The following is a 66,207-nucleotide window of genomic DNA, read 5'->3' as shown; positions in this document are numbered from 1 at the left end:
ACTGACAGACAGGTTCCTTATTTAACACTTATTTGTAAGAGTAGTGGCAAACTTAAATGCTATGAAACTATTAAAATATTTCAAGGGTCACATAATTGATGTACTGTAAATCCACTGCTACTACTCTCAGAACATAAGTGGAAGTGTATTGCCAAAAGATTACACTGATTCGTAGCTGTTGTTCACGTACTAAAGGTAATGTTTGCGAACCTCATGAACAGCATGACAGCAGCATCCTGAAGCATGAACATGCTCGAACTCATTGCTGCTTACATCCATAACATATATTTGGACACAAAATGGATCAGGTAGATTTTTTTAAAAATGCTCTTAACAACTAATATGAAATATTTTTGTTACTTTTTTCTCATATAGTTATCCTTGAAGTGCCATTCTTATTTTTGATGGAAACGTCACCTACTGCTGCCAGCTAACCTAATCTGCTTGCCTTGTATGAAAGCATACTTTGTGGACAGATCCTAAGCTGGCTGAAAATTATGTTGCTGCCTTGATTTCACAAAAATCGTGTTGTGAAGCTGAACCTAAGATGCCTACTTTGAAGGCTTCCCCCCTTGCCCTCTTTATCATTCTGAGATTGAGGAAGTAGAAATAGAAAGCACATTTCTCAGGCTGAAGCTGGTTTTGTCTGTGCCTTTACAGGAGCTATAACCCTTCACAGACTTAAAGTATCTTGTCTAACAGATTAGCCTCCCTGATGTGACTGTCTCACCAAACCATCTTATGCCTCTGGCTTTGTTTCCTCTGTTCTTGCCGTGCATGGGCTTGGGGGTGCATACCCCTTTACAGTTAGTTTTCAAAATGAGGGAGGACTGAAACACACAAAAAAAGGGTTAGTAATGAGCAGTGCTGTCATCTGGTGGCGAAATTACCACTTTGAACAAACTGACTATGCTTTTCAACGAATGGGTTTCAGTTTTGGGGGATGTTGATATAGTCTCCTTGGCATACAGACATGAATCTTGTATATTAGAAATAGGCAAAAACAGTGATTTTGCCCAAATTCACTAAGCCTTTTGAACTTCATTTTTGAAGAAGAATAGCACACCAGAGGTAGGTTCACTGTGTTCAGGCTTTGAATTTTTCTTCAACTTCTGCAGCCAAAACATGACAATGTTATTGCAATATGCATTAGAAATGTTACTTGTGTGCAAATAGTAATGGAATGGAACACTAATGGTCAAATGGAATGAAATAAGTGCAAAAAGAAATTTCTCCGAGAAATATATTAAATGTCAAAGTACTATTTACTACTCTTACAGTTTTACCATTAGTACTTTTTTACCACATTATACTTGATGTCCATACCTTTACATACCAGGAAAATACACTTTTTAGATCTAGCTTCAAAGGTTGTTTGTCTGTCTGTAACTGAACTGTAACAGTAACTGTATTACTGCCATGATTTAATCTCAAATGATACAGTGTCTGCTCACCTAGGGAGCCAGAAAAAGTGTACAGCAGTGACAAAATTGTTGCCTAATGATACCTCTTCATACTTTTAAGGCTGACTTCTTTTTGAGTTCTTTTAACCTTTAAAGTTAGACACAAGTGAAGAATTATAGCTGCCACATGTAAACAACCAGAAATCAAAGAACAGACCAAAATATTTTGCAACTATTCTTATCTACACATAAAGGTAGTATACCTGCCAACTGGTTTTCTCTGATATTAGACTTTTATTACAAACTTTATGGATGGATAACAAAATAGACTATGTGGATTTCATAATATAGTCATCTTTTGTCTTTTCTGAGTGCTTTCGTCTGAAGCTAAATGGTTAAAAATGCTGAAATTAAAATATAAGCTTTCACGTCTGCAAGAATTTTCCTTATTGCTTATCCATGTATCAGTCTGTGTTATGTACATTCTATATTTTGGAGTAGATTTCTTTTAGATGTATGGCACTTGTCAGAAAATCTTAACTTGTTGAATAAAATGCATCATTCTAGTTACGGATTTCCCATGCTGCTATAACTGTAATTTCTATGGGTCTGTGCTAATTATTGCAGTTGATAAATACAGAACAAAGCTAACCATACAAAAAGTTACTTTACATTCTTGAAATGCAAGAGTCATATTCACTGTCCTGTAATAACACCAGCAATAAAGAGGAAGTGAAACAGTAAAGATTTATTGTATTAAACAGATCTCAAGAATCAGTGAGAGCATGGACAGGGTAACTGTTCAGAGTCAAAGTAAAGATATTCGCTGGGGTTTCATAATTTGATTGCAACCCATTGTTACACTTGTGTGGTCTATTAACTGTAGTGGTTGGTTTTCTTCACAGTTTAGATTTGCAGCTTAAATTCCAACTTTAATCAAAGGGATAGTTTTGTAAAAATACTTCCTGTAGTTTGCTTTGCTTAACTTTATAACCTGTTTTTATAGTGCAGTGTTAAAAAACTTGATTCTTTTCTACCACTGAAGACCACAAAGTCACTGAGACTCATTGTTATTTTAAAATATGACAAGTTGGCCTTAAGACCTTAGGGATCCTTTCTTCAGAAGTCAAGCTGGTGATGGATAAGGAGCCATCAGAGCTATGTGTATCTTAACTGCAGGAGTTCAATTAAGAAGCCAAGAGTGTCTCAGGTATGCTGGCACAAATGGAAGTACTTGCTCTGATAATGTCTCTGTAGTTGCTCATTGCAGGTAGTTGGCTTCCCCCAACTCATTTCTGATTGCACAAGGAGGTTAGCCCAGAGGAATAACTGAAAGGACTGAGCTCCATCAATGCTCAGTGAGTGCTAGAGAATACCACAATGGGGAAATGCTATCAAAATCCCTGTGCCTGCATGAGGATTTGTCAGGAAATGGTGAGCTGTAAGATCTAGCATCTATTAGCCACAGCCCTGAGAGCTCTGCTGCCTTTCTCCTCCTTAGAGAAACACTGTTCTGCTGCCTATGCTGTGCAAAGAAAGTTTCCTTAGCCAGCGTTGATTTCTGCAAAGTCTGTTTTGCAGTTATTTTGCTACAGCATTCCTCTTGGTTTTCATAATGCTTGGCAGTATGATGGAGAATTTCCAATTGCTCCCACTTTACCCCTCATCTATACTTATCAGCTCGTTTTAGATATTGAGATACCAAAACACACAAGTAATAGCCATTCTTGAAGACATGGCCTTTGTCAATGAACTTTTGAATGTTTCTTCTTCAGTCCCTTCACCCTTGAAAGAATATTCACAAGTTCCTGATGGATATGACGTCAAAGGTTAAATAAGATGAAAAATAGCGCATTAGAGTCACATGAGAATTTTTTCTTAACTTGAAAGCTACTCTAAGGCATCAACTAAACACAGCTGTAAGTTTCCAGACTGGATGTCTTTTACTTTGTATTTTCTCTTCATGCATATTAATAGGAAGGTCTTATCTAGTCCGATCAAAGTTCCTATAGGAAAAATACTCACATTTAAAAATTAATTACTGTGTTTAGCTTAAGTAATTAATTGGCATAATCACACATACTTTTATAAACTAAACATTAATGTGAATACTGTATTTGGTGATAGTTCTTAAGATAGAACAGAAATGTATAATTCCTAAGTTAAATTGAATTTTCATTTTATTATGAAATAGTTTTACAAATAGTGTTTCCTCAAAAAGTTTAATAAAAAAAGCAGGACAAACAAACAACTGACATTCATTTGTAATAAATTAAAAAGGGTTATTTCATAACTAAAAATGCTTTTTTCCTAACCCTTAAAACATATTTGAAAGCCCTCGGAAATAGACCAAAAATTGTGTTGTGACTGTGTTTCATATCCTAAAATGGAATTAGACTTTTCGGGTGCTTGGAGAACATTTTAATAATTAAAAGTTCATAATTAGATGCTTATTTTCTGGTACAGTGGCTGAAAAGAACATGAAACCCCATAACTCATTTGCAGAGAAGTGTTGCATTCAGGACTGATGATAAATGACACGATCCCCTCAGGATGAGAAATTTTGCTTCAGACGCTATTAAAAACACTGGAACAAATTAACATTCAGCATAAATGGCAAACTATAGTGAAGTCTGCTGAGTTCTGTCCAGTATATTATGATCATCTTTAAGTGTATTATTTTGTAGCAGAGATTTAAACATTTATTACATTCAGAGTAAATTTTCATCAAAGAAAATTTTGCTATTAAAGTAACTATTTCTCAGATCTCAAAATCCATAAAATCTTAACACACAAAGGGTTATTAGACCACTCATTCTAATTCTTCTAAAATCACAGGCTTTTGTATTCCATTCAACTATTATCCTAGTGCTCAACTTTGAGTCCGAGAATGTGTATGATAAAAATATATTTTGGATTTGGCTACTATATCTCTTCCAGAAAGTCATCAATCCTCAGTTTGAAGAAAACAGCAGTTAGAACATTTCCTTTTGAGTGTTTCAGTGTTTATGCACACAATTTCTGATATGTGCTTGCCTAGCATCAGCTTGTGGCCAGTGGCTCTTACCACAGCTCTTCTGTGCTTGCTGAAAGTCCCTTTTACATTCAGGATCTCTCATGATTTTCACAATTTATTTTCACAAATTGACAAGAATATAACTGAGTTTCTTTAGTTTTCATTCAAACATACTTTTCTCAGCCTACAATTACTTCCATAGTTCTTTTCTACATACTTTCTATTTTTCAATATCTACGTTTCAAATATGTTTAGAGTAGAAATATTTTTAGGCTTCTATTATTGACCTCTCCTGAGCCATAAATAAAAGCAGAGTTAAACCAGGATCCTATTCACTACTTCCTTTATGTTATTTTCCCTTTCTTCCTATAGTGTCAGTGGGACACTCCTGCTGAGTTGCTGGTTTGTTATGATGCCAAATTCTTTACAGACAGACTTATTGCTTGAAGTGTTTTCGTCATTGATGGCTCCTGTATTTCTTCCTCCAGCATATGCAGATTTGTATTTTTCTGACTGGGAACACTGCTCTAAAAATATTTATTCTTTTTAGTCTGTTATATTTTTCATTGGTCCCAAATCTATGATGGTTAAATTGAGTAGTACAAGACTGAACAGCCTCTCTTTCTGATGCCAAGCTAGTCACTTTCTTATGCATGTTTGCTAGCCAGTGCTTAAACTCGTTAAAACACTCTTTATTGATATTGTGTAGTGCTATATTTTTAATTAGAATATTGAATGATGCTAAGTCAAAAGGCACACAAAAGTTGAAGTGTATTATACCTACATCGTTACCTTTGGCAATCTAACTTAAAATCTCATCAAAGAGCAGAAGTAGATTTGTTTGACAAGGCTTATTTTGCACAGAACTATGTTGACTAGCATTAATTATATTCCTATCTTTTAATAATTTATTAATTAAATCTCTTTCCAGTTTTCCTATTATTTCTCTTGGGACTGATGGTGGGCGAAGCAGCCTAGGAGTACAGATATCATCTGTTTGTTCTTAGTGGAACACCAAAAAAGATGTAGCACTGCTGCTTACTGGAAAATCAGTGACACTCTTCATGCCTCCTTTAGGTCCCCTAAATATGTCCTCTTTCTTACTTTTGACATGCTACATATTCTTGTACTAGCAGAAGAAAAATCCCATCAGAAAATGTTGAAGACCTAGTTATGCCATTGTGCAACGTATTAGAAACAAAAGTAAACTTAGTGTGACTGTGGGAAAAGACATTGCACAACTCTACCACAGTTTTACAACATGATGATGTGTACTCAAGTTAGAAAGAGCAGTTGAAGAAGCTTGAATATGCATCTGTAACTCTTAAAGGCTGCTATGTTCTTGTTCCCAGAACAGACTTGTCAGTGAGGTATAAAACAGAAAGGGGTACAGTCAGTTACATGTGCATTGGGATCTTTTTCTGGATTACAAAATCCATCTCAAGAGTGTTCATTTCTGTTTCTGCTTTGTGGAACTGGTGGAGTTATATTTACATTTGTGTTGGATGCTTTCGGCTTCCTTTGTGCTTGATGTTTCTGGTTCTGAATAGACTTTAAATTCATTGTGATTAGGAAAGCCAGGTAATAGACAACAGGAGTGCCTAGGAGGGGATGGATAATCTCCTAACCATTAGATTTTATGATGTCCTTCACTCCTCAAATAATCTGAAATAATGTCTGCTGCTGTTGATATCATTTGAAGTTGGATTATATTTTGTTATATTTATTGGTTGGATTATATTTTTCTTCATGCATTTATTTACTCTTTCATGTACGAAAGAGTAAATACATTTTGATATTAATTTTAGAGTACATATATGCTTGTAGATTTGATTGTAGTAATCTCAAGAAAGATAATTTTTAAATTAGAAGAGAAAAATGTGTAGCATATTTCTGGTCTTTTCTCAGGATCATGGTTATCTTTTCTAATTATATTTTTCTTTATAATTATTCAGAGGGTTTGTTCAGCTGTGTAAGGGGAAAATGGTACACAAATAAGAAATGTGTGTGTAAAACTGAAAAAAAGATTAAGGTTGTTAATTCTATCCAAGTGTTATTAAAACTGAATCTATTGTTTTGAAGTATTATTAAGTAAGCATATTGGCAAATACTGATACTAGCAACTTGAAAATTCAGCAATTATTTCTATTCCTCCCCAGGTACAAACACACTTGGAAAATCAGTCTAGATACCACATACAGCAGAGCCAGAGGCACCAAGTGAAGCAGTACTTGACCCTTGATACCAAGCTGTCCAGCCAGACACTTTCCCTCTCCCACTCTCACACAATCCAGCCTGTGGGAGTGACCTCTATTCTCAGAAACGGACACATGCCTCCAGTCAGTGATATTGGCACACCGGAAAGCCCCGTTACCAAGCTGCTGGCCCTTGGAGGCGAACACGAAAATGCGGTAGGGCAGGGCCGGTGAAAGGAAAGGGGAACTGGGCTTTGTCTACTTCTACAGAAACATCACATGACCCATCTTGTACTAGTAGTGGGCAAGAGATGACTTTCTTTACTTTCATGGGGCCTTTGGTTACAGCACTTGCTTCCTGCATTCTTTTGGATTATGTGGGTTATTCTCTTGAATGCCTGTGAATAGCTTATTGCATGGTCAAATTTTTAAGCTACTGCCATCTAAAATGTACTGTTGCATCTTTTAATATATGTGTCATATGTTACTGAATATGGACTTTGCAAAGGAAAACTTTTATTCCAGATGAGAGTTATTTCTGTCTAAAACTATTATTCTAGCTGCATTAAAAAGTTAAATACTAATTACCTTCAAGATGTAACTGAAAGAATCACTCATTCATTTTTCAGTTAGCTGATATATTTATACATGGGTTATCTTGAGTAAATTGACATATATATGCTAACTTTAATGCCACCAGTGACTTTAATAGAGGGACAGCTATTATACAATATTACATTCTCAGCCAGTGTGAGGTGTAGATCGTTATGTCCTTTAGTACTTCAGTAGATTTCAAAAGAGACTGCTTATTAGGTAAAGGGGGAATTCCTACAGAAATGAGACATGGAGATGTGTATTATATCTTGGACTCTAACAGAATAGAAGAATCTTACAAATACATTGTGACTCATCTGAGCATTTGGATGTTATGCAGCTAAGCATGAAGGAGCTGAAAAAATCCACAAAGCTTCCTAGAGAGTTCTTCTGGGGCCTCTCCATTCCTTCTGCATTGACAACTGATATTTTAAGCCAGGTTTATGGAGCTACTAGTCTGCAAAGATTATTTTAGATGGCCTCTGTGGAGGCCTTTATGGTCACCTCTGTGCTGGCAAGTGCAGTTGCTGGAAGTACTGTCAGGTGTTTTGGGTATCTGACCAGGAATAACTGGAGCCTACCCTTGTACCACTCTCTGTCCTGGTAAGCAAGATGGCTGCTTGCAAATCCCTCTCCAGACCTGTGCCTGGTGAAGACTGAGAGAGTGGCCGAAATTCTCATGGGCATCTTCTTGATGATTTGAATAATCCCATCCCAGAGTCTCAGGGAGATGACTGGTACAGTGTAATTTCCTAATGTGGATATGCCTTGTGGTTGAGAGTAGGCTAGTGTTACATTAGTAAATAATATAGAGCCAACACCCAGGTGATGCAGTAAACAGTAGTCATTCCTATTGTCTAATTGCTGGCATTTCTTGGCATCCTTTTGGCCCTGACAATGCTTTTCTAGGTAAGTCTGGGCACACCTCCTGGCAGAACACTTCTCTGGTTTTAGAGAGGGAGGTAGAACCTCCATTTATATCATGGTTTGAGAGCCCTAAAATCCAATTCTAGAGTCCAAGCCCCTCTCCCACAACTAAGAGCAGTGTGAGATGGGTTTTCCAGACAGCAACTCGAGACTCAATATGAGGGGAAAGGGAATTATATTACAAACACTGTACAAATAAATATTATAATACATCATATACAATCTTAACTATCTCTCCTATAATAAATCAGTGGATCCATTACAATGGATCAATCTCTTCTCCCTTCAATAAAAGTCCAGAAGGGAAAGGGAAAGATCCTCTCCACTCTCAGAGCAGCAGTCTCTCTAGGGCAGTAGTCTCCCTTCCTCCATGGAGCAGCTGTAGCTAGATTTCTTTTCATTACACATGAGGGGGGTCTCCAAGCCCCTCACAACCCTTCGATTCCAAGCGAGGGTCTTTCTCTTCTGTGGGCTGCGTTCACTGGGACAAAGGTCACTTCACCACATCATATCATGAAGTGCAGGAGTCTTTGTGACAGTCCCTATCCTCAGGGGATTCAAGCTCTCTTGCAGAGCTCCCGTGCTCTGTCATCAGGCTGCTAGCTTAGCAGTGGCAGCGGGGGGGTGAACCCCCCCTCTGCATTCCTTTTGACCGTCCCAGTCCAGCTTTCCAGGACTCCTGAGCTTCTTCGCTCTTCTCCGTCTCTCTGGTGCTGCATTTTAGGACTCCTCTCAAGTGCGAGTCCACCACCCCTCCTCTCTAGGAGAGGTCTCCAAGGACTTCGGGGAGTTTGTTTCAGTTATTACCCAAACTCTCTCTCTCTGTAGAGCTTAGTCCTGCTCTGTTTCCATCAGACATTTCTCTGTGTCTCTCCTCCTTGGCTGCAATGCCGGCTTTGCTGCTTCTTCAGTTTTTATCTCTTGGCTTTCAGCCATAGCCTCCGTTCACTGCTGTTTCTGTCGCTGCTTCTGCTGCTGCTTACAGTGGAGAAACATCCCCCAGCTCTTAGCTACAGATACTTAGCCCAGTCTAACACTGTTCCAAGTCCCTGTAGCCACCCAGCCAGGGGCTGGGGAGGCTCAGCCCCCAGTGGGGTTCCGGGCCCCTTCTCCTCGTGGCCTCAGAACATGGCCACCTCTCCAGCAACAACTATAACATCACCTTCTTTTCTGGTCTGCTTGTGATATGTTTATATTTTGCAGGAGCACTGATTGGGTCAACCTCAAGAGAGACACCACTCCCCTCGGGGTTTACCACTTTTTATAGCTTCAGGAGGGAAAACGTTTTTCCCCTACCACAGCTGTGCTGGGCCATGTGGCCTAAAAGTCTGTGTCAAAATGTCTCATGGCTGTGTGATACTTTCTTTTGTTGCAGAGGACCCTCTACACTTCCTTCAGCTCCCAAGAGCTGCAGACAGTAGAGTTAAAAGCGACATGTTCAGCATGGGATCTTTCCCAAAGTTATTTTTGTGAATGGAACCAGACCACAATTATTGAAAACTCATGCTTTACTTTGTCCAAATCTGTATAAGTTTCATCCCAAGTAATTAATGAGCTATTCCATCTGCTTTGGTAGTTTTAAACTCAGATAAGAGCAAAAATGGGAGCAGAAAATGTCTGGAAAAGTATCCAGTGTAAACACAACACAAACCTCTGCCTGCTGAATCTTGAGACCAGCATGTAACACCAAACCTTGAGAGACTCACACTCTTGCAGAATCACAGGTTCCTTTCAGCCTTCCTGCACTGTTACAGAAATGCACTGTGGATACGATGCATTTGATTGAGATGACAGGTCACAGTGGCAACATAGCAGTGCACTCCTGTCATCTGGTATTGCAATAAGGGGTTAAAATAGGAGAATAGACTGATGCTTAAGAGGAAAGATATGACTTGTTAAATCACAGCTGTTTTCATAAGAAGTAAAAAATGTGAATGTTGTGTAGAAGTGTTTGAATTATTTGAATTTTAAGATATAAACTTCTAAAATTCAGTTTCATTGATGTAATAAATACTCAAGATTAATTCCTCTATATTTTCAAAATAACTTTTTTCCATTATTATTTGTAATGATTTGTCTTAAAATATTATTTTATCAGATGGAAGAGGTGATTGAAGACATAATCAATATGGAATCAAATTTTAATGATGAAGGCATAGGTTGTTCTGAAACTCCTTTACTAATGCAAAGAACTGTAAGTATTTTGTTGAATTTGTCTTGCTGTTTATACTAGAAAAAATTTTTGAGTGATTTAAGCACATCAGAGTTCAGAAACTAAGGCATAGTATCAGTGGACTATTCTCATTTCTATTCAGTTGTTTGTCCTTTTGTCAATGTTAGAAAAGTTAGAAATGTAGAATGCTAGAAAAAGGACTTCAGTGTGGTGTGACACAGCTGTTTTAATTGGTTTGAATAGCATTTAGGGTTCTAGCCCAGGAAAGATCTGGTGCATAAACCATTGGAGTTACTAATTCCTATGCAGGACCATGGATAAAAGGAGTCTCTGAACACTATAAGACCTTTTAGAGTCTTGCTGAAAGATCCTTCTACCTTGACTAAAACAAAAGTCAGATCTTCCCCATGTAACAGTTTCTATGGTACAGTGTCTTATGCTGAAGCAAGGATGGGCTCTATTTCTTGATTTTCATACAGACAAGCTGCATTTAGTTGAATAAATTCAAGGAAAAATAAGAGAAATGTAACTTTTCAAATGAAGTGCTTTATGGGAATTAATGTAACAAACTTTAATTTTGTAATGTCTTTTTGTAAAGAAATGGCAGAGGACTAACAAAGGCTACTTATGTTTCCATAAATGTTACATCTTTGAAGAGGAAGGATGGACCTTTTCTGGACACAACAAAACCAGAGTATTATTATTTATGAAAGTAATAACTATCAATAACTGTGATGCACTTTATAGAAGGATGTACTCTGTACTCTCAACTCTAATTTAAAATGTACACTGATGTACACAGGGTTTTAAAATGTACACTGATAAAGGGAGACTTGAAACTTCACTCTGGTGAAGGCTGAAGGCTTTGACAATCTACCAAGTTAATTTCAGAATACGGTGTCAGGTGCTTGCTCTTAATCACCCTCTGGAGGAACATCTTTTTCTGACTACAGAACATCACTGGCTACAAATATACCTTAGGAGATAAGATCTCTACTGCTCTATGTTACCCACTATACAGTCCAGTATTGATGCCAATTAATAGTTCCATGAACACCTTATATTTGCATGCCAGCTAGAGAACTAATACAGCTTGACTGATTTATACATATCTCAGTACAGAACATAGCAAAGAAATACCCCCTGGGAGTGAATTAATATTTTGTCTCAAATTAATGTGAGGCAGGGGAGGATTCTTTCGGGTGTGGTACTGTGGGATGGTGATGAGAGGCATGAATTCTGGGTTTTGGATTGAAGTCATACTCCCTTAATACCTTTTAAAATTGGATGATGTTAATCTATGCTAATTCCAGGCTCATTAGCCTTTATCTTTGGCCATGAAGGACATATCTCTCTAAAATATATTGAATATCCTATTCTTGATGAGCAAGGAAATATGCAATGACTTTTAGGCCTTGCTGATATTGTATTTGCAAAGATTTGGGACTCCTGCAGTGCCTTTGGTCCAAGCAGTGGTATTTGGATTTTTGTTTGTGCTGAGGAAATCATCAGGCTGGCAGGTAAGTTGGGGAATAGCATTTCCTAATCTCTCTGTTCAATAATATGGCAAAATAAAGCCTGCCTTCAACAAGGCAAGTGAACTGCACCAGTGTGGAACAAATTGATCAGTGCCTCTGCCTCTTCTATCTTGTTTTTCGGTATTGTGTACTCCAAAAATATACAAAAGAAATATGCATACAGAGGTGATCTCAGGCGTTTAGTTCATGGCACGTGGTTTTATGGCACCTTTCAGGCAACATTCTAAATTTACCTGAACAATTTTGGTCATAAACTGTGCAATAGAGAATGATAGAGAGGCAGGTGAAAAGTAAGTTTTTTAGATACAGTTTTTCATTATCACATTAAGCATAGTGAAATTTTCTTTATCTGAGCTAAAAATGTACCAATTACAAGAGTGTTGGACTAGGAGACATGATCAGGAATAAGAGAACATCTAATTTCCCTGAGAAGGCATGCTGGGTTTGAGCTGTACTTAAGCAAAGACTTAAATTAGCTCTTATGTACTTCTGCACAAGCGCCTTGCTGTGGTGGCTGCCATGAATGTAGAGTGAGTGAGACCATAGGTGAGATTGAGTTGCCTGTGCAACTGTCTGATTTGGTGTTTGCTTTCTCTTTACACTTCTCCAGTGTAATGCTTAAGTATTTTTAGAGTTTTATCTTATATTTTCCTTACTTTGGATTGTCTTGATTTTTCAAACTCTGCAGAGTAGTCACTCTGAAGTTCTGAAATAATCTGACTGTCTTTCAGAATGTGTTATAAGACTCGGGTGTTCCAAATTCACAAAGCCATTTTCTTTTCTCATTGTTCTCAATAGACAGTGGCTGACTAATCTTTCCATTTTTTACAGTGCTACTTGTTGTGTGTTGCAGTGAATTAATGTTGCTTTAGTTAGATGCACCCATGTACCATTTTAATGGCACATTAAATGAGGACATTGAATTCTGTGAGACCACTCATGTGAATAATTGCTCAAAGGCTCATTGTCTGACCCTGAATTAATGAATTACAGTTATGTATTAGTAGAATCAGAGAAGTGAAAACAAGAACATTCCTCCATCTCTCATTAAAATAATTACAGCTTCTAAAGCTGTAATTCTGGATTATGTGGCTTTTATTGTCTTTGGACCCAAATTTATAATTTCATAAAACTGTCTGGTCTTGGGTGGTGTGGCAGTTTGAGCCACATTAGAAATCCAAAATCCAGTTTCCAGGCTTCCCCCACCCCTTCCCACAATTTATCTCAACACTGAAGAGAAAACTTTCAGGCAAGAGGCTTCTACAGGGGAAGGGGGAAGCATATATACATTTTATTTACACAAATAAATACTATACAAGCTAAAAGCAACTATATATATATTATTATACATTTCTATCAGTCCCTTCAAAGCTTCTCCCTCAATTAGTCCACGAAAAGCCTTTTCAGGCTGATAGGTAACCAGTCTCTCTCTCGTGGGAGTGTTTGGGGCCCCTGAACACTCCCCCACCAACCTTCAGCTGTTTGCTGCAGTTCTTCTTCATGAAGTCCAAGAAGATAGCTTTGAGTCTGTCCTCTCATACCTCGGTTCGTAGGCTGCTGTAGTGTAGTCAGTTTATCAAGCGTCCTCCAAGTCAGTTTTCGGCTGCCCCCGGTCAAACCTCTGCAGGGCAACTCCCGAGCCTCTCTTTCTGGCCCGTCTCCAATTTCACCTGGGATTCTTCTCTCTGGCACCGAGCTCCATTCAGCCCTTCCACTTTGGTTCCGCTTCAATGTTGAGCCTTGCATCCACTCCCTCTTGACAGTGAGAGAGAAAAGCCCCCTAGCCTTGGCCACAGGCAGCTCGGTCCAGTTATACACTGTCCCAAGTGTCCCAGAGCTGCAGGGGGGGGTGGAGAGGGCCTGGCCTCCTCCCTCTTCCCTCAGATGTTGTGAGTCGCGCCCCTCACAAACACTCACTCCAGATGCTGCCTCTAATTCTGGCTTAGGCAGAGTTGGGGGGGCCACAGGGCTCCCCTCCCCCAAAGAGGGGAAGAAGGAGGCCCAGCCACCCCCTGGCCTTCTACACCTACACGCAGCAGCAGACACAGACAGAAAATTGCCAACAGTTTCCAGTGGCTCTGTATATATGATTTTTTTCAGCAGAAGCGAACAAGATGAGCGATGATTGGCTCTCCAGGGAACACTGCCCTGGCACCCAATCACCTCTGAGCCCCCCAGCTCTCAGGGGGGCCAATCTCAACCCATGACAGGTGACAACTTAAGAATTGTTTAAAATAGGGAATTCTCTGTCTGTGTTTCTGTTTCTTTTCACAGTACACTAATGGCAGAAACCTACTTTTTATAACAAGTTTTTAGAAGTTCAGTTAAAATATAAGACCAGGTCCTCCCTATATGCAAGAGTTCTTGATTCCTCTGAAAGTATAACCCCCATGAAGATGACACCAATTTAAAGCCATTTTTCCTTGTTGTAATAATTACTTTCATGATACTTTTATTAACAGACAGAAGCATATTTATCTATATTATAAGAAATTAATTTTTTTTCTAAATATCAAATTAGGAGGAACATATTTATTCCCAACCTTATATCAATCATTAGAAAAATGAAAGAAAGAATATATGAGTGAATTTTAGAAGTGAACAAATGCCATGTCTGTCAGCTATGGTGACAGACATTTGAAAAACAAACACTTTTCATTTTTATCAGAATTTCATTTTTATTCAAAATCCTTACAGTCTATTCAATATTTGGTAGTGAATTTAAAGTTTATTAACTTTCAAATGTTCAGAACATAGTTAATGTAAAGTGTATATTACACCATCATCAAAAGTTCAGGGCAGGTATTAAAAAGCTGTGCTCTACATTGCTTTTAGTATCTGAAAAAGAGAAATTTAAGAACCATGCTGTATTAAGGTAGAATTGGAAAGCACTAGTCACAGTGAAGAGAAACAGAAAAGGGCAAAGTTGAAAAATAGGATCTCTGTTTTTCAGGGTGTGATTTAACAGTGTGTGACTTTGTGAACCACTTCTTGGCACTAAATGTTGTTTTGTTTTGACAGTATATGTATACAGGCCTAGGACTCACCAGAAAACCCAGTAATCTAGCAAGCACAGTGGAGATCTGTATGAAAACAGTTGGCCTTTTACCAGTACTTTCATTCAGAAATAACTGTTGCAGCCCAGATAATCACTGGACAACTGTGATAATGTCCTCTGCTTGACATGCAGTCCACTAAAACTTACATCAACAGTATTGGGAGATTGACTGGCTAGGAATAAGAATGAAAAGAGAGGATATTAATGTTTTGCAAGGGAACAGGCCTCTCTTGCACAGTACTGGGTGGGACCAGCTAGGAAAAAATTTAATTTTGTGAACATTTTCAAGGATTCTAAGTTGTCATTTTTCTGGCAGACAAAAAAACATAAGCTTTCAGTAGTATTCTTGAAGAAGCCTGAGGGGAGAGGCTCTGTAGCAGGTAGATGGCTGGTGATGAGAGCTAAGAAGTAGTTGCAGAGCAGTGCTTTGGGCAGAGCACTACCATGAAACTGGACTTCAAGAAATTGAAAAGGAGCAGGTTCTTTCAGATTGCTTGGTAGAAAATGGAAAGCTTCTCTATGGAAAACCTTTTCGTTGATTTTTTTTAACATGTCCAGTACTAAATAGAGCCAAGAAAAAGTGTTTCCATGTTGATATAGGAAGAAATTCTTTACTTTGAGGGTACTGAGACACTGGAACAGGCTGCCCAGAGAAGCTGTGGATGCCCCAACCCTGGCAGCGTTCAATGCCAGGTTGAATAAGGACTTAAGCAGCCAGGTCTAGTAGGCGATGTCCCTGCCGATGGCAGGGAGGGTTGAGACTACGTGATCTTTAAGGTCCATACCAACCCCTTAGCATTCTACGATTCTATGATTTATTTGTAATATATGTTATTTAATTAACTCCTTGAATGAGCTTTCTAGCAGGAATGTTTCCTGAAAGCAACGGCTTCTATCCACTAGAAATGGGATATTGTTATTATATATAGATAAATGCACCATAAGTGTGATCTGAAGAATTATTCTCAGTCCGGAAGCAGAATAGCCTTGGTAGCCCGAGACAAAGGTAGAGCATATATCATTTAAAAAAAGTTATTTTAAAAAAACCTCTCCAAAATATTTTCCAAAAAATGATTCTTTTCTTTAAAGGAAATAAATACTTAGAGATTTGAAACAGCATTAATTCCTCCAACAGTTCCAGCTATAACAGTGTACTGAAGTCATTATGGTGATATAGGTGCTTTGAAGTTTGCATCACCTCAGATATTTAGAGCTATCACAAACAACAAATCTTTTGTTGAGAACTTTGTCTATTTGTAAAGCTAACCAAATTTCTTCAGTCCTCATTTGCATCTGACTTGATGTATGTGGTATTTATAAGCTGGGAAAAAAAGAATTAAATCACTAACAGAGAAAGGAAGTAAAAGCACCTGAGCATGCTGAAAGGCAGGAGTTGTGCCAGCTGTGAGCTGGGGGGGCCCACTGGGCAGGGGGAAGGGGGGCAGAGAGGGGAGCACAATGCTGTGCGAAGGTGATGCCTTGCAACGAGTCAACTCTTGAGGGGTCCTGTGAGGCTTCACTGCTTCACTTTCATGACTTCATTTCATAAATTCATTTCACTAAGATTGCAAGCTACTGTCTGCTTGCAGTCCACTTGGGAGTCAAGTCAGTGGGATTGCTTCACTTTTGTCACTCCTGCAGGAAAAGTTGCAGAGAAAATCTTCAGTTGCCCTGCAGCTTGCTTGTCTTTGTTTTGCTCCTATGGCATTTGAAAAAAATCTCGTGTTGTACAGGCATGGAGTAGAAGTTAGATCAGGACAAGACAGGATAGATATTTTCCTTCTTCAATTTTTATGATTCTATTAACTACAGTTGGTATAAAGTCCTGGTAAATCTGTTAACTGTACCTTTGATTTTATGAAGACACTATTTATCGGTAAAACACGGTTCACTCAGTCTGCAAATCTCACTGCCATTACAAGGTCTTTGAGGTCACAGTTTCTCATTATGACATTAATAATTTGTATTTGTATTAATTATTTGTCAAATACTGATGGCTACCATCTGGATGGATTACAAAAATTGCTGTCTCTCCTATTCTCAGAAATCATACAGAAAGAAGAAATCCAAGTAGGAATGCTCTAAAGTATTTTATTCAATAATTACTGTGATTATTCAATCATGAAGTAAACCTGGCTTTGCTTTAGAGGTGCGTATAGTATTGCTGATCTAGGCAGTCCCCTGCTGCATAATCATAAGTATATTTTATTTAGTGAATACTGATGTCATTTGGCAAACTTTATAAGTTGATAACATCTGCTAAAGTTCAAAACCATTATAGAGAAAGGGCCAGAGTAAACATTAACAACCTCGTTTGCTTAGGTTGGGTAACTTGAAAAGGCTGCATAACATCCATGAAAACGCTTTGTCAGTCACATTCTACACTAGATTAGTCTTAAAGTCCAAGGAAGCATCAAAGTTCACCTACATATATAAACTTCTTTCTAGCACTCTCTGGCATCATTTCCAAGTTTAATGAAAAAGAAAAATGAAGGAGAAGGAACAGTCAGTAGCTATTGAGGAAATAATAGACTCCTCAAAAATAAAACTGGTGAGCAAATATTTTGTTTGTCTTTCTTCAATACTGTAAAGATACTAGTTAGGAAATTGTGTCTTTCAGTTGCTTCGGTTGCAAAAAACTAACAATGAAAGGCACAAATGGAGAATTCAGGCTAGTTTCCTGCAGCTGGAGGTGTCTTTTGTTAACACTGCCTCTGCAGTTTTGAATGTCATATGAATGTCAGATAAAGGTTTTCTTTTGATATTTCACACAATTTAGTAGTCTGAGGTTGAAATGGGCAGTGTACAGCTCTCATGCCTGCTCTAAATACTCCAAATAGATTAGGTATGAGTGTTTGAAATTCTACACCTTATGGTGTAGAAAAGGTATTCATAGCACACAGCATACATTATTTTGGGTCAGGAGAAGAACTGTGGTCCACTTTTACATAGCTGCAGCATTCAACAGCTATGCAAAATGCCCAAATAGTTAATCTCTCTCTCTAACACTCTAACATGGCCAATGTCTACTAACCCTTCTCTATTTTGGGGGTAGAAGTCTCTGGCTAAAGGGAGACAAGACTCCATAACTCTGAACTGAAGGGAAAATTCCTCTTTGGTTTTCTCTTTTTAAAAGGTAAATAGACAGAAATGAAAGTATTATTCTAAAATATACAGTTGTTTGTATACAAGTATCTCTTATAAACATGGTCTTTATCTCAGACCTTAATGTTTATTGGACAGAGGTAAGTGAAAAGGATAGTTAAAACAAATTTCTAATTCTCCTAATATTCATACCTTACTAATTCTAAGCAAATTCCTGCTGTTTGGGGCCACCAAGCAGATTCTGTCATATCCCAAAGCCTCTGCTGCATGTCTCATGCTGTTGTCTGCATACAGCAATGCAAGACTTGAAGTCCCTAGGAGACAACAGGGAATAAAGAAGGCTACATTAAGCTCATTGGGGTCCTCAGTTTATAGGTTACAATCACTTCTGGAAATAAACTTTATGAATTTCTGTCAATGGCATTTATACAGGTTGAATAAAAGACTGAATACTCAGAGGTAACAACAATGGCCATTTTGTTCTCCAAGTGCAGTCAAGCTTTTTACTGCAAGATAAAGCTAACTTGCGGAAAAATCCAGATTTTTTGAAGTCCATTTTGAGAAGCAAACTTCTGAAAAATACAATAGGTTTTCTTAGCACTTCCTTCTCTATCAGCCTAGGCCTTCTACGACCTTTAGTATATGTGTGCAGTAGTTTATGAAGTATTTGACTATTATATTTATACTAGAAATAAGCATTTGTGAATATATCTGAAATCAACCACTACACCAAGGAGTTTCAATCAAAATTGAACTCTGCATGGTACATCCGTGTGAACACACTAGGTCATTGAAATCAGTAAATACCTTACTGTAATATATTCAGATATTTAGATGATAAGTGAAATCTAATAATATAATATAAAGCATATATATATATATAATATAAATACTGGCAATAGAGATATTAACACACACACACATATATATATATGAGCAAATGCCTCATATTCTAATTCTGAAAAAAAATCTCTTTTTCACTTCTTCCTCAGCCTCAATTTTTCACTTTTTTTGTATTTTCCTGCTTATCTTAGGTCACTGTTTTTAGAGGAAGAATTTGAATGATTTGGTATATGCATTTATGTGTGGTATCCAGCAAAATTGAAGTCAGATGGAACCAGGAATTAGTACATTAGCTGGTTTTACTAGTGAAACAATCTTAATAAAACAGGTAACAGATCTGTCATTTAATTGTCATCTTTAGGTTTCAGAACCTGGGGGTTAGTGGGCAGTACTCCCATTTCCAGCTGGAAGTTGGATGATGACATAATCAGAGCATCACTTTACTTCTGGACTGGGTGTTATGCTAATTTTATAATCAGAAATGCCAAGAATATCTAAAAACATACAATTAAGAGATAATAATTGAAAGAGCAGATATCTCCTGCAAAGGGTTGATTCTCCAGAAAATTCCTTTGCGTGGTCATATTTGATCAGACATTTATCTAGACAATGGACTTCTATGTATATGATCAGGGCAGGAAGGTACTGTGACTGGGAATATGAACAGAGTTCATTTTTCTCTGATGAATAATGAACCAGCTTGATGATCATTATTTGAAGATAAAAAATGAACCAGTTTTCATGCATAATATATAATATGTAATATAATATATCTGAACATTAAGTCCCTGGTTGAGGAGTCTGTAATTATGAACCATGTTAAAAATAAATATAGAAGAAGATACAATTTATTCAAATGAAAACAAGCCTGAGAAGGCTAGAATTTTCTGCTGTTCTCCTTAGATAATAAAAAGAGAAACTAGAACATTTGAGTATTTGTTACTGAAAACCATATATTCTCAAATATAAGTATTTTGTATTGCAATTACAAAAGGACCTAAAATATTTAGCTGTGAATGATATCTTCTTGTTCTAGACTTCAAAACCAGTGTACTACAACTTCTTTGGCAACTGAGAGTGTAAACAAATCTTTGCAAATAGAAAGGATAACAGAGCTTATGTTCAGCTTTCTTCAAGTAGCACAGCAACTGAAAAAGAAAGCCAGAGGCTGAACCCTAGTCTTCTCAGCACAGGACTTGCATTGACTCACAAGTTTACACATCCTGTCTGCAATATCTTTGAAAAGATGAAAATCACAATTTACTAGAACACATTAAAGGTACAAAAATTACCCCAGTTTCCCTACTGTTTAAACTTGGAAACACCCTCTATACCATATCTTGCTATTTAGAAAATGGATTTTTGATGGATGGATTAATATACACTTATTGATCAACCACTATTTGGTCAAATTCAGTGCACATTTTGATGTTAATCTGTGAACTTGAAAAACAGAGAAAATGTTTTGTTTACCTGTCATGAATAAATAGTAAAGCCATGACAAGCAATTAACTGTGTTCTTATGTTTTGTACCCCAGTAACACAAATACTGAACAAAGTTTTACTCGATGCGTAAAATGAACTGTGGACACTATTCCAAGTTTAGATTTTTATATTTGGGATGCATATATGGGATAAGAATACAAAAATTTTACAAAATCCTTTTTTTTTTTAATGAATGAGAAAAAAGACATTGAAATAGATGGGTGCTAACATATTTTTGGGGCTAAGAAGAGGAAGCAGCCTCATTTTACAAAACCGTTCTTGGAAGTGATGCTATCAACTAAGCTCATGAAAACATGATTGAAGTTGGGATGTATTTAGGGGTGGGAAATGATGAAATATTGCACTAGTCTTTTGTTTTAGATGCAGTCTGAGCAAGTACCAATTTTTATCTAGCACAGAAAGAAATTTTCTCTTGCAGATGCAGTACTCAGCCTTTCAGAGTAGGCAACTGCATAGTCTCAACTTGTGACAAGTAAAGCAGCATGTGTTGTGGTTCACTGTTACTTGAGTTTGCTGAGTCTGCTGGTGCAGTACAGGCAATCTAATCACGTGTAATAGGGTCAGTGATCCTCAGAATGGTCTGTACTGCACTGCAGCTGCTGTGGATGCATGTCATACTTCTCTTACTGCAGGAAACATAGGCATGCAGGCACACATCGTAGGCTGTGTGTCTGCAGTTATTAGGACTGGAAAAGAGAGTAGCAAAGGAAGTTTCTGCAGGACTATTTCTGCAATATTCTTCCCACTTGCTTTTTTTCATGGACACTTCTGACCTGGGCAGAATGAAGACCTCTGATAGAGACAGTCTGGTCCTTACCTCTGTAGCTGGCACATCTTGACCCTTCTGATCTTACACGTGGGCTTTTGAGTGGAACTGTGAAGAAGTAAGGCTCTGGGAGAAACGGAAGAGGAAATAAGCCTCCACTAATAGGACAGTCCATTCTGCTGTATGTTCACAGGTTCCTCAAGGGAAAGCAGGCTAGCTGATGAACTGTTTTGACCTGTTAGGACAGTCCAGATACCTTTGGTGAAAAGCTCTTGCTATCCTAGAGTTTAGCCATTTTTGACAACTAGGAAATATGTGGTGTCTGCTCTTTAAAAATGTACACCCTCCATCATCCTTGATTACTGGCATCCTTTGGATGTATGGAGAGCTGTTTCCTACTGGAATTAGTCTTTCTTGTTAGTCCTGCATATCCAAGGTTTGTTGATTTTAACCTTCTTGTATGAATGCATATTAGTAAAATTCAATACAGATTATCTAAAAAGTAACCGAACAGAATTGTTTTTAGGTTAAGGAGCAAGATAAAGAGATTATAAAGATTTTTTTCTGCAAATCAAAGATATTAATGAAGTGCACCAACAATCAATCCTCGGCCTCAGTTTATTTAATATTTTTACTAGTGATATAAAAATATATTTATGCTGATGAAATTCACTGAGGTAGCAAAAGTAGGAAGTATTGCCAATACAAAGGAGGATAAGGATATCATAGAGGAAGAATTATATAAGAATATAAGACTGTGATGACAGAATGGTCTAAATGGAAGGAGTGTAATAGTATTGAGTGCAAGGTCATTTATTCAAATACTAATAACAGGAATGTCTGCAGTAAGCTGAGAGCTCATTAACTGGAGATGACAGAAAAAGATCTGGTTATATTAGTTGCCCAGAGGATAACTGTAAGCCATCAAAATGATGGGAGTGCAAAACACAGATAAATATGATCTTAGTATCCATCATGAGACATAGTTCCGAGAGACATAAGGAAATATTCACTGTGGGATTCACAGAGCACAAAACTTCTGGAATGCTCTAGACAGATAAAGGTGTCCACCCTTCAGAAAAACTAATTCAAAGCAGGAAAGGTAGAGAGAGGCTTGTTAGTACATATAATATCATGGGAATTCTGTCTAAAGGAGCTGTTTTATTTAGCAAAGCAAACTCTTAAGGGAGCTATGTTCACTCACAGTAGTCACAGGGGGATGTTGAACAATGAACTATATGTCTTAAAGGAACACAAAACCAAAACAAAATTTGTCTGGAAATGGAAATAAAGGGAAAGCTTTCTGACAATAATTTCCAATCATTCAACTTTTGTAACATACTCAAATTAAAAATATTTGAGATGTAAAACCTAATTGATCTTAGAACATTATTGTCTTATGAAATAAATTATGTGATAACACATTAAATGAACCCAATATCCATGGAATGTTTTCTAGTCCAGACTGGGTATTACCACATTCAACAGAATTTTTAAATTAAGAAAAGTCTAACTGACTTTGGAAAAGGGTTGGACTGATATTCTCTATCTGTGCCACACTGATTCTGATAGAGCTATGATCCTTACAGACTTGAATGTTAGCGTGAGGCAAACACATCATGTAAAGCCAAAACGGAAAAATACTTAAATAATATGTGATCATGCAAGTGAGCACTGTTGAAACATAGAGCTCTAGGGGCTACAGATGAACAGGCACAGACAACTTGTATCCATAGTTCTTATCATCACATTAGGAATCCTTCTTTTGGAAGGTATGGAAATGGCTTAAATCTTCCTTGAAATAACATGATGTTTACCAACAGCTATCATGCTATGGGATTTGGAACACTACATTATTTCCCTTGATAAGGTAGTATCTTTCATATCTTAGTAATGGTTTCCTTCAAAGAAAAAAACCCAAAACTTGGTATTAGAGACTGCATACTGCGATCACAGCTGTCCATTGGTAATTATCCATACTAACAAACCCTTAGTATTTGCTACACTTTCCTGCCTGCATAGCAGTTCAGACCCAAGTATTGAATGTAACAACCTTCTTTCAACTAGACCTTCATAGTACTTGCCTTGAACACTGCCAGCAAGCACAAGGTCACAGGCTCTTGTGAGGTGTACTCATTCAGGTACTGCAGCTGAAGTTTGCTTTTATAATTGGTCTAAGCTTCAAAATTGAGCATCTTTCAGGACTGAGCCCCATAAATGGAAATTCTCATGTTCCACTCTTTGCACACAGGAATTGAAGATCCCATGACACTTTATAAAAAAGGAAGAATGTTAACCCCAGTGTCCTTGCCAAATGCTAACTTTGTTAATTACAGTCTTTAATTCTCCTTGCAGTTTTAATTAGATATGGTATTATTCTCTTCCTATACCACATTGTAACTGGTTATTCCCACTTAACCATTTGCTGTGCTAAAGGTAGTTGATCTTTTCTCCAAAGCTGGCTGTATTTTAGAAGTAGGAAAGATGCCTTATTATATTCTGTTATTTTTAATATATGTCTACTCATCCCTTACAAGCTGCTAGCATCTAAATTCTCAGATCCATATACATAAATATGTGTATCATGAATTCAAAGTTTGGAAATTATGTGACTTACCAGGACTTCTCAAAACAACACAGGTGTGAATCAATACAGGTTATGACACCTGCGGGATAATTTCCTGGGACTTATGAATTTTCATACCCAAATGTCTGTTTTCACATCTCTAAACTGAAAGCAAGAACATGCTTTTGATGCAGTAGAATCAGTTGGAATTTTAAAGTGCTTTGGGATTCATCAGTTTTGACAGTGCTATAGAATTTATTGTAAGATCATCACTGTACACATATCATATAATTGTGCCATTACAAATGATTTGTACTTGTGGTAAGATTGTGTTGGATTTTTGTGAGATTATGTATACATATATACAGATAGATAGATATAGATATATCCCGTAATGTGAGACTGGAAGCTATTTGAAGCCTCAATACTACAAAAACTTTCCCCACTTAATGACACTGTAAGAAATAAATTGCATTATGGTGTATGAGTTTCAGTGCACATCCAAACAACTAGATGTATTTTGACCCACAATTTCTATAATACATTATGCTATATATTTTGATTTCATAATTTAAAAATTAGTTATTACAGATGTCTGCATTTCTAACAGAGCTTCCTGCTTTGTCAGACAAAAATAGTGTCTTTTCTCATACTGTATCAAAATTGGCTGATTTCTACTATAAGATTGTTCTCAGTGTTCAGTAACACTAGCAAAGAAATTCCTTGGAATTGTCCACGTTTGATATAAATGCAGAGCAAATTCAGGTAGAGAGTTTCAGCAAAATACTTTGATACATTTTTTACTTTATTTTTAAAAATCCCTGATAATCAGAAATGTGAATATCTTTAAAGGAAGTTCCTCTTCCATGATTTTTAGACCAACAGTTTATGTGGAAATTTTCACACTAGGAGCACGGGGAGGTTTCATGAGAAGGTACACATGGAAAGCCTCCAGTAGTCACCCCAGACTGTCTTTTGAGTCAAGAAAAAGAAACAGTCTTCATTCTAAGTGTCCAAGACAGGTCAGATTAATCATCCTCTGTTTTTTCTCCTGGTCCTGAATCCTGACACTGAGAGTTATTCATTGCATGCTAATTCATAGCACGTTTTTCATGCTGACTAACTGTGAATGAAGACTGTATCAAAGGGAGATCACCAGTGGTCCTATCCACAAATCCACTTATCCTTCATAGTGCCCACTACAATATACTTGATTTCTACTAAATTCGCAAAAGAAAGAGGCAGTTGATAGTGCAACTGGCACTAACTTTCTATAGCATTTCCTGTCACTTAGGTCAGGATGATAGGCCTGTAGTTCCTCCATCCTCCTTCTGGCCCTTCTGGTAGATGCGTGTCACATTTGCTAGCCTACAGTCAACTGGCACCTCCTCAGTTAGTCAGGACTGCTGATAAATGATTGAAAGCAGCTCAGTGAGCTCTTCTGCCAGCTCTTTCAGTGCCTTTGGGTGCATCCCATCCGGCCTCATAAATCTGTGTATGTCTAAGTGGTATAACCATTTTCCTTGGATTATGAGGTCTTCGTTTTGCTCTCTGTCTTCCAGCTGAGGCAAAAAAGGCATTAAGCACCTCAGTCTTTTCCTCATCCTTTGTCACTGTGTTTCCTCCCACATCCAATAAACCATGGAAATTCTCCTTAACCCTCCTTTTGTTGCTGATATATTTATAGAAACACTTTTAATTATCTTTTACAATTAATTTCTAGTTGAGTTATGGGCCTTCTAATTTTCTCCCTGCATAACCTCACAACATCCTTGCTGTCCTCCTGAGTTGCCTGCCCCTTCTTCCAAAGGATACACTGAGTTTCAGCCAAAGCTCTCTGTTCAGCCTGGCCAGTCTTCCTCACTGGCTCATCTTTTTGCACATGAAGATGCTCTACTCCTTCACCTTTAACATTTCCTTCTTGGTCCAATCTTCCTGGACTCCTTTCCCCTCAGGACCACCTCAAAGGAACTCTCTCAACCAGCTTCCTAAACAGGCTGAAGTGTGCCCTCTGGAAGTCCGAGTCCAATTCTGCTCACCCCTCTCCTCACTTCACCAAGAATCAAAAACTCTACCATCTCATGATCACTGTGCCCAAGACAACCTCCAGCTGTCACATCATCCACCAGTCCTTCTCTGTTCACAAACAGGTCCATTGGGTACCTTCCCTAGTTGCCTCACTCACCAGCTGTGTCAGGAAGTTACCTTTCACACGCTCCAGGAATGTCCTGGACTGTTTCCTCTTGGCTGTTTTATTTCCAGTTGACATTTGGTAAGCTGTAGTTCCCCATGAGAACAAGGGCCAGCAATCATAAGACTTCACTCAGCTATTTATAGAATATTTCAGTTGCCTCTTCAGCCTAGTTGGGTGGTCTATAACAGTCCCACTAGGATAGCTGGCTTGTTGGCCTTCCTCCTGATTCTTACCCATAGACACTCAAGCCTATCATCACCATTATTCAGTTCTAGACAATCAAAATACAGGACTGCCCCATGTCTCTCCTTTCTTGCCCATTCCTTTTGGAGTAATGCCTATGTGAATCATTCTAATTAGTGAGATGATAGAACTCTAGTCATCAGTAGCTGAATGACTTGGGTTTGGGCTTCATTTTCATCATCTTCACATGGAATGATGATTCTGTTTTCCTGATGGCTGACAAAAATTCTGAAATTATGAGGGGAAAAGTGCTGAAACACTGCAGAAAACAAAGGTGATATGGGACATTTGGCAGAGAGGCTCTGCAAAGAGACCTAGACGTATTAGAAGGCTGGACAATCACCGACTGCATGAAATTTGACAAAGACAAGTGCTGGATTCCACACCAGAGACAGAGCAACCCTGGGATGCACGTACAGAGTGGGGAATGAGAGGCTGGAGAACAGCACTGCAGAAATGATCCTGGGGATCCTGGCTGATGGCAAATTGCACATGAGTCAGCAGTGTCCTGACAGCCAGGAGAGCCAGTCATGTCCTGGGATGCATCAGAAACAGCATCACCAGCTGGTCAAAGGAGGTAATTGCCCTCCTCGCTCTGCACTGGTGTGGCCTCACCTTGAATACTGTGTGCGGTTTTGGGAAGATGTGTCCAAAAGAGGGCCCAAGAGATGGTGAAGGACCTTGGGGGGAAGCCATATGGGGAGCAGCTGAGGTCACTTGGTTTGTTCAGCCTGAAGAAGAGACTGAGGGGAGACCTCATTGCAGTCTACAACTTCCTCATGAGCGGAAGTGAAGGGGCAGGCACTCATCCCTTGTCTCTGGTGACCAGTAACAGGACCAGGGAGGGAATGGCATGAAACTGTGTCAGGGAAGGTTTAGGTTAGATATCAGGAAATGGTTCCTCATCCAGAGGGTGGTGGGTGGTTGAGCACTGGAACAGATTCCCTAGGGAAGTTGTCACAGCACCAAGCCCGACAGAGTTCAAGAAGCATTTGGACAATACTTTCAGGCACGTGGTGTGATTCTTGGGGTTGTCTTGTGCAGGGCCAGGAGCTGGACTTTGATGATCCATGTGTGTCCGTTCCAAATCAGGATATTCTATGATTCTATGATATTTCATGCCTTTTGCTGCTTAATGAAAGCACTAGTGTAGTCAGATATAGACCATGGACAGATACCTGATTGCAGCCCCTGCCCCAGTGGTTTTGCTGATGGAAGAGGGTATATGAACTGTTATCACTTCAGACAACGGCAGCAGTTACATGCAATTTCATCAACTGTGTAATCAAGTTCATCTGAAATGTCTACCTGTGGTTTTGAGTTGAATTTACTCATGTTCTTTTGAATGCTCACATAATTGTGAACTTTCAGGTGTGTTGGGTTTTTTTTTTTCACTAACAGTTAAGTAGGCCTTTCATGACCTTTCATCTTGGATTTGGACATTGTCATTTAAATTCACACCTTTGTGAACAGACTGTTGAGATTTAACTATCTTTCAAGGATAAATGTGAATTATAGTTTGAAAATTAGAAATGAAATCTGCAAAATACGATAGATATGCATTTCTTATTTGTTAGATTATTTATTAGGTTATATTATTTTCAGGGGTTACTATTTCCTAGCATTTCACAAAAACAGTAGCCTAAATCATATAACAACCCTATTGGAAGTCCACTGGAATGAGTGTAGTAGTCTCATTGACTCTCAATTTTTTATGTCATTCTGTTTTCATATAATTTCAATAAGCCCAATTCATTTACATGACTGTAGGAAGTAACTAAATATGTGTCTAGAGCTAATATGAGTTCACTCTTGTAATATAGATATCCTATCACTGGAACAAAGGAAATGCAAAGGTAAAGCTGCAGTGAATTCTGTAATACTTGTCAGTTTACCCCTCTGGAATGAAACAAAGGTGCTTAATGTGTGAATACTCTTAGCATTCAAATCCTACCTATTACACATTGCTTGTTCTTGAGTAATACTCATCTGAATTCCAAACATTCTTTTAAAAAATATTTTTGTTGAGAGGTCAAATATGTAAGCAGATTTTTAAAACTGACTTAGTGTTGTGATTTTTAATGGTATTCGAGAATTATCAGTTTTCTTAAGTAATAAACATCTACTTAAAAATAGCATGCTATTTATGTACATTCAATAAGAATTCTGATTGCTTCATTTAATTGCATGAAATAGAACTGGAGGAATTTAAACTAGGATCTCAGATGGTCTAGTAAAGTTATTAGTTAATTTAATAAAATCATTATTTAAAATTAAAACATTTAAAATTTCAGATTTAATATAAAAATACAGGAAGAACTGCTGTAGAACAATTTCACACTAAGTAACTGGGAAATTGTCTCCATTCAAAATAACTTGTGGTGAAGCTCACAGTCTCTACAAAAAAATAAATTATCAGTATAAAATAAGCTATTTACCAATATAATTATGGTTGGTGTCCTGCCTGGAAAATTCCGGTGTGTTTCAGGATCCATGGCTGTAGGGCATATCTTTAACAACATGTTTGCTTGTCTATGAAAAACTATTTCCTTTACTAGCTCATAATTTCCTTTCACGCTTTTCTATCGAAAGTCAGTAGTTTTACCACATTTTTTCACCCACTTTTTTCACCCACTTTTTAATCCTTTTTTTTTTTTCCTGTTGTCTTGGCCAGCTGAACCCAAATTCAGTTTCTGAGTCCACGTGTGTTGGCCACAAAGAAAACAAATATGTCATCACAAATTTTATATGCATGATAAAATAAAATAAAAAAAAATTGCTCTTACTGTCATAGAAGTCAAGAAGAATACAAATCAATTTTTTGTGAATCTGGACTTGGACGTTTTCATATAGTTGTTTTCACAAGAACTTACAGAAATAATAAGATACATAAGATAATGATCAATGCTGAAAACTTAATTATAGGGTCACTGAAACTGAGCAAAGCCTGAACTGTTCTTTACTAAACTTTTACATATTTTACAGTTATTATATATATGTAAAATTATTCAAGTAAAGGTAATATTTATGTAATTATCTGAAATCCGTAGAAACACACTTTAGCCTTACTTCTCTTTGGGTGCATTCTATGGGTTTATTAAATAATGTTATATTAAAATTTTGAAGGTAATAAGGATACTGGTATACGTGGTCGAATATGTTATGCATGTTAAAACCATTTGGTTATCTGGTCTATCCTGACAACAGCACAGTTTCTTTCCTTAAAGCATATTCTTCGATGTTCTGTCTACTCTAATTTTAACTATTGCATATAACTGGGTCCCTGAGTCTTTATACTGCTAAACCAGGCACAGTATGAAGTACTAATTCAGAGTTTAGTGATGTGGTGAAAAATCACTGAGGAGTATGTCAAAATCAAGGTGATTTTGACTTTCAACCTAATTCATGTTTGAAGTGCAGTCATGGTTTTAAAGAATATAGTATAGAAACAATTGAAAAGCAGAGATGGGAGCCTATATCTTGCCATCACTCTGCATCTGAAACCCAGTCACAACACCTAGAAAGTTGCTTGTGGATCAGTGGCAGGCTGTGATCCTTTGCTTTCAATTTTACTTAATACCACAGAATGGTAAACTTTCTCTTTAGACACATATACACATCTCCTTCTATAGAGCACCAGACTCACATCCAAAGATGTTTGCTCCTTGAATTTATGTTGGATTTTTTTTAAAAATCTTTTAAGTCTTTAACTTATTTTAATATTATCTTATTTTTCTTATTCTTCTTTCCTTCTGTACTCCTCAAGATATCTAGCAGCATTTTGGATATATATAACAGTGACCAGGGAATGGCACCAGCTAATATGAGTCTCACAAATGCTTCTTGCCCAGCTAATCTACCAGTAAAAAGGGAACTCACAGGTAAAGGAACTCTGTGATTTTAGTATTTTATAATTGCAAAAGTGATAGTGTGTCTCTTAAAAGTTGCATAAATCTTACCCATGAAAAAGATATCCATAATTAAATTCCTGAGAATTTTGCACTTGGTAGTTTTGTTTAAGAGAAAGAACAAAGAGCAAGAAGAAATGTTTTCTTTCTGTTCTTGTGTTTAGCAGCTCAGAAACCAGGTTTTTGTTCTATTTTTTATGAACATTATACTTCTAATAAACCTTAATATTTAGAAAACGTAGTATATTCTTCCACATGTTGGCTCCTGACCCAGAGTATAAATAAATTATCATCCTTTTAATTTGTTCTAGGGTAGAACAAATGATTCTTTTAAAACTTTACAATAAGTCTATTCAAGGTAAATCTATATTAGTGGATTAAGAACTTTAAAAGTTGCATTCAATTAATCCAAAGAATGCTAAAAATCATGAACAGTTTATTAGTGTCACTCAGAGGAAACAGTGAGTTTGTTCAATATCTTACAAATCTGATTAACTCTTGCATTATGGGATATAGAAAATCCATATTCACATTAGTGTATTGTAAGTTTATCTTGATGTAAAATACAGCAAATTGGAGAAAAATACCCCTCCATGATATTTCTATGTTCCTAAATAAAAAATATTGTGCAATAAAAAGATCTTAAGCAACCTGCTAGCTTGTACAAAATTTAGTTTTGGTAGAATATAGGTTTGCCTATGATCTGCTTTAATAATAGTAATGTAGTAAAAGGACTGGAAGTAAAAGGACTGGAAGTCTGGTCTTTGTGACAAGAGGCCATTTTGGAAAGGTGAAAGAAGTACTGAAATTTCATCTTAAGAACTATTTTAATAAATGTTACTTTCTGTCAGAAGCAGATACAAGAGCAATGGCAAAGGAGAGACAAAAAAAGGATAACCACAACCTCAGTAAGTATATGTTACTCTTCCATCTCATTAATTGGAATGTATGGCGAATGCAAAAATATTAGACACTAGCTACCCCATCTCTGCTCATCTTCTAGATCAGCATGTTACTAGGCTAATCAAATTGAACTCAGACTCCAAACACAGCCAACCACAGAGCTTTCTTTCCTGAAATTAGTTTCATTCTTTGAATATTGTAATTTATTTATTTCCATATAATCTCCTGCTATTATGTTTTTATCCTATGACTGTACACTTGATGTTGCCTCTAAGAATTACAGTGCAAAACAGACAAGAAAGGAGGGAGATGATGAGAAAAACAACAGTGAACATCAAGTCTTCATACATTATTTACTGAAATGTCCAAAAAAGAGGCTCTATCTCTTGATGGATGATGTGGAGGGAAAAAAAAATTGCATAGTATATCAGATAATTACGAACGGTTGTTAAGCACTTAAAGTTACGGAAATTGTACGTCACAAAAGAAGATCAGGGCAGGACTGGGTGAGACTCACAGTGTTCTGACTGACACAAAACCCCTGTAACCTCTGTGATCTGGGATACACTTCTGTTTCCTTTGTGGAGAGCAGTGCATCCAGGTACAGATGTTAGGCATTTTGATTTAGAGGAATAGTCTTCTTAGAACATAGTGAAATTCATAGCTTAGAGTCTAAATATTTATAAAAATAAAAACCAGTTTATACAGAATAGAAAAAAAAAATCAGTTTTATTATTGAGAGAAGATTGCCTATAAAGTTAGGCAACTTTTCCCTCTAAAGGATAATTTGAAACAAAAAACCTGAAGGATTCTTTTTGGAAATTTGGAAATTTCTGTTGAATAAAGCAGTTACATTTCCCAGTTCTCCTTTCCACTTTTTCCAGCAGAAATATTATAGGAGTTGCATTTGATGATCCTTTTGAATCACTTCCCACTCAAGATATTCTATGATTCTATGAATTTAAATCCAAATTAGTAATTACTTAATAGCTGCTATTTATATCTTTATTCTCTTATTTATATCTTAGTTCTCTGGCCATTCCAGTAATCTTAGAGGCTTTACTTGCATGAAATTACATACCTAAAAGTGCACATCCACTGGCATAATGTACTAGCAACCACTGTGGACAACTTTCTGCTACTTAAAATTTCTGGAAGGCATCCTTATGTCTGTCTGTAATTTTTTTGTGTACTACAGACAGACCAGGTAGATTGTTAGAACTGTTGCTAGCACGTAATCTCTGAAATGCTAATGCAGCTGCTCTCTGTCTTGGGCAGGAATGGGAAGTTTTTGCTGGTCTAGGAAAGGTGGTGGGTAGGAGTTGTCTGGAACTACAAGGGGAAAGACAGGCTCATACGTACATGAGGGATGGCTGGTCCTACTGTTTCCTCCATTGTTTATTTTGGCTCTGAGGTCTTCCTTCCTAATCTCAGGAGAAATGTCTGAGAACTTTCCCTCACTACTGGCGACTAAGCTGAAGGCAGTACGCTGTGATGATAGCATCGCAGACAGGCAGCGTCTGTTTTGGTTTGGCTCCAGTCATACACTTCAGAGCTCAAAGTCTCTCTGAAGATAGCTGTACTATCTAATGGCTTGGACATAATAATGTGTTGCATATAAAGGCTTTATTAGTGTAATTTACTCTTTTATAAGGACCAGGTTTCTTAGACACGATCTGAAAAATCTGTTTGTGGAACTTGATTGGAACTATACAAACATTCAATATTCAGGTTGAATTTAAGCCCACATTTTGCAAAAATGTTCTTGTACATTCTCATACCAAGGCGAACAAAGGAACTACAAAAAATTTCCTGTTGAAAGGTTATATCCTCAATGAAACCATGAGAAGGGATTTAGATTTAGGAAATTGAACCACGTCACACAACAGCAAGAGTTTAAACCATTAGAAAACATTTCCTTTTTTTTTTTTCTTCCAAGTAAAGAATGTTTTATTGTCATCCTGTCCATGTAGTTTGAAAAATCATTTTCTGGTTTGGTTTATGTATAATTTTGACACTTGAAATATTATTGATAACTCAGGATATCACTGGAACTCTAGCAGACATATATCAGGAAAACTCTATTGAAACATGTTTCCAAGCTTCAAAATTTCCCCCTAACTCGTTAGCACAACCACTGAAAGTTTCTTTTCAGGAAAACATAAAAAAGAATAGAAATAAAAAGAATTCTGTAGGTGTCCACTTGTAAAGATAATTTTTTTTTTACCTTGTTTTTTAGCCAATGTTTAGTTGACCATTTTTTGATGAGTATCTTGCAGAGCTTTTCCACATTGTAAATATTAATGAAACAAACAGCTATTATGCCATAGGACTTTATATCTAAGGCACATTCTTTAACTCTGTTTGCCCTGCCATTATTTTGCCAACATAACTGAAATATATATTTTAATTTTCTCAGTTGCTATGTGCTTTTGTACACTGTGCTCTCCTATCCAGCACATTCATGCCAATGGGATACAAGAGTTCACTTAGCAGTACACTCAGGAGGATTATATTACTTGTCTTCTGCACGTGTGAATCATGACTGCAAAACCTGAGGTGCTTTAATTTGCTGAGTGAAATTCCTATTTCTAGAGAGATCAAGACAAGATAATACATCCCACCAAGGTAGAACACTTCATCAGAATAAATAACAACACTCAGGGAGTTCCTGGAGCTGTAATCAGCTAGGGAGGAAACAACTGACTGCTGCACAAATCTAAGAGCCTCACAGAGACAGGAAGAAAACACTTTTATGTACTGGAAGAAGTAAAGGACTAAAAGTGATCTAAGTGGTGGGTCTGAGACTGAAAGCAACATGCTCATGTGACCGTGAGAAGACTGAAGTCAACCTTGAAAGACCAGCTAGGATGCCTTTGGTTGAACACGTATACTTTAGCTCTACTGGGCTTTTCGTATTTATATTTAAAATTAGGACATTAAATTTTAAGTGAACATCTCCATATGTGGAGCACTGATCTGTTTTGCCCATGTTCTAAGCTGGACAGGGCTGGTCTGACAGAGTACAGTGGCACTAGCATATTGAGCCCAAGGTAAGGTCTTCCAAGATGAAAAGGATGAAAGGAGCAGCTCAATGTGATGGTAGTGATGGACCAAAACTGAATCCTGCTCATTCAGTGAGATTTGGATTGAGTTAAAGTATAAAGTGGAGGGAAGGGACAAAAGTGCGAGTTCACGTCAGTAGAGACTGCTGGTCTTTGACAGCCAGCAGTACCCCAACGGGACTATATTCTCACTGAATATACTTTCCATGTCACAATTATATACAAGTAATCCCCCAAAGTGTTGAGATGTCCTTTGGACCTATACATTAGAAAATGTTAAGTTTCTCAAGGTCACATACTCCAGCCTGGGTACCAGTACAATGCTGGTAAAGTGAACTGAGAGCACAGAGAGTCAGACATAATTTTAAGAGGCTTATCTTCTGTTTTTCTCTTTCTAACTAAACTACAAAGTAAATTGAGATACCCTACATAGCTTGTCTTAGAAGAAGCATAAATTTAAATCCATAAAATATATTTTTATTATTTAAACTGTGTTTTTATTCATTTTCTGTGTGTTTTTAAAGTTATTGTAAACATGCTTGTGCCTTCCATACCCAAAGGAAAGAGATGTGCTGGGGATGAAGTGTTTCTGGAACACAATCTTTCTCTGTTTCAGTGAGGGGATATGGTTGCAGTTATGTCCTCTTTCTGGTTTGAAATGCTGGCAGCTGTAAATAAGGGATAGTGGAGCTCTTACCTGTGATCTGTAACATGAGTTCTGCCACACTATGAATTGCTAGATGAGTTGTCTTGTGACCCTGTTGAAGTCACCAGCAAAACTGCCAAACTGAAATCTCTGTTCTGTACAAGCATGGTGGAGAAAGGCTACAGAAACATTAGGAAAAAGAAGTGTTAGCTCACATTTAGACAATATGCGACTATTTAATTCTATAGAAGTCTAGTGGCTAATGGAGGAAAAAACTGATAGGTAAGGTAAGATACAGATGGTACTAATCACGCAGTTTGTCCTGAGAATAAGTCAGAGACAGGTAGGAGCTCATGTTGGGACTGCTGTTTGAGGAAGAAATTTTCTGCGCATCAACTGACTGACTTGTTTATAACTAATTAAAATGTTCTATGTTGAATTTCACCAAGAATATTTCACTATAAATATAGTAACTGTTTCTTTTTAACAGTTGAGAGAAGAAGAAGGTATAATATTAACTACCGAATCAAGGAGCTTGGCACCCTCATCCCCAAGTCGAATGATCCGTGAGTTCAACAGTCTTTCCTAAAATAACGTTTATAGTTTAAATACAAGAATAAAAGAGACAGTAGTATATACTGGCTATAGGATTGAGTAATCGGATACAAAATCTTCCATGCCAGGTCACTGGCTCAGATCAGGCTGCTAAAGTAACAAGCCTTTAACAGATTTTTGGTACCTGTTGGAAAAACTCATCTGAAATGATAATAAAATGAAAAAAATTCCAGGGTGTCTAAGAGTGACTGCCACATCAAGGGAAAACAAGCAAACAAATTAAAACCAAACAAAACCAAAAATAGAAAAGGAAAAAAAGATAAGCCAAACAGCAGAAAGTCCATCTCTCTGTCCCTGGGCACAATTGTGTGTTGTCTCTGGAGAAGGAAGGAGTGATGCTTTCAGCCCTTGCTATGGCCCTCTAGTGGGATAACTCAAAATTCACGTTGTCACTGTCTGCCCTTTGACTAAGGCAAAAAAAATCAGTACAAGAGTCTGTAGACTGAGCATTTTTCAAAAGTCCTGCACTCAGTGCAGGGAAAACACCTGTCCTAAAATGCAAGGATTAAAGTAATAATTGATACAATTGCTATTATAATATCATATTATACTAATGCATACACTTACAGTAACACAAAATGCATATTGCTTGACCACTACCTGCATTCCCTTAAAGCTTATATTTGTCATCAATATGAAAAAGGTTATCTTGTAGGAAAGCCCACCGCAGGATTAGCAATAACAGTTCAGTGTGATATTTAAAGTTGAACTTTAGCCTTAGATTTCTCACGTCACTCGGGGAAGACTTAAGACCATGCACTACCATGATTGTGACTTGCATAAAATTGATTATACAGATTTTGTCTTTATCATTTACATGTCAATAAAGACCTGCGTGATACTTCAAATGAAAACATCTATTTCAGCCTTTTTTTTCCTTAGCACTAAGAAACTTTTGTTTCTATTAGGGATTTCTGGAACAATATAAAGCTATGTGAGACTTACAAAAGTGCAAGATTGGCTTCACTTGGAGTGAAATCACCAGAGAGAAAGTTAACATACTGCATCCATTTTAGAGAATTCACCAACCTGGCTCCTTCTATAGCATTCACCCGAGATTAGATAAATGGGCATGTTTTTGTTATTAATATAGAATTAGGTATTACAGCTGAGTTAAAATAAAAAGGGCTTTAAGTACCTAAAAAAAGTTTAGGCTCTATTGCAAGCACAGACTGGTAGAAGCATTTTAATTTTGCTGATGCATCTTTCAGTATCAATACTATTTGGGCAAATAATTGAAAGATTTCTCAGATAAACAGTGGATGGCACTGTTGGTTTGCAGCTATAAAGCAATAACAGAAGGCAGTTACACTGCAATTAGAGATGAGCATGAGGTACAAATTCCAGTTGCGATTTTTGGTTGCCTACAGAGGTGTTTCAGTTACACGTCTTGTTCTGGATTCAGGTTTAGTTTGTGAACTCAATCAAAACATTAATACCAAGAGCAATCATTTAGGCTGTTCTTAAAATGAATTATCTGGGCCTGCAGTTTTGCTCCAGCAAGTGGATGGTGGACTTTACCCACAGATTCTGGTGGTGCCGCCTGATGAAAAAGTCTCAGGTATAGATTCTGCAGTCATTGCCTTATCTTGTTTTAATCTGCAAACCCATGACTGAGTTCAACAGTGTGACAGACCCAGAGTGGTTTATGTTTACAAAAACACAAGGTAAACTTAAGTATCTCACATTCTGAAGACTGCTGTCTTCAAAAGGCTAGTAATCAGTATTCCTTTTGAAAGTAAGCCTATTTAAAAGTTTTCAAGTTGGTGTTAAGAAAAGAAAGGCATCAAAAAGTGCAGGGCTTTTGAAACACTAGCTTGCAACATAACTTTACTATAGCTTGGTGCCAGGATAAATTAATCCAAAGTGTAAAACACTCTTTTTGTATTTGTATTTTTAGATGGAAATATATAATTTGAGTCTGTTGTTTTGTTGGCTAAGCAGATTAAAATTACTATTATTTCCTTTGGGTTTGGTCCTGTGTTGCCAAATCATAACTCAATGTCCTTACCCTCTCTTTCAGTTCTTGCTTTTCCCTTCATAACACCTTACTGTACCCCCAATCTCCCCCTCTTCTTTGAAAGAAAGAGATTTATCATGTCTTACAATACTTCATCTGTAGCATTTTATCACATATAGCATTTTCACTCTTATATTGATTTTAGAAAATTCTTCTATAGTGGAAACTTAGCTGTATAAGGAGAAGCCTAACTGATGCTTAGACTAATGACAGTGAGAAAAATCAGCCTTTGCATTGAAGAGCAAATATTGCTATAACTAAGCCATTGTGGTTAGCATGCCTGTCCCAGATGGCTTGCTTCAAGAAGATTACATTCAGAGTCAGGAACAGAAAAGGACATTTTTTTATGCCATTTGGAAACCTTTTATGATTTATATTTCTTAGAAGTGCTGTGTGGGGTTTTTATTTCACTTTTGTTTTGTTAGTTATATAGTGAACTTGTTTGGCTCCTGTAGAGCTTCTGCAGGGACTTTCTTTTGACTGGCTTAAACCCCTATCCTTTTCACTTTTTTTTTTTTTTTTTTTTTTTTTAATTTAACAATAAAAGTGTGGATTACATTGCTTAAATGAATGGGTATTTTAAGTTCACTTCATCAGCATTAGAAAATGGACATAAGTATGAGTTAAAAAGAACTTTGACTCTTTTGTTTAATCTTCAATGCTTAGATATCCAAGTGCTAGATGATTCAGAAATGCAAATCAGTTATACAGAATAATTCAAAAATAGACTTTTAAAATGCCAGAAATAGTCATATTTTGTTGGAAAGCTCATAAAATACTCCTTTAATATACTCACTTTTTCATTTGTGTTCAGCCTTTCGGAATCCACCTTTTAGGTGGTTAACAGGACTTCACACTGTGATGGAGTCTGAAAGTGCCTACACAAGAATGGTTTTATGGTAGACAGACTTCAATTATCAGAAAGCCAAAGAAGAAAAAAACCCCTTTCTTCAAGAATTCTAGTCATTTTACAGACCTAGGCTGTTAGGAAAACCACTGAGGATTTGGGCATAAGCAGTGGTTTGCTCTCACTCTCTCCTCTCTTCTCTCTGCATCTGCCTGAGCCTGACCTTCTCTCTGCTCTCTGGTTGCTCCAGCAGCCAGCACAGCCACATTTGTTGTACAGGAAAAGCTTATGTGTACTCCTGCTATTACAAAGTGGAAACTTACTGCCTCTTTCAGAATACACTTTGCAACTGTGCAAGTCATCAAAACAAGTACAGTCCTTCAAAGTATTTCTTTGAGGAAGCACACGTTACCGTAAATTTCTCAAGAAACAGGGAAAGAAATGGTCTGCAAACATGGTTTCAGCTTTGCAAATGTCTTTGTTATTAGTAACTGTCCTGTGCCTGGCAAACCCTGTGACTATCACACTCTCACAAATGCTGTTTTTGTTAATTAGTTCTAATCTTAGATGACCAAATGCTCTGGTTCTTCCTACAGGAGTTCAATTTCTTTAAATTAGTGGAGCTCCTTTGACTTAACAAAGTTAAATTAATGGAAATGAGTTGAAGATCAATCTCTTGTCTATGTTTTGTTTCTCCAAAATGGGAAACTCTCCTAGGTGAGAGTTACATGTTTTGTTCTGAGCATTTGAGTTTTCTAGAGAGATTCAGATCTTAAAGTTAGGAGGAGTCAGGGTTCAGAGACAATAAAACATGGGTTTTTACTTATTTTTAACTTTTCCATGCAAATCTTCTGAAGTGTGGTAGACCTCTGTTAGTTAAACTCAAGAACACATGTAGCTTGCTAAAAATTTCAAATTATTGTGCCATATGCACACACAGAAACAAAAATGAAATCTTCCTTTGCAGAGGCCATTGCTGATGACCAGACCTGCAAAAGTTCTTACTGTTTTCAAATGACTTTATTCACATGTAGAATTTCCCATGTGTTTCAATATCTACAGAACAAAGTATTATATGCATTCAATAAAAATGAAGGCTAAGAAAAAAAAAAGCAAAGCAAAACAAACCAACAACAAATAAAACAACACACACAACCCCCTAAAAAAAATCCTCCCCCCCAAAAAAAGAAAACCAAACAAGAAAGGAATTAATAGACAGTGAAAGAGTAAAATGAAAAAAAAAATCCTACCATCTCCAAGACTCAGTAGATCTATATCTTACTTTGTCGATTCAAATCAGAATTAAGAATGCAAGTATTTTTTTATTTTTTCTGTTTTTATAAAGTGGTTTCCAATTAAATGAGTAACAACTGCCAATGATTGTTTAGATTTTAAAGGTTCTCAAATGAGTTTGTAAGCCTTTTCATTTCAACTTTTGTCTCCATTATATATAAGCACAATATATAAATCTCTAAAGGCAAACCCCATAATTTCCTAGTGCCCCTTTTATAATTTTTCGGATAGCTTTCTTCGTTTGCACCCAATTTAGAAAGCATTGTTTTCAGAGAAATAGCAGAAACCTAATAACCGATCACAGAATTCCTGAATTCTTCTTATGCACTTTTTGTGCTTTGAGATACTCCCTTTTCAAATGCTAGGTTGTTTTTATTTCCCATCATAGATGAATCTGCTTGCCTACCTGCTGGATGCATTGTAGGCTATTGCTAAACAGGAACCTCACCTGTACTATTGCCCTGTTTTCCTTCATCCCCACCAGTTACGTTGCTACTCTTCCAGCACTGCACATCTGCGTAGAGCCTCTGTTTCTCCACAGCACTGTCCCGTGACTGCTGTGTGGTGCTCTGGGCTAGAATGGATGAGGAATACCTGCAATGCAGAATTAGCACAGAAAACTTCAATATTTTCTTTAGATCCTGGTATAGAGAGACAGAACGTGAAATTCACGTTGGCTACTAAGGTCACCAGCTGATCCATTGCCATGTTACCTTCAGACATTGGAAGATTTAACTTCAATACTTTTCATTTAATAAGACATCAACCAATATGAGAAGAGATGTAGAAGATATATGGGATACATGCATACACACAGACACACACACAGACACATACACACACACACACACCGCGGTTAAATAACAGTCTCTTAAATGATAATAATAACTACTGCAATTTCATCCTGTGATAATTTTGCTTCTCAGATCTGTAAATATTACCACAAGAGATATCTATCCATATGTATCTCATGCAGAAGCTGACCAGATCCATCTGTCTGGCGGTTTGAATCTAGGAACTGGTCTTCCAGTGAAAATTTATTTCATCCTGTGACAAAAAATGTCATTGCCATAGAAATAAAACCCTCAAATTATCAAGGTAATATGAACTAAAAGTAAGCAATATCACAAAGGTTGCAAATTATGTGTAACATGAATGATTGCAGATTGCATTTCTCCATAGTATATACTCGAGGCATTCTTACTCCTCTAGTGCTTTTCAAAGTTGTCATGAGCTGGTGATGGCAGTCAAAGATTTGTCCAGAAAATATGCATTATTATGCATACTAAAAACTTCCTTAACATTTACAGTTTGAATGTAAACCACATGCGAGAAGAAAGTCCTCTGCTAGGAGGGAGCCCATGGGATGCTGACAGGGAAATGTTCTGTCCTCCCACCTGGGCAAGAAATTCAGGGAGAAGAAGGAAGGGGTAGAGGAACTGCCAAGATATGACTCAGCTGTCATGAGGGAGACATGTTCTGTTCTTGGCTCCCAGTCCCCTCTCTGTTCTAGTGTTTTTGACCATGGAATGTCTAAATAAGAATACACACCCACTTCAGTGAGTAGCTTCTGATGTTTTGGCTTTGCAGACAGCAGGATCTGAGACAATAATTATTTTCTCTCTGACCTCCTCACCTTCTAATCCCAAAAAGCTGTGCATTCTTGGCACACATACTGAGGAGAGGGGAGGTCCTATATGCTGAAGCCCCACACTTTGTGTGCTTCCCAGAGAGAACAGACATGAGTTTGAGCGCTCTTGGATCAAAAAATGTTTCTCCCAAATCTCTAGCAAATTGTCTGAATTTTATGATATGGTTAAACACTGTAAAGCTTTATCACAAATAATTTTGTGTATTCTTGTGAGTGCCTTAAAGCTATCAGCTCTGTAAGGTTTTATCCCTAGTAAAGTGCATCAGGAAAGGCTGAGTGGCCTGGATCCCTAAATCCTGTACTTGCCTGGCTTTTGCCCTATATATTCAGTAGAAAAACAACTGCATTGGCAGAAGTCTATAAGGGTGCTTAGCCTTGGGGTAAGGGTACAAGGTTCCTTAGGCACTTACTCTGAGAAGCTGAACACAAAACATCTGCAATAATTTTATTCACCATAGGTGAACACAAGAGTAGGGGCAAATCTCATTAACTGAAACAACCAAAGACAATAGAAAAAGCCCCAAAACAATAAGCTATTAGAGAATGTCTGAAGGAGAGCCATGAGAATGGGGAAGGGACTGGAGGGGAAGCCTTATGAGGGGTGGCTGAAGTCACTTGGTTTGTTCAGCCTGGAGAAGAGGAGACTGAATGGAGACCTCATTGTAGTCTACAACTTCCCTGTGAGGGGAAGTGGAGGGGCAGGTACCAATCTCTTCACTCTGTTGGCCAGTGACAGGACCCAAAGAAACAACATGAAGCTGAGTCAGGAGACGTTTAGGTTGGGTGTCAGGAAAAAGTTTTTCACCCAGAGGTTGGTTGAGCACCCAGGGATGTGGTCACAGCACCAAGCCTATCTGAGTTCAAGAAGCATTTGGACAATGCTCTCAGGTACATGGTGTGATTCTTGAGGTGTCTTGTGCAGGGCCAGGAGTTGGACTCGATGGTCCTGATGGATCCCTTCCAACTCAGCATATTCTATGATTCTATGATTTTATGAATAAGGGAAAGTGATGATAGACTGGAATATATGGTATTATAGATATTAAAAAAATACTTGCCCCTCCCATTGTCAGATTCTTAGTTGCAAAAATAACTTTTCCTTCTCAGGGTTGTGTTATAGGGCCAGAACCTTGGCCAACCTTCTGCTCAGCCTAAGCAGTCTTGCAGTGAAGTGGATAGTTTGGATAAACCCTTATATCTGTGTATTTAATGCAGCAGACGAATTCTGTATCTTAAAATATTGAACTGTTTTAGAAAGTAAACATTTTCCACAAATTTCATTCCTGTTCCAAGGCCTCCAAGACCTGAGTTAAAGGAATACATGAAAAGTTGATAAATGCATACATGAAAATCCTTGAACAGATGCATTTAAACAAGTGTTTTATTGCTGTAAGGCTGCTTGTAAGCTGGAAGTTAAACCATTATTTCCTGAATGATGGGCAGATTTAATCTAATTTTTTTGCAAGGCTTTTATTTTGAGTTAGGGTCTGCATGTAGCTGCGTATTTTATATTGTTTCAAGATTTTTGAACATGATTTGTGTCATTCCCTAGTCATTATGGTTAAAGAAGTGTGATTTTTCTGGTCTGTCATCAATGAGGAGCGGCATTCAGCACAGATAATATTTTTCTCTACAAGCATAAAAGCAACCTCATTAGTAAGTCAGGTAAAAGGAGTAGTATATTCAAAATGATCTTTAAAAATTTAGGTTTAAGTCCTCAGTAATGTATATTTCCTAGTTCATTAATGCAGAAATACTGCACATAGATTTTAATCTTAGAGTTAATAATAAAAGCAATTTTCACTAAAAATATAAAAACTGTAATGGTAGAATCATGATATTGCATTTAGCTCTCCCACAAAAAGTCACTTTATTACTTTCTTTTGACACTTATTTTCATTCTGGGATTAATTTTACTATATAAGGGCTTCTTAACTATTCTATTAAAATTTCCATTCAGAAGCAATAATATCTAAGAGTGAATAATAGTCATGTAAATCATTATTTCATATTAATGTAAAAGATTTTGTAAGTTCTTATGAATTCTGCTGACATGTACAATTGTGAAAAGGTTATCTCTACATTCTGCAGTGATATGCGCTGGAACAAAGGGACTATTTTAAAAGCATCAGTGGAGTACATCAAGTGGCTACAGAAAGAACAACAGAGAGCCAGAGAATTAGAACATAGGCAAAAGAAATTAGAGCATGCTAACAGAAGACTCCTACTCCGAATTCAGGTTTGTATAAGTGTTGCCATGAACTACAAAGCTTTCTTAGTACTTATCCCTCATCAAATTTTATTAATCTACGTAATTTTTCCCCAAATGACATTTATTAAAAATGAATTGGCTTTCCTATTTATTTTTGTATATATTGGAGAGGGGGTATTTTTTAGGTTTCTAGGAAATTTCTTTGATAATTATACCTTACATAAAGGAATTCATGGAAAGTTAATAAAGTATTTGTACGAACAGTTTCATTATGTACGTGTTAGAGCGAGAGAAAGACAAAAAAGATAAGGAAAAAAAATACGTCCCTGCAGCCAAAAATCAATACTGGACACAAAATTCCCTTCAGTATTTTCATTTTCCCTTTGTAGCCATTTCACACATTACACTTCCTTGGTTATAGTGTGCTATGTTATAGCTACTTTTTACATGAAGAGATGGAATACAGCCCTTCATAGCTTGAAAGGCAAGATTCTAATATAGACGCACACGTATGAAAATGGGATGAATGGATAGGTAGGTAGATAGACAGACATAAAATCGATCATCTTACATATGTTGATTTACTTATATAACTGTATATCATAAGCATCACCAAGTAAAGACTCTTCTGTTTCTCTGGATAGCAGTGGATAACAAATTTTCAAGTTGGGACATCTTTCTACCTTTTTCATTGGATTCAGTATGCAGTGGGTGTAGAGGCTGTCCTATCTCTTATGTTCCTGTAGGATAGCTGCTTAAAGACAGAGGGGGAGATGAAAACACTTGAATGGCAAATTTTCATAGACTAAGCATTTAATATTTTAAAATGTAGTCACACAACTGGATAAAAGGTATAATTAATTTGCATGCATGATTCCTGTACTTTCTGCAATAGTTCTGAAGAAACTCTGTCTTTTAAAGCTGTTGTCTAATCATTTTCATTTGAAATGCTAGGAACTGGAGATCCAGGCACGTGCACATGGCCTCCCAGTCATGTCTTCACTCACTGCTGTCGATTTAGCTGCACAGGTCATCAAGCAACAGTCTTATCCAGAGGAGAACTCTGTAGACTACTCTCAACAAATGCCTCTGGTACATGGACAAAATTCTGATGTTTGTGATGGATCTACAGCCTTTTCTGATCCACTTTCACACTTCACGGATTTGTCCTTCAGTGCAGCTTTAAAAGAAGAACAACGTCTAGAGGAAATTTTATTGGATGACACAGTGTCGCCATTTGGAACAGATCCACTCTTGTCCTCCACGTCCCCAGCTGCATCAAAAGAGAGCAGCAGGAGAAGCAGCTTTAGCACAGATGATGGAGATGATTTATAAAAACAGAAGTGGTCTCATACTTCTCTAAACCACTTGCTAAAAGACCACGTTGAATGTAAGCATGTTGTTTGTTCTTACTTTAAATACTTATAAGGAGAGACACTGTGAAGATGTTACTACATGACAAAGGTTTAAATCAGCCCTTACTTCACAGGAAAATGAGATGGACATGAACTCATATCACTTTGGTCCAAATTTACCTTCTGTTCACAGCTGACATTTGCATAAATCTTTCTTCACTGGGAATATTTCTACTATCATTTCATGACTTACAGTGCTACAAAAGTGGTTACCACAAAAGGAATACCCATGTTACAAAACTGTATTCAAACTCTTTTCAATCTACTTACACTTTTTCTGCTAAAAACATGAGTTTTAGTAATTTGCTAATTTCTTTCTTTTATATCACTAAAAATTCTACGAAATGTGAAGCAACAGAGAATTATTTAAGATGGGAACTGCAGAGATGTTACAGATTTTAAAATTTAAAAATAAAGGTGGTAATGCTTTCACACAAGTAAAGTAAGCATGCAGTTTGAACTGTGTAGGCTTCTCTTTAAAAGGAGAAAATCCATTAAGCTTTCCATGGAATGCCATTAGTTGTTTTTTTTAATTTCATTTGTAGAAAAAGAACACTCTTTTAATATATATTTTAATGACACAGAAGAAAAATGAAAGCTAACATAATGACGGAGACTCAAATGAACTGAGACAGAAAAAGATATGGCATTGCAGCAGAAAGGCTGTATGGATGTACAAGACAGCACAGACACTCCACGTTACAATTAGCACAATTTAAAACTACTGGTAATAGTGCTATGTCAGCTGCTTATTTCAAGAATATTCAAACTGTGTCCTTTTTTATGTAGAAGAGATTGGAATTCAGAGATATAATCCTGTGCTTTTGGATGATGCTTTCAATTCCTTTGGCAGCACAGTGAGGTTTTTCCAAAGGGACTCTATCCATATGCCTTTGATCCATTTGGACTCAGAGGTAAATGACAAGATTCCCATTCCATATACTTGAAACAATGATAATGTAATTTCAAATTTGGCTTTAGATTCACCACAGAAAAGCCGAAAAGGAAGACTTGTCAAACTAAAGGGGACATTCAGAAACACTGATGTGATGCACTGCCTCTCATAACTGGCTTGCTAGGAGGGGGCATTCAGAAAACCCGTTCTGATGACTCAGTAAAGACTTGTCAGTTAGAGGGCAGGTAGAAGTCATATCACTTCTATACACAGTGAAATTCTGGAGAGTGATGTATGTTCCTGGAGGACATTAAGTGTAATCATTCTAATTGTAATATTAATAAATGGGAAAATAAACTGGCACAGGTCTTCAAAGCTCTTCCTCAACCAAAGCCAAAAGACCACATCAGGGAATTCTCTAATGATTCAAAATATGTTTCAGAAGTGTGTATTAATTTTGCCACAACTGAGCCTGCCTCACAGCCCAGAAATGCCACAGGTTTGGAAACTAAGAAAAAATTAAAGTGGATGGCTGTTTGTATTAACATTTCATGTCTTTAAACTTATTAACAAAAATCAGAGTAATTGTTTCTTACTTTTCTGTTATGGGTATCTGGGTCCTCCTCACAGTCCTTTTGAGGTTCATGTTCCTCCCATGTCATAGCATGTTCCTGATCAACACAGTTAGTGTCATGATAGTTTCATAATTGTAAATTTAGCAGCTGGATAATAAATGACATCCAGATGGCTATGAAAGAGGATGGATTATCTTATTTCAGAAGAATATTTATAATTTTAGGAAACTCAAGGTTTTCTATGAGCCTGTGCAAACTACGTGGATATAAGCTGGTCTGTAAGCACAGATCTGACCATTAGAAGAGGTTATGATATGCTCCCACTTCATGGTTAAAAATAATAACAACAACAGGATTCTTGCAAGTTTTTTGGTTTTTTTTTGTTTGGGGGTTTTGTGTTTGTTTGTTTGTTTTTTGGTTTTGGAGTATGTAGGAAAGGACTGCAAAAGACAGATGAGTATTACCCAAAGATAATTGGATGTAGGACTGAACACCATCTTAATTGGAGTGCTTCTATAATTTGGATTAATTAAAAGAGGAAGCTTTTTGTCATAGTTTTCCCAAAGACTAGCTAATATTGACATCTGAATACAAAACATGATGAATTAAAAGTAACATTTAGGAGAATATTATGTCTAGTGTAGTATGAGTATTTCCATTTAATCTGAGTATTGTCCATATTCAGGAAGGGATATTTGGTTGATATCAAATGCCATTTGTCCTTGTACTGCAGTTTCTACTACATTAGTTTTAAATACACCAGTGTGGATTGCTCATAATGGAGAAAAAGAAATTAAATATGAATGTATTACATGATTTTCCCATTGAACTTTTACATGTGAGTTAGACCATACTTCTGAACTATATTGACTTTAAATAACTCCTGAATTTCATCACTTTTATAAGCACTGTTCTAAAAAAAACATTATAGTGCACCCATTAAATTTTTTAAAGTTGATTTTCATTCTTCTGACAATTGCTTCAGTTTAAAGCACCAGAATTTTTCTCTCCTTGCATGAGAAACTTGACAAAAGCTAGTGAATGTTCTTTTTGCAATATACTGTATTTCATGTATCCTCAAACATATTCAAGCTGTCTTTCTTCACACAAAATCCCCAGCCCCCTTGTTTTAAACACAAAATGCATCAATACCTGCAGGTATTTATTATGGCAATGGTGTTTCACCAACACTGCATTTTTTCTAGTAGAAAGTCATCATAATTAGCGTGTTAGCTAATGGCTATGGACTGGCTTACAGCTTCACCTTTGAAATTAAGTGGTGGTACAGGGTGCAAAACTAATCTAGGACATTCTGGGGATTAATAGGTGCCACTGAAGGTATTTAGGAGATGTGTGTGCTGGCAGCCACATCCCAGACTTTTTAGAGTAAGCCCTCCCTCTCCCATTGCAGGTTCAGTGATGCTACTGTGAAGCTGAGAGGACTGCTATGGCAGAGCTGAGTACATTCCTAATAGCTTCCACAGAGGAAAGGGATTTCATGACTACCGGGACAAATCTTGACATTCTTGATCAGGCAGAATTTCTTTGCTGTCCATGCAAGTATTATTGGGCTGAAACACGGTGCAAGTGAAATACACTCTTTGGCTATTTCCTACAGAGATCTATTCAGTGAAATCTCGTGAAAGACATGCATAATGTCTGTGGCTCTGGGACTAGAAAAGAATTTAAAGTCTTACAGAGCTTGACCTCCAGCTGGGCAGGGGGTAGGAAAACTGGATATTTTTGTCAAGATGTATTAAATGAGAAGTTCTTGCTTTTGTTTTCAGTAGCAGCTATTCAAAGCTGGTGGACATGTTCCTACAAAATACACAAAACAACAGACTGATAATTACAAAAAAGGAAAGGGACTCACAATATTAACATCTTGTTTAATTTGTGAGATGCATATAGAGCTATACTAAGAACAGAAAACTAAACTATTTCATTGTGCATAGCGTGGATTCTGTAAAAAGCTACAGTAAGTGCAAACAGTTTTAACAAACAGGAACACAGTTGCTCTATATAGTAAAATAACTATAGTTCCTTCACTTAATATGACCATTGCTATTATAATACCTTTTGAATTTAATAGGATTGTATATATAAATGGAGGATGTAAAATTATTGTAATTTAAAATTATGTTGTCTCTCATATAAGTAAAAGCATTTACATTAGTATTATGAGACTGTAGAATATTTTTATAATTGCCATTTTTCATTGTTAACCATATAGTATCTTGTTTTCCAAGTCATTTTATGCAGACAGAATGTACTTTATTACACACTGTACATGCAATCTTTTTACAGTTATGTTTTATATATGCTGGTATTTTATGTTTATTATATGAATATAATTAAAGGACTGAAATTAAAACATCTCTTTATATGGCCCTTATGAAACTTCACTGTCCAGACCCTCAAAAATGCTGCCACAAGACATTATAGTAACATCCACTAAGAACATCTAAGATATCTAACAGACAAAACACTTCACAACTGTTAAACATTTAGACCATTATGATAGATCATGATCCAGTAGCATCCCATTAATAAAAATAATTGATACATTCTTTAATATGGTCTCCTGCCATCTGCTTATTCCTGCTGCTAAGGCTTTGATTTATGGAAAGTGTTTTCAGAATGTTGCAAAATTGCTAGCAGGCATGATGATATCAGTTAAATCACTAAGAAGCTCTACAAAAACCTTTTAATGTACTAGATGTTCCCCAGACAATCTAGAATAAACAGAATATTGTATTTTAAGATATAAAGCATTTTAAAAGCTGATAATTAGGTAGCATTTGGCACTAAAAAATACTTTTCCTTAATGAAGTAAGGATTCTGATTTCATTTTGAATTCCTAATATCAAGAGTGCTGCTTTCTTTGGAAGATATTTGGTGCTTTCTGTGCATGAAAAGTTGTCAAGTTTGTTGAGTAATATTATGCATTTAATCTATAGTTTTGTAATAGTTCATTGTTTCTTATAAAATAGTGCTCATTATTTGTATACATCAGATAAACATTCTATTTGTAATAAAGATTTTTCCAGGCTCTTTATTTTGACAAATCATTAAGACACCCGCATCAGTACTAAAATTGAATATTATTTTAAATATTATTTAAAGTTCAGTGATTAGCTATGTAAAGAAGCTTTGTTCTTTTGCATATTTTTTATGAACTTAGGATTTGACCATAAAAGATACTCAGTTCCTTTGTGATGGACTGAGAGCCCTCCGTTTCCTTTGTAGAAAGGCAGTGCTCAGCCTGTTGCAGACTCAGACAGTTAATGATTAAATAAACAGCATCAGGAAATAAAATCAGAAGTTATTTCAGAGATTAGAAAAGCCTTTTTGATACACTGCTTGATTAAAAGTGGTGATGTTTGCAATTGACAGACAAACAGATTTAACGTCAGCATCATTTGTGCTGACAACCAGTGGGAGATTAGAGAAAAATATATGAAGTTGTGATAATAATCAGATCAAAGGTCTAATTATAAAGGAGATTGCAGTAGTGAAGTATGCTAAGGCTTATTGGTTAAATCACTGGTACCCATCAAGTTAAATATATATCAGTTTCATTAATTGGCAACCACAAGACAAGTGTTTTATATTCAGGGCGGTGATGATTTTGATATAATCCACCACATTGTGGTTAAGTATATGATTCATGTAATAAGAAAAAGGTGCCTCCAGGCTATTGTTCCTAGCATGGATTAAAATTTACATATTGCTTCTCCTTATGTCAAAACATCTGGTGCCTGCAAATGCTAACATTTCGTTAAAAAGTTTCACAAGATAGGAAAAGTGGATTGGAAATATTGCATGTGAATCATTCAAGCATTATAATGGAATAAGAGGCTGAGTTATGAACAGGCATATTGAACAGTAGTCAAAGAAATTCATATGCTTACGAGTTTGATAGACAACACTTCGTTGAAGAAGGGGAAATGCCTCAAATCATAAGAAATAAGCAGTGGGTTATCTCAAATGTCTTTGAAATATACCATCTCGGTTGCTATCCAAACTGCATTTTCTCCCCAAATAAAATCCCTGTACCTAAGTACATGTGCTAAAGTGCTAAGACTCTGTTTGATACATTAATTTAATTCATGCACTTTCAGATGTTGGCATCCCTACCTGCCATGTAGTTTCCCCAGAAAATTTCATGACTCTTATTTTTACTTTCTTATTTTACAGCAGTATATCAGTGTATAGCAGGGTAAATCTCAAAAGATTTCAATGGCCAGTTATCCTAATTATCTTGCTTCCTTGGAAAACCTATCAGTCCTTGCATTAGCACCTAGACCTAGACTTGTGACCTTTTTCCCTTTGATTTCCAGGGGGGTTGTAAGATGTTAATTTTCAATTATTAAAAAATTTACTTTTTTTGCTGCAAGGTTATCAAGAAAGCTACACGTCACAGATTGCTATGATTAGCTGATACATTACTGTTGGAAACTTTCCTCTTTGTGAATGGAGGAAATAAGCAGTGTTTTCTGTGAAGTTCCTTGATTCAAGTGATGTATCTATTAATTTTCTGGAATTCATAAATAAACATTCCTACATGGGCATTGTGTTTGCAACAGAGGAACTACTCAGAAAATAATGGTTCCTCCAAAGTGCTTTTGCATTTTTAAAACATACTCCTTGGATTAGAAATTTACTTTCCCTTTTAGGCCTCCGGAGTTCTAGCATGTAACGTTTGTGTGCCCTAAATCACCACACGATGAGGCCCCAGAGATGTCTCAGGACCACGTGCCTGTGCAACTCAGACAGCAGTCACTCTTTTCGGCAACCAATCCCACTGCTAGCAGATTCAAATGAACCAAGCCTCTAGTGGTGAGCCCCATCCTCCCATCTCTCTAAGGAGGGACACCTCTTCCCAGCCTCACTTTCCACCTGGATTTCTTCCCCAGGGCTGGCACGAGTCTCCTAATCATTCTGCCTCAAATCCAGACCTGGATCATCTTTCAACCCTGCTTACAGCCAAGAGGTTCAAAATCAGTAAGTATAAAACTGACATAACACAGCTTGGTATTGGTCCAGCAAAGCAAGCTAGGATTTGGCAACATGCTTGAGCTCTTCTGCAGACCCCCCAGACTTCTGAGCCTGAGGACATTTGAACAAGAGGGCAGCTAAACCCTAGCTCAGACCAAGAACTGTCCCTAGTACAAACCCTGTGAGAACATTAATTTTGTTGATGGTGGTTAACAGGACTTTTGTTTATGGTTTGGGTTTTTTTTATCATTTTGCATAAAAACATGTTTGTACATTGTATTGACTTGTAATGGACTTGTCTTCAGTTACCAAAGATTTCTAATTATTTAAGTTTAATATTCAGAGTTGGACAAAAATCTGTTAGCTAAAGTATTTTATATACTCTTCCACAAGTAGGTTGAGTTAAAGAAAATGTTTCTTTTTAAAACATAAAATGACAACCTTAAAAATTCTTTATGTAATGTCTTTTTATCAATTAGTTAGTCTGTGACATGGATACCTCCTGTCATCATTAAGGAGAGGAATATCAAGAAGAAAAAAATCTTGTATTGCTACAGAGCCATTTGGAAAGTAAAGTGAATAATGAAAGTCGTTGCAGAAATACCATTCCATCATATTCACTGGAAAATAGTTTCTACTGTAGAACAGTTCATATACACAACTGGCTTGCTATAAAAACAAATTGACACAAAACAATTTAGTCTTACTGCAAAGTAAAGTAAGTATGGTCAATTGTAAGGACGGACCAGAGAATTGACTTCTACAATAAACACCCAAGGGGCATTGTCTCCATTTGAGAATTTACAATCCAACTTACACTAAATTTAACTTGCTCTTTTGCAGTAGGCAGAGCATCCTTTGAGCAAGTAAAAGCACAGTATGGGACAACTCAGGTTAAGGGGCAAGGAAAAAAAGAAGGTACATTCTTGATCCCAAAATGTTACAAATGGGATCTGGGACACCCAAAGCAAGATCTCTGCTCAAAGGCAAATATCAGCCTGAAAAGCAGGCAGAGGAGTACCGGGCTGGGCTCTGGCAGAGCCTGTCCCTTCCCAAAGGAAAAGAAATGAGCTTATTTTGTGGTATTCCCAGCTTCTGGTGGGTTAAGTTATGAGTACCCTTGCTCATCCATCTCTTTCACATTATTCTCTAACTTTTCAAACTCTGCCAAATTCTGAAAGACAAAACAAAAAAATCTGCACTCCCTTGCTCACTGCTCTTCCTTCTCCAGAGGCTAGTGAAAGCGTGAGGAGCATCAGCTCCTCCTGCTTGTCAGGGACCAGCTGCAGCCTCAGTTGAACCTGGCAGACCAGTCAGTGGTTTAACAGGCTGGTAGCTGGGAAACAGCACCAACGTATGTGAAACACTGGATCAATAAAGTATTATTGAGTTGGAACCAACTTGTGTGTGTTTGAGGAAGGGCAGCCCCGGAACACATATGGAGCAGCTGTCAGTCAAAAGAGCAGCCTGGGAGCCTGTCCACACCCCCTGGAACTCCTAATCCAGCCTCTGATTGCTTACACCACCCCTCACTCTGGCTTGGAGGCACTGAGTAGTCAGTGAGCCAGCCGTCCCACCTGGGAGGAGAGGACATAGTGGCTAAAACACACAAATACAGGAGCACATAAGCTCCATCTTGCCTTTTCTCTTGGGACCTGCCAGCGCCCTGTGGAGCCAGACCACCATAGGACTCTTTGGTGGTAGCTATTTAATCTAGTTTTCTCTTATTCCCCTCTCTTCTTCTCTTTCTTTACTTCTGTTTCTTCACTTAATCTCTTTCTTAACTCTTTTCTTAATCTCTTTTGGGTAACTTAAAACCAGTGGATTGGATTCTGCCAAGTTGTACGAGCTGGTGCGTGTTGGATTGATGCTTTGTAGAATACTCTACCTTGGTTGTATATTACCCCCTTTAAAATTTTAAACTTTTGCCAAGATCCTTACTTCCTCCCATATTAAAAGTGTCTCCTGACAATAGTGTGTAGCTTCTTCTCTTGAAGTTCTCTATCAACCTGCACCTCAGAAAGTCTTCCATCATCCCCATATCACCATTGGCGAATCAGAGCTCAAATCAGTCCAGCAGCTTAATTACCTAGGTAGCATCATCTCCTCGGACGGTAAGATTGACGGGGAGATAGGCAACAGGTTAGCAAAGGCATATAGTGCCTTCGGAAGACTCCATAAAAGAGTTTGGTGAAATAAACACTTGAAGAAAAGTACAAAGATCAATGTTTACAGAGCCATTGTGCTGTCTACTCTTTTATATGGATCTGAATCATGGGTCATCTACCTCCACCACCTGCGACTCTTAGAACGCTTCCATCAACGCTGCCTCCATACAATCCTAAACATCCACTGGTCAGATTACGTGACCAATACATCTGTTCTAGAACAAGCAGCAGTCACAAGTATTGAGGCCATGTTGCTGAGAACACAGCTGCGTTGGGCAGGACGCATCTCCAGGATGAAGGACCACCGCCTCCCTAAGCTCATGCTCTCTGGTGAACTTGCTACTGGCTGCCGCAAGAGAGGAACTCCGAAGAGAAGATACAAGGACTCCCTGAAACAACATCTCAGCCTTGGCCATATTGATCACCATAACTGGTTTACTCTGGCCTCCAATTGGGAGGTCTGGAGACACACCATCTATAACGCTGCTGATGTTTTTGAGAAAGCACACAGGATCACTCTCGAGGAGAAAAGACAATGCCGAAAGAATCGTGCCTTGCAGAATATACCATCTGAGGAGTCTTTCTGCTGTGCCTTTTGCAACCAGACATGTCTATCTCGTATTGGCCTTTTTAGCCACCAACATGCTTGTAACAAACGCGGGTAGAGCCCTTCCCAAATCTTCATTCGCGAAGCCTAACCATGATGATGACTTCCAGTTAAGCTTGTGGCTCTGGGATTGGGATCTTACAATGCATTACTGGTAACAAGCACTTATGTGATTATTTAAAAGGCCAGAAATGGTTTTCTACATATCTTGATCCTCAAAGTTATCAAGCAGGGGAATAAAACAAAGGTATTTGCCCTTTAAGTTCTGTCGTTTCAGTGGAACTAACTTAGTTTGATGTTCAGCATGTTGAAATCCAGTAAGAAATAGACGTTTGGTTCCCTTAGGCCCCTGAAATCCCAAACAGGATTGTTGTTGGATTCAGGTACTCCTAGTGTTACTAGGAGGTGTACATGGCTTGCTCTTATAACTTCGCTGGTGGGAGCAGGCTTTGTATCAAGGGCCTGTTGGCTTTACTGAGGACTTCCTTCTAAACAGAGGTGTTTATGCTTGCCCATACAAAATTACCTTTTTGGTAGGTCAATAAAAATATAGCTATTACTGCAAACATCAGCCTTATGTCCTGTTTTGCCAGTGAAGTAATGCAGAGATTTAAGTAAATTTCACACTAAAATATTTGCAAAAATGTGCCTATTTGGACTTTCCCCTTCAAGCCCATTTCCTGAAGTAGATGTTTGGAGTCGGAATACATGCCATTAAGTTTTGGGGAACTAAATTCTTAAGTGAATTGAGAACAAATGATTTGGGACCAGTCATAGGTTGTTTCAGTTAGACTGTAACTTTCTTATTATTCTTTCTCTCTTTGCTCAACGATGTTCTTAAAGTGCTCATGCTAGCCAGTAGTAGCCAGAAAATTTGAAAGTAGAAACAGAGACAGTGATCTGATTGACAGCCAAATAAGACTTCTGTATGTATTCTGAAATAGGGACACAGATTTTGTGTACAGAAATAGTAAAGGTCCTAAGCATCCTCCTCATATTCAATATGATGGTATTTTGGAGCTAAGACACTAATCAGAGAGTGGCATGAGGGACTGATCTTGTAGAAAGCATTGCAGTGCTATCATACTTTCCAAGACTTAGAGACCTAAATTTCTTTTCTCCTTTATGAAGTAACTTTATAAACATCAATTCTATTCCATTTTTGGAGCACATCTGCTATCAAGAAGGATGCAAAAGCCCTGTCCTATTTAGTACAAGGTCCTACATTATTTTCCGTGTCAATAAAACACAGGGATACTTAGGTCTGTATTATAAATAATAATACATGTATGCGATGCATGATTCTAGTAGTGTAATTCAGTTTCAGGTTTTTACTGCCATTCATAAACTGCTTCAGCAGACTTCTTGTAATTTATGATATCAATAGAGCCCCTTAAATTACATCCTACATTCTGCCAGGTATCGTCCTGTGAAAGAAAATGGCTTTATATCCAATATCACTGTAAGAGGAGTGCTAAAGTCAAGTACCCTTTGTTGAGAGTGAATATTGCTGTCATGGTGTCCAATATGTGAGAACTGAGCACTTGAAAACAACTGCTGTAATCTTCAATTTAATTGTTTGCTTTGCAACTTTGTGTAGCTCCCTAAAACTAGTTTGAAATAAGATTGTCAGGATCATAAGTAAGGTGAGGACATCTTTCACTGTGTTGTACTTTTTGGATCTGCAGCTTTTATCTGTGAGAATGTCAGGGCCAAAATACCTGCTGCAATATTTTTGCATTGTCCAGTCTGGCTTGGAGTTTCTATGTCTTGCCAGGGACTGTGTACCATACCAGGACCTGTTGGGGGAGAGTAGAGCTCCCAGGCTGAAAATATTAATCATGAAGCCTGCGTTGCCCAGAGTAGTGATTGCACTTGTACAAGAATCAAATATTCTTGGCTGTAGCATGAATCTGCACTGACAGTTTTGAGTATTTCCAGTCTTAACCCATGTAGAAGTTGTCTCATCTGCCTTTGTTAGGCAAGGGGATAAATCCCAATGCACCCATTAGAAGGTGGATCACAGCATGGTAGGTTATTGCCTCCACAGCTTTTTTTTCCCTTTATTCATCTTCCCCCTATAAAACCCTCTAAGGAGGTCAAGAACTGCAGGTAGTGAGGGGACTCTTCAAAACTAACTAGAGAGAACTGGCCAATTTAGCACTGAGTTATTTTAATTCAGGTGCTTTCTTCCTCTGCAATGTGTAAACCTTCCTTGAGCAGAGCACTCCTGGGGGCAGTGGCTGGAGGGGATCCATCACTGTCTTGGCTCCATCAAAGCCCTTCTGGGGACCGGGTGATGGTGAGAAGGCACTGAACCTTGCTGGGGGACAGCTCATGCCATTCTCCACCACATGAATGCTTTTATTCCTGCCTGAGTAATTATATTCTACTGTTAAAATCATCATAAAATGAAGTTTTATAGAAGCTATACTTGTAGAATCAGACAAGCTTCTGATTTCAGAACAGTAAGCACATTCAATTGTTTGCTGTGTTTCAGCAAGAAAAACCATTTGTATAAGACATTAAAACTGGATTCAGAAGAAACACTGTATGCAGGATACTGGCTAAAATATTTGAAATGTTAATAGGATTTTTAGTAGGCTATTTTTACTACTTGCATGTCCCTCTGATTTTTCAAAGTATTTAAATGGAGTTTGACCTTTATTGTTACCTCTTAGGAAAGGTGGCTTTACGGCTGTTCCCTTGCAGAAGGTACAAAACACACACTTAGCTGGTTTTACATATGGATGGAAACTCTTGTAGTTTTTAAGACTGTTCAGCTGACATTAGGGGAGAATTATCAGATTTATTTTGTCTAAAAAACAAAGGAAACATGAAGAAAAGACTTGTTCTGAATGCCCAATATAAGTTGAAAAGACTTGATCTTGGACTTAACTTTGAGTATTAGATATAGTGGCACCTGAAAACCTAGAAATGCAGGAGGAAAACAAGACATAGCATGTGAAAATTTCTTGGCTTTTTAGATAGTCCTCTAATCTTATTTTACCTAAAAATTTATATAGGACAACATATCAACTCATAGGAATGTTATCTAGACTACTTTTTATTGCATTTACTGTTTTATTTTTTTATTTTTATTTTTCCAGTGCAATTTAATTCGAGTCACATTGTGTAATTTTCACCAACAAAAGACATTAAATGTATACCGTAGAAAATGGATCCTGTTTTAAAATGCTCAGACCTGTCAGATGTCCATTAATCTACATATATTCTATGTAGGAAGTAGAATGCAATATATGTTTTTGTATCCTTTGTATTTAATATTTACCTGTGGGCACATATAAAAAAAAAATCTAATAAATCCACAGCTACTTACAATTTACAGAATGGGACTAATGCTGGTAGTTGATCCTAAACTGACACAAACCAGATATTCTCTTAACGTTACTCCAAGGAATTTTAAACTGACTCTGTTAAAGCCAAGGTTATTTGCCTTGGGGATGCCTAATGGAAGGGTTATTATAACACTGTCCACAAATAGGTGTCTTGAGAGAGCCAGGGCCATAATACTTCATTGACAGCTAATAGATTGTGCTATTGCTGTATCATAGTCATCTTTGAGGCCAAAGGTCACACCTCTTCCTTAATATTTAAATAAAGATACTTGACTAGAGCAGAAAACAGCTTATTGCCAGTGATGGCTGCTGCTCAATTTACAAGAACCTTTACAAAGTCATGCTAATTCCTGGCCTCCTTAGAATGCACGATAACCTTTCATAAATCCATCTTTTCCAGATGTCCTTGGAAATGACAGTTATAAAAGTACAAATGATTTGTAATGCAAAATGGGACTGACAGACTTGGAGATTACTTCTCAACGTACTAAAATGACTAAAGACTATTGCTAACAGAAGACTTAAACTGCATCAGTAAGTATCTGCCGAAACAGCTCATGAGTATCTTGAACATATTCAGTAACAGACGGAAAATAAAGAATACTCATGATTGCAATATGACAAGATGTTATTTTCCCTCTAAGGATTTCAGAGCAGAACTTTGTTTCTGTGGGTCAGTTTGGGAGGCAGACTTTGAACTGCTCATGCTTCAAATTCAGCATTTTATTTGTCTGTATCGTCGTCTTCATGAACAGGACTGTTGGTTCATGAACCAAACAGTCATTTATGAGGTTTAAATTCTGTTTAGACTTACACTCATCACAGTTTGAATCATTTATAGAGTGTATTTAAATTTAGAAAGTCCTCCGGAAAATACAGTTGCTTAAAAAAGAAATACTCCTTCCACATTTAGGGAAAATGCCCTCTTCAAGATTTTGAAAGAGTATATGACCAAGGTTTCTGAGTTTCACTAAAAACATACACTATAATTCACTATAATTTGTATTTATGGATAATTTTGTTTTCTGTTACTCCAGGGGATGTTTATAATTCAGAAAAATATTAGGAATTTTTAAATATACTTTTATAAATTATCTATGTATTCTTCAATATTTCCAAAAGTCTATAGAAATCAAAAGAAATAAGAGTTGTTGACAGGGATTCCTAGAAGTGCAGTCTTCTAGCAAAGGCAAAAACTACTTTCTAATACTAAAGAACAATAAGAAGAACCCCCCCCCCCCGAGGCAGGTAAAGCATTAGGGTGATGGCAACAGCTCATGGAACCAACCTGACCTGCTATAGGAGAGCATCCTGCATTATGGCTTGTATTCATGACCTCTTTCTTCCTTGATTTTCTCTCTTAGTTTCAATGTACTTTTTTCTCAGATCCTTTGTCTAAAAGGCTTTAACCCTGGCAAGTGTTATTTTTGGAACTTGGAAGTGTTCCTTGAATTAATGAATCACAGAATCATAGAATCAACTGGGCTGGAAAAGACACCTCTGAGATCATCAAGTCCAACTCTTGATCCAACAGCACTATGGTTACTAGACCATGGCACTAAGTGCCACATCCAATCTCATCTTTAAAACCTCCAGGGATGGTGAATCCACCACCTCTCTGGGCAGCCCATTCCAACGTCTGATTACTCTCTCTGTAAAAAATTTCTCCCTAATATCTAACCTAAACCTCCCCTGGTACAGTTTAAGATCATGTCCTCTTGTCCTACTGTTGGTTGCCTGGGAGAAGAGACCGATGCCAACCTGGCTACGACCTCCTTTCAGAGAGTTGTAGAGAGTGATGAGGTCTCTCATGAGCCTCCTCTTCTCCAGGCTGAACAACCCCAGCTCCCTCAGCCTCTCCTCATAGGACTTGTGCTTCAGTCCCTTCACCAGCCTTGTTGCTCTTCTCTGGACCTGCTCCAGCACCTCAATATCCTTCCTGAACTGAGGGGCCCAGAACTGGACAGAGTACTCAAGGTGTGGCCTCACCAGCGCTGAGTACAGAGGAAGAATCACTTCCCTGGTCCTGCTAGCCACACTGTTCCTGATCCAGGCCAGGATGCCCTTGGCCTTCTTGGCCACCTGGGCACAATGCTGGCTTGTGTTCAGCTTCCTGTCAATCAGTATCCTCAGGTCCCTTTCTGCCTGGCTGCTCTCCAGCCACTCTGTCCCCAGCCTGGGTTGTTGTGGCCAAAGTGGAGGACTTGGCACTTGGCCTTGTTGAACCTCATCCTGTTGGAATGAGGCTCTCTCTCCAGCTTGTTCAGGTCCCTCTGAAGAGCCCTCCTGCCTTCCAGCAGATCAACACTCCCTTCCAACTTGGTGTCATCTGCAAATTTGCTAATGGTACACTCAATCCCCTCATCCAGATCATCAATAAAGATGTTAAATAGAACTGAGCCCAACACCGATCCCTGGGGGACACCGCTAGTGACTGGCTGCCAACTGGGTGCAGCACTGTTCCCCACCACTCTCTGGGCCCGGCCATAAAGCCAGTTCTTAACCCAGCAGAGAGTGCCCCTGTCCAAGCCATGGGCTGCCAGCTTTTCCAGGAATATGCTATGGGAGACGGTGTCAAAGGCTTTGCTGAAGTCCAGATAGACCACATCCACAGCCTTCCCCTCACCCACCAGGCGGGTCACCTGATCATAAAAGGAGATCAGGTTGGTCAGACAGGACCTGCCCTTCCTAAACCTGTGCTGGCTGGGTCTGATCCCTTGCCCATCCTCTAGGTGTTGTGTGATTGCACTTAGGATGATCTGCTCCATAACCTTGCCAGGCACTGAGGTCAGGCTGACAGACCATTTCTCCCTAATATCTAACCTAAACCTCCCCTGGTACAGTTTAAGATCATGTCCTCTTGTCCTACTGTTGGTTGCCTGGGAGAAGAGACCGATGCCAACCTGGCTACGACCTCCTTTCAGAGAGTTGTAGAGAGTGATGAGGTCTCCTGGGTCCTCCTTACAACCCTTTTTGTGGATTGGTGTGAGATTCGTCAACTTCCAATCATCTGGGACCCCCCCAGTGAGCCAGGACTGTTGGTAAATGATGGAGAGCGACTTGGTGAGCTCTTCTGCCAGTTCCCTCATCACCCTAGGATGGATCCCATTTGGTCCCATAGACTTGTGAGGATCCAAGTGGCTCAGCAGGTTGCTGACTGTTTCCTCCCGGATTACAGGGGGGCAATTCGGCTTCCTGTCTCTGTCTACCAGCTCCAGAGGCCAATTGTCCTGAGGACAACCTGTCTTACTGTTGAAAACTGAGGCAAAGAAGGTGTTAAGTACCTCAGCTCATCTTTGGTGACTATGTTCCTCCCCGTATCCAACAAAGAATGGAGGTTTTCCTTGCTTGTCCTTTAGCTATTGACGTATATGTAGAAACACGTCTTGTTATCCTTAACAGAAGTGGCTAGATTGAATTAAAATTGTGCCTTTGTTTCTCTAATTTTCTTTCTACATGACCTAACTATATTCCCAAAATCTTTATGAGTAGCCAGCCCTTTCTTCCATAGTCAGTAAGCTCTCTTTTTCCCCCTAATTTCCTTCAAAATCTCCCTGTTCAGCCAGACCATTCGTCTTCCCCACTGGCTTGCCTTTCAGCACACGGGGACAGCCTGCTCCTGTGCGTTCAAGACTTCCTCCTTGAAGCATGTCCATCCCTCCTGGACCCCTTTGTTTTCAAGGGCTGTTTCCCAAGGTACCCGATGAACCATTCTTCTGAATAGGCCAAAATCTGCCCTGTGGAAGTCCAGAGCAGAAGTTTTATTGATGGCCCTCTTTGTGTCCCTGAGTATTGAATACTCTATTATTTCATGGTCACTGTGCCCCAGACAGCCTCCGACCACCACATCTCCCACCAGCCCCTCACTGTTTGTGAACAGCAGGTCTAGCAGGGCCCCATCCCTGGTAGGCTCATTTGCCAGCTGGAGCAGGAAATTATCCTCTATACACTCTAGGAATCTCCTAGACTACCTTTTCTCTGCTATGTTGAGTTTCCAGCAGACATCCGGCAGGTTAAAATGAAGTATTAGATGAAACAAATAATAAATGTTATCCAGGATGCTAAGAAATGTATGTTATTATGAAAGTAATTTTGTTCATATTTTCATACTTTTAAAGCTACTTGGAAAAATGATAATGTATATATTAGAACAAATCATATAGCTTAGCTGGTCACAAAATATGTTCCTAGCTTTTGCTCATTTGGGAATTATTTCACAGTCCTTGTTTCTGCAGAGGTATTTGTAATTGCCAAGTTTTATATGGATTATCAGAACATATTTGAGCCAATTTTCTTTTCACAGACATTTTACCTCATCTGTATAGCCTTTCGTTCATGGCAATGATTGTTTGCCAAGTCATAATGATGTTGTTCCTGCTCCCAGATTGAAATAGTGAAAGTTATTAATCAGTCTTTAGTTATGAAAAACCCTATTTGTATAGATATTAAGGAATGGCATTAATAAAGAAATCCACTTAAAAAGTAGTTCTTCAGCCTTCAGTCTATTGTTGTGAGGCATGATCTTATTTTCCTCCTAGCTCTATTTTGTTTATTTTCATAAAAAGTCTGTGTTTTGAAACTCAGACACCAGCTCTGTGATGTCATTTGTTGTGATAAGTCAAGGAGATAAGGGAATAAAGCCTTGGTCCTCACTGCACCCCTGTGCAGTAATGACTTTGTCACATCTTTTCCTTTTAAGGGATATGTTGATCCAGCTGGGAGGTCTTTCTCAGCTGTCACTGTTTGTTCATTCTTAATGCATATCCTTTCTTCTCTCTCTCTGGGACCTTCCAACTTGCCTTCCCACATAATTTTATTGCAAACCATACCTAAAACAACATTGCCAAGAGGAGGGGGACATGGGTTTTGAGAGACTCTGATGCTCTGTCTGAGGACCACCATGAATTTGGTAGGTGTGTGCATGTTCATGAAAAGACAGTGTGAGAGCTGGCTTAACTTTTTTTGCAAAAGAGCTACAGCTATGTGAAATGAAACCACACTTCAGACATTGGTTGTCATCCTTTGGGTTTCTGAACGTGAAGAGGAGCGGGACCCTCCAATAGTGGAGTCCAGTGAGAGGAAAACCAGGTTCACCTGAGTCAAGCTCTGTAGAGGCTGTAGTGAAGGTGACCAGCAATAGCCTCGGAGCAGCTACATATACTTTGCAAGCAAATGTCTCACCAGTATGGTGCAAACATGTGAAGCACGTACAGACCAGGGCGACAGAGGTTTGTGAATGCCACAAAATGTTGCCCAGATGTTCAAAGAGAATTTTAGATGCCCAGTAACACTAATGTAAATTCAGTGATGACTGAGGTGTTCTTTCATATATACACTGGAATATTTGTGTCTGGTGTTTTTTAATAGTGATAAAAGGGATTAAAGTGTTTTCTAGGTGTTTTCCCTGACAATTGAAGTAACGAGGACACATGTTGTTAACCTAATTCCCCCCAAAAAGCATACTTCTACACATATTCTTCTCCTTTGGGGAACACAGGAACAAAGTGTTTGTCTGCATAGATGTTTAAGAAAAATATACTCAAAAAGTGAGGAAAATAATTATCTGATATTTTAAGTTTAGAAAGTCCTATCTCTTTTTATTATCAGAAAGTGAAAAATGAAAAGTGTGAAAAAATATCACAGTGTGAGACTCCTTTGGTTTGGGATTCCTTGACTCCAGAAAACAATCTCTGAATTTGCCAGATATATTTGGAGATTAAAAAGAAAGGGAGGGAGTATTGGGTGGCTACATATGAAATGTTTTTACTCAGCCAACCTGTTTTAAACCAATAATTCAATTTCAATAAGAAAATTGAAACCGTGTGTCTCTTTATAGGAATGATTTTTAAATTGCATTTGGTTAACAATTTTCTTCCTACTTGTTCCCAATATGGTGTTCTTCCTCAATTTTTTTTTTTACCTTTTTTGCAGTATTAGCAATGAATCTTTTCATGTTTAAAAGATCAGCACATGTTTTATGCACAAAGATCACAGTGCCAAATACATTTCCGCAATAGACTACCTCCAGCAATACTCTAAATAATATTTAGAGAGTAGTCCACCTACAGGGGAAAAGTAGCCCAGACACCTATCTGATCAGAGATGATGAGGCAAAGATGATGAAGTTATTCACTAAAGTAGACTCCATAGTTCTTCTGCCACCAGCAATATATTCAAGGAACTTATTGATAAGACTTGTTTTCATGCAATAAACATTTGAAGGATGAAGAGTGAAAATTGAAGATACACCATGTAAGAGTAAATGTGATTGGAACACAAAAACAGGTGGCTCAGAGGAGATAATACAGCATATGAACTGTACCATTAACTTGTGTTTTGTCTTTCGTCTTTCAAAGGGGAAGAGAAAACAAGAAGTAAAAAAAAGGTAAAAAGAAAAAAGTTAATTCAGAAAGAAAAAAATCAAGATTTTATTCCCTTTTTAATGTCATTGCTAACTTAAACTACTATGTACTTATTCCTTTCCCTAGTGATGTACTATTTTCACCTAGAAAACAAAGCTGTATGAAGAAGCTTTATGCTATTAAAACTGAATCAATTGGAAAAGATAAATGCTCTCACTGCAAATTCCAAACTGCCAGTTGCCCAATTCCTGGGCTTGCTGAAATACTCACACACAAGTAACAAATGGGTTGTCTGGGCAAATTGCTGAGAACTGCTGGTAAAATTCCTGAAAGAACTGTGAATAACCTATGTAATGAATGGGGTCGAGAAATCTCATCGTCTTCATATATCTGAGGAGAGCTTAATTAATTCGAATGAAGAAATTAAAGGTGTATGAAGGGGATTAAAGCAAAAGCTGAAAATAAAAATAGATCTGCAAAATGTTAGATCTCTCCTAGCCTCAAAAGAGATCAATTAAATCTCTACAAGAGAAAAGGCACTGAAGAGGTCTCCTGTGGGGCCAGCAAAAGTCTAATGTGTAATGTTTTGGAAATGCTGTAATTTAAGGAGAATACAATGTGTTATTTTTATATGCTGCAGAACCCACAACTCCACTTCCCTCTCCTGTTGAAAATGCTACCCAACTAGCTTAATACTGAAAACTCTTTGACAGAGTATCCTGGATTTTAACACTTTCTGTCTATTTTATTTTCCAGATCTGCAACAGTTCCACAAGTCAGTCACCTCAGTGTTATTCTCCAGAAATCAGAGATGAGTGATTGATTCCTTTATAAATTATGTGTGCCATATGGGAGACTGGCTGGTAAACATTGCGATAGTAAACAGGCCTTCCCTTTATACCTATATTTTTGAGAACCCTGAACAAAGAGGTTAAATTTCTGATGAACTGCTTGTTCCATCTCTAATTAGCATTAAGACTAAAAGCACTATTCACTATTCATATTTGCTCATCTCCTTATCTTAGATTAACCACTGTTTAATATGTGGTTAAAATTATTCTGCACATCATCAACTGATCAATGTGAAACAGCACAGAGAACAAAAGAAGCTTAATCTTCCATGAAGCTTCAGTCAAGTGAAACTGTACATAATCCAGAGACAGTTTCTTTTTGATAACCTGCACCTAATACACACTTCATGTCTCCCCCCTCTCTCTCTCTCTCCATTATTTCGAATCTGCTTATTAACACAAAAAATAGCCCTGATTATTATTATTATTAATTTGCTAGACCCCACATGCTTTGGGCCTAATTGTGCAAACTCTTTGCATCAGGTATGATGGTTGAGCTGTCCTATGGACACGACTACATGTTAACAGACATGACATCAGCAGGACCACTACATCCAGGAAGAAAGAGAGATAAGACTTTCAATAGTGACTGTAGCTGCAAATGACTTAAGACAATTAGTTGTTGTTTGAGCTGGTAAGATGAAATACGAATTAAAAAAATAAACAAGATGCTTCACATAACAAGTAAAGCAACAGGATATCAATACATGGAATTGTTAAGATGCGACGGCAGAGGGTAGGCTCTTGTTAGTAAGAACACAAATTGCATCACTGAATTCTGTGTTTTTCCAAATTACTCACTTAAGTAAGTCTAAGACAGCTCAACAAACAGGTGGAGTAAAACAACTCAATTTTTCTGTAACTTTAAGTATTTTATATTTTAAAAAAAAAGTCACATTGGATTTATAGCAACACTTTAATTTTTACTATCACATCCCGCAGTGCACTGCTGCATAACACGGTAAACTAAAGGCTGCAAAGGAGTTGAAAGGCAGTTCTGTCCCTTTAGCCGAACCCTCCTCTGGCAGGAACAGGACGCCGGCGGGCAGTACCGCAGAGAAGCGGGAAGCCCTTCCCACGCAGCTCCTGTCCCGCAGCCCGTCCTCCGCACAGGGGCGAGGTCTGGCGGGGCGAGGCGCGTTGCGCGACGGTGTGGTGCGCGATGCGGTGCGATGTGGGGCGGTGCGGGACGGGGCGGTGCGGAGCCAGGACAAGAAGTGCCGTCCCGTCCCGGGCGCGGGGCTCCCGCCGCTAGAGGTCTCTCTTGTTACAGCTTTCTCGCTCCTGCACCGCTAATTATTTTACTCAAAGGAACAATTCTGCCTTTTAGATTGGAATGCCTCACTTTAAGTGGTGTGCTAGAGAAAGATATAATGCCTCCTTAGCTTGTTCTCCTGCTGATGAGTAGATGTTGGGTTGACTGAATGAATCATCCTGGGTATTTTAATACACAATGGATATACTTTAGCAAAGAAGTCTGAGTTTCACCTTGGCTTCCAAAAGGTTGAAAATTTGACCAGACAAAACAATATGCCCTCGGAAAAAGGGCATATTAAGAGACAGGCAGCATGATACTTCAAACTCTCATGAGAACACCTAGGATCTGGTATATACTTAGATCCCATAATTGCAAATGTGAACCCTTTTAGAGTTATTTCTGTTCCTTTTTTTGGGGAAAAAAAAGGGC

At 37.8% G+C, this 66,207-nt stretch overlaps 1 protein-coding gene across 1 annotated transcript; it reads left to right on the top strand.

Moving 5' to 3' along the window:
- Positions 1-6,734: 6,734 nt before the first annotated feature.
- TFEC (transcription factor EC) lies at positions 6,735-48,313 on the top strand. The gene is made up of 8 exons (XM_039381003.1): positions 6,735-6,830; positions 10,234-10,329; positions 29,894-30,008; positions 30,890-30,943; positions 35,140-35,215; positions 43,167-43,314; positions 44,242-44,677; positions 47,584-48,313. The coding sequence occupies exons 1-7, from the start codon at positions 6,750-6,752 to the stop codon at positions 44,620-44,622; spliced, it is 951 nt and encodes a 316-aa protein (XP_039236937.1). The 5' UTR covers positions 6,735-6,749; the 3' UTR covers positions 44,623-44,677; positions 47,584-48,313.
- The last annotated feature ends 17,894 nt before the right edge of the window (positions 48,314-66,207 follow it).

The sequence above is a fragment of the Pipra filicauda genome, unplaced genomic scaffold (assembly GCF_003945595.2).
Source record: "Pipra filicauda isolate LSUMZ 115617 unplaced genomic scaffold, ASM394559v2 scaffold210_size2929891_pilon, whole genome shotgun sequence".
Classification (NCBI taxonomy): domain Eukaryota; kingdom Metazoa; phylum Chordata; class Aves; order Passeriformes; family Pipridae; genus Pipra; species Pipra filicauda.
The sequence above is the reverse complement of the archived record's forward strand: the minus strand, read 5'-3'. Positions and strand labels throughout refer to the sequence as shown.

Coding starts and splice junctions, on each gene's coding strand:
- TFEC (XM_039381003.1), top strand. CDS start 6,750: ATGCCTCCAGTCAGTGATATTGGCACACCGGAAAGCCCCGTTACCAAG. Junction 30,009..30,889: donor AGTAAAAAGGGAACTCACAG/GTAAAGGAACTC, acceptor TTCTGTCAGAAG/CAGATACAAGAGCAATGGCA. Junction 35,216..43,166: donor ATCCCCAAGTCGAATGATCC/GTGAGTTCAACA, acceptor TACATTCTGCAG/TGATATGCGCTGGAACAAAG.